Source organism: Alligator mississippiensis, chromosome 1 (assembly GCF_030867095.1).
Source record: "Alligator mississippiensis isolate rAllMis1 chromosome 1, rAllMis1, whole genome shotgun sequence".
NCBI classification, from domain to species: domain Eukaryota; kingdom Metazoa; phylum Chordata; order Crocodylia; family Alligatoridae; genus Alligator; species Alligator mississippiensis.
The window spans coordinates 201,282,202-201,334,130 of NC_081824.1; the positions used below are offsets into that span (position 1 = coordinate 201,282,202).

Genomic DNA, 51,929 nt, shown 5'->3' on the forward strand with positions numbered 1-51,929 from the left:
TTTAATTCAGGGTAACCAGGACAGAACACAATCTCACTGTTGCAGCAGAAATAGAGGAGGTTCAGAGATGGCTGAGAGAACTGATCAGCAGCCTTAAAAATCTGCCAAAAAGAATAGATACCAAAAAAAAGAAAAAGATTCAGTTTGCCTATTTTACAGAGGAGGTGAATAGGTGGGTGCACCACAGAAGTTTACAAATTGGTCACTCCTTTATACTCTTCACAGAAGGGGACATGCAATGAAACTGAAAAGCATCCAAGTGAAAATAGAAGACGAAATACATTTTGCCATATTGCATAATTAACTGTGGAACTCATTGCCACGAGGTATCGCTGAAACAAAAATTTCAGGAGAATTCAAATGAAGGTTAGGCACTTCTGTGAATAATAACATCCATAATTGGTCTTGGATTCAAAAGCATTTCTAAGGGGGAAAACTCTTCATACTTCAGGGCATTAGGCCAACTATTAACTGAGAGAGAGGAGGACAAAACATGCCCTTTGGGCAGATGATTCTAAAAGTGTCTACTTTTTTCATGGTATCTTGTCTCTTTCTAAGCAGGGGAGTCAAACAGATACAGGCTGGATCTGGCCAACAGAACTGCTTCATACAGGCTGCTGAGCTACCAGTGGGCCAGGGAATTTGGGGGCATAGCTACCAGTGGGCAAGGCCTGCTACAGACTCTGGGGCGCTGGTGGACAATGGTCCCCAGCAGCAGGGGTGAATGATTGAATGAGAGTTGTGCAACACATCTCTTTGTTGCCTTGTGGCCGCCTGGCCCATCACCATTTGCATACTTTCACCATGGCAAGCACCTGCCTGGCTGTTTGCCCCAGTGCCACTGACAGCATCCCATGCCCCGGCACAAGGTGAGTTTGACACTCCTGCTCTGTCTGGTATTGATCTGCTATTGGAGACAGGTTAGATGGATTTGACATGTAACAGGCAGAGCACTTGTCTAATTCAATAAATCAGCTCCTGTTTGAATCAGCTTGCCCTGCCTGGTGAATTCATCATATACCACTACCACCACAACCAATACTGCTAAAATACAATCCTTCACTGATCCATACCTTCTTCACTTTTCTACAGCTTACAGACTCTATTTAACCCCAAACAGGGCCATCTTCCTCACTATATATAAATTTGTTCAGTTTAATGGGGGGTTGGAGATGCGTTGAGAGAGACTTTATATTGATCATGAGTTGATACCAGGGTTAGCTTCACAGCAACCACTCTGTTCCTGGAAGTTTGTATTAAAAAAAATGGAAATGCATTCATTATTGTCTCTCACAAGCACTGCATTTAAAAAAGAAAAATGGGTGTAGAAAGATATATTCTTCTAACAAAGTAGAATGGAAAAGAACTTGTTTCAAATGTAAAATAAATTATGTACATTAGAATAAGTAGGGTCTCTTTCAGATGGTGAGCTATGTGGGACAGGAGCTCTCTCTTTGTTTTGTGTATGCATAGTACCCGGCATGAAGGGGTCCTAGTCCATGCATAGAGATTCTTGGTGCTGTAATAATGCACATAAATAATAATTATAATTCCCAGCCTCTCTGCTGCTGGGGCTGATCAAGGGCTTTTCTGTTGTCAGTGACTGCCACCTCTCATCTACCCCCTCTATGCATATTTTGCCTTTCAATAGGGGGTGAACTTATGCTTTAGAGAAATTAGTTATCTGCAGGAGACTTAAATAAAATAGAATTGCAATTTAACCAAAAGACTTGTTTGAAACCATAAACCTTCAGTGACCTGATGGTTCAATGGTTTGTGCAGCTATTGGAAATTGGGGAAAAGGACAGGAAATGAAACAAGATTAGGTTGTAACTGCAGATTAATGGCTCTGATGGTCTTAGTATTCAGCAGATCCAGTTCTGTTGTTTGAATTTCAGGACAAGAGGAAATTGTTTAAAAGAATTTCTGGGATGCATGCAGTATAAGAAAGAAATTATTATCTTGCACCTACGAAAGACTTGACCTTCAGGGCAGTACTGAGTAACATTAGAAAAGAAAGTGCATTTGTTTCCAGAGACTAACTGCTTTCTATTTATATGTGGTGACTGGCCTGCAGATAAATGCTGTCTTAAATTTGTTTCTGTAGCAGTGGGTGAAGTGGCAAGAACACGCTATGAGACCTTAGAAGATGGGCTGCTGTGATTAATGCAGGAAAAGTCACTTTGATCACTGGTTTCAAATATGGAACAGGTAGCCTAATAAAAAGCATATGCCCAGTTTGATAAGATTTGACTTATTTCAAAATATTACAGTTGGTGGTAGAATATGCTCTGAGGAGCTTCTCGTACAATTTATAAAAGACTGCAAGCTCTTTGGAGTATGAGGACTTTTTGTTTTGTGTGTGTGCAGGACCTAGCATAATGGGGTCCCAGTCTATGACTTGTGCTCCTAAGTGCTGTAATAATGCAAATTAATATTCCTAGCAGTAAAAGTTTCCTGCTTACCTGCTCCTATTGATGAGAAAGTATTTTTGACTTTTCAGCAACAGCCACTTTCTGGGTACCCTTGTCAAGCAGTTTCTTTCCTGCAAGACTCTTTTAAACAGATTCACTGAATTTAGGTTTCCCAGAGCCTAAACTCCTTCCCAGGCCCTGCAGAAGTGTCCCGAGGAGTAAAGAACTCTTCCCCATCCTGGTGCCCATCAAGTTAGATCTCATGCCCCTGCCCTGGCCTCATAAGAAGTGAGTGAGGGGAAACTGGAACTCCTCTGGGGTTACTGCTTAACTCTGGGTTTGTTTTGTTTTGTTTTAAAATATGATCCAGACCCTAAGTCAAATGTTACTTGTGGATATTGAAGTGCCTTGCTGAAGCAGACAAGGTTTTTGGGGTAAATCCGGTATCTTTTATTAGACCAACTCAAATAGTTGGAAAAATTCTTCTTTGCAAGCTCGCAGGTATAAATACCCTTTGTCAGGCTGAGGAAGCATCTGCAGTTGATGTGTGCTCTTCCTGGATGGAATGAATCGTAAAGAAGCCAATGAATTACAATGAATAGTAATGCAGCAGGGCATTAGGCAACCTGGCTCATCATGCCAGCTGAGTCAGACAGGACATGCAGACACAAAAACATTCAAATTACTTCTAAAAAAACCCACAAAACTCTCTGACCCCTTCTGCTTCCTCCACACATTGTGCCCATCTCAGTGCATTTTGGTAGTCAGACACAGAAATATACTTCCTAGCTGTGGTCTACACAGCTGTGGTGGGCTGACTATCCAGGGGGAAGGGCTGCTCCTTGTTTCCAGCTGCTAACTCGCATGAAAGGCAGCCTAGAGATATCCCCCCACCAATATCATTTTCCTATCTAAACAGTTGCTGTGGGCACTGCTGGGGCTGGAAGGGAAGGCCATTCAATTGGCCCAATAAAAGAGATGACTGCATGCAACCCTTGCCTTTTGTAGTTCCACAGGGCATCGCAACAGAGTTGGGGTCAAGTCAGATGAGCTTTGAAATACCTGAGGTAAGCATGCCCTGCATTCAAAAGTGTGAATAACTTCATCTCAACTCTGTTGCTGGCTCAGTAAGAGAGATCGTGCTATGAAATCCTTTCAGAGCATGATGATGGAGCTGGGATCAAGTCAGATGAGCTTTTGAACGTGACCAGAGGCCGGTGGAAGAACATGGGGCATTTGAAAGTGTGGCTAGCCCTGAACCCACTGCAGAGTTGGGTCAATAAAAGAAACTGCCTTACAACACCTTCCTCAGTTCCACTCAGCGCCATGGTGGTGTTGGCATCAAGGTTGAGCAGCTCTGAAATGTGAGCAGAGACCTGAGGGAGAAGGTCCTGCCTTCGAAAGCGTGTCCAACCTGATCTCCACTCCATTGCTGGCCCAGCAAGAGAGCTGGCCCTGTGCATCCTGCCCTCTCACACTCCCAACCAGCGCCAGGCCAGAGTGGGCATCAAGCCGCAGCAGCTCCCCAAGGCCACCAGAGCCCTGAGGAGCAAGGGGCATTCCCCAGTGCCCCCAGCTCCCTCTTTGGTCCCAGCGAGAGAACCCCGGCTCTTTGGAAACGATACCGTGACCAAGTAGGCTTGGCCTGTTGCGGGCTAAGATCAAGTGGGGGCATCTGAATCCCAAGACCTTTGTGCTTGGGCCTGCACACAGGATGCCTGCCAATGGATTTGGGAAAACCTGAAGTCCTTGGGATGGAGGATGCTCGCCAATTGTAGCACCATACGTGGTGTTCAGAACGACTTGAGTACTGCCTGCTCAACTGAGATGGTTTTTGGAGTGACTGAGTTCTGCTCAGTCAATATGATTTGGAACCGATTTGCCTGATTTGACCTGGCATATGAAATAAATATTAAAACTAATAAAAAAAGAAGTGAAAACAAAGAGTGGGCATTTTCAGTATTGCCATCTCTCGTGGTTTTTGGCATTGCTTTGAAAGTCTACGCTTTGGGAATGTGAAAAACTTAGCTCTTTTATTTATGTGTGTATGTGTGTGTATAAATAAAGGTATATATACTGTATTTTTGTGTATATATGTGTGTGTGTGTATATATATATAATTTAGGTTTTTCTTTTATATATATAGCATCCTCCACTTATTTATGTGTGTATATCTGCGTGTATATATATATAGACGTGTGTGTGCATGTACATGTACACGTGTATGTGTGTATAAAAAGAAGTACGAGAAGGAGCGAAGTGTGCCCCCCCCGCGGCGCAGCGAGGTGGCCGGGCGGGAGGCAGTGCCGCCGGCTCGGCGGCAGGAGGCCGGTGGCGGCGGGCGGGGCAGTCCCGGCGCTGGGGGCGGGCCCGCACAGCCACCTCCCCTGGCCCCGGCCCGGCCCGGGGGAGGGGGCTCGCGTCTCCTCTTTCCGCCCGCGTCCAGCCGCAGCCGCAGGCGCTGTCCCGCCAGCTGATGCCCGGGTAAGCGGCCCCGGCTGCCCGGCCGCGGAGGGGCGCGGGGATGCGGCCCGGGTGCCGGCGCCGCCGAGCGGGCGGGAGCCTTTAGGGAGCCCCCGGGGTCCCGCTGGGCCAGGAGCTGAGCCGGGGCTGGCTGCAGCCTGCGGTGCCGAGAGGTGGAAGTCATAGATAGCATTCTCGAAAGTGAGGGCTGGCAGGGCCCTCAGGAGGTCACCTGGGCCACCCCACTGCTCAGAGCAGGGGCCACATCCTTCCCGTGTGCCGCGTAAGGCAGGCCAGGGCGATTCCTGGCATAGCCCTTGTTTTCAGAGGCGGGAGCATTTTGCAAGACCCCAGCGGCTGCTGCTGGGTGTCGAAGTGACCCTTTCGGTCTGTGCTTGTCAGCCGGGGTGCCCCCGCTGCCCCGACAGCCCGGGCTGCCTTGAAATCCTTTCCAGGGTGCCTGTGGGGCGCCCTGTGGTCGAGGCGGGCCCAGGTGATTCCCAGGGTAGACCTTGTTGTTAGAGGTGGGGAGTGTTTAGAAGACCCCAGTGTCAAATTGGGCCTCCCAGTCTGGGCGAGGCGCCACAGTGCCCTGCAGGGCCTTGAGACCCCCCTCCAGGGTGCCGTGGAGCACCGCACAATGGTAGCACTGTGAGGTGCGCAAACGCGACTCACTCGATACACTCAAAGATTTCAACTAGGAACCCATAGTGTCACAAAGTCTTCTGACATGTTGTGGGCTGTCTGCAACGTTAGAATTGCTCTACTATCTGTCTACAGTCAACGAATGAGTGAAAACAAAGAGCTGGCACCTTCTGAGGGGTGCCTCTAGTGTACCCAGGGGCGGCCTTGAGACTAAAAAGGTTGAGAACCGCTGCTCTAAGGTGCTGCCCTGCCCTTCCCCCTGCCTGATTTCAGGCTAACCTCTCTCTGCACAACAATGCCAAGCTTGTGGGAAGCAAACAAGTCCTGAGGTTTAGCTGAGAGACCAGCTCCTGCCTGGCTGCAAATTAAAAAACCCGGTGCCAAGTTCTCTGGCAGTATCGTTCCACTGCGGAGGTCAGGGCTGTTGCACCAGCAGGGAATCTGGTCTCCTGCATTCAGGAAGGCTGTCCTGCTCTGCAAAGAATGTTATGAAAGCAAACAGTGCCGGAGCCGAGACATCCCTCTAACGTGCTTTGAGAACGAAAGATCAGATTTCTCGGTTTCTTACATGCTTGCTCCGTATCTACCAAACATCTGACTTCAGCTCACTTCAAAAGAGAAGAGGTTTAGGGTAGCAGTGTTTGTGCCACCGAGTATGATTAAAATTGTTCGCGTTTTCCACGATAAATTGCATTTTCCTGCTGGCCAAAACAGAGCCAAAAGTGCCGGGCTGAAATACATGATTAAGCCAAGAAGCATGTGGTGGTGTTACTGATTTAGAAACAGAATTGTTATGGTCTGGTTCTGCTGCTTTGACTACAGAAAAGAAAAGAAAAAAGGCCTGACTAGCCTGTGATGCCAAGCACTTTGAATTCCTGTGGAAGTCAATCGAGCAATGAGAGCATCTTGCTGGATCAGGCCCACAGAATTTTTTACTCTTTGTGTAGCCAAAGTTGGGAGGGGGCACTATGACTTGGACAGGAGTGGAAATAGCCTGAATGACCACCTCATATTTTATATTAGTGTCAATGGTGATATTAAGCTGCTTTTATGCATGTGCAATGTTTTCAAAGCTTGCAGCAGTATGTATGGCAAAACTGACTACAGCATTTGTGAAAAATAAGACACCCGTCTATCCTGTACGTCTGACTCCTGCAGGGGGAATTTATATATGCATAGCATCAACAAGGAGTGCATAAGCTTGAAAAATGTTTGTCAAGTGGGCTGCAGCTGGAAAAGAGTGTAACTACTTTCCCTTCTTGGTTTTAAATGAATATTCCCAGAACCGTTTTTAAATTTACATGCCCCTTTAAAAAGAGTGCTTATGTAGGGGATATACTAGAGTTCTGATATTTGTGGCAAATAGGATAAATGTCCTAAACCACTGGAAAAATATACTGGCTAGGAATCTCTCTAAATGACTGCTTAAAATTAAGTTTCTAATTCCATATATAGACATCTAAAGGAGTGGCTGTGTTTTCAGAGGTGAGGAGCATTTAGATGATCCCAGTGACTTAAGTCGGGGGTAGAATTGAGCCATAGTTCAGTGATTCTCAACCAGGGTGCAGGGTGCCACACAATGTTAGCAGTGTTAACGTGCAAACATGGCTTGCAAGATTGTCGGAGATTTCAAAAGGGAATCCATAGCATCAAAAATATTTTGATCTGAGTTCTCTTCAGCAGAAGAATTGCTCTGTTATTTTTCTGTAGTGAAAAACAAATGACAATGAAGAGCGGGCATTTTCTGAGGAGTGCCTTGAATCTAAAAAGTTAGTTGATTGACTGGCTTAGTTGATTGACTGATGGTGGCTGACTCGCCACGCAGCATTAGGGTTAAAGGCTTCTGAGACCCTGCTCCTTTGCTCCAACCAGCAGCTCTATTCACTTTTCTTTTAGCCCCTCTGAAAATGTTTATTGAAATATAAGAAAAATAATGTGTTCATGGATAAGGAGACTATTTGGATTGTCTGCAGCATTAAGAGTCCATGTACAGCAAACCTCTGTTGCGGTCTTTATTTTCCAAAGTATAAAATCAGCTACCTCTTTGAATATCTTGGATGGAAAGGCATGCTTAGTATTATACTGTATAAATAGCTGTGGTTGAGTATTAAAATAGTTTGGCCATCATACAGCAAAGCCAGAGGTTAAACTTAAGCAATACTAGGAGTGTAAATCAAACCATCAGGAAATTCCAAGTTAAGGCATCTATTATGTCTTTACTTAATGCGCACGTATGTTTTTTTTCTCCCCACTCAGTTACAGAAATTAAAGACATAATTCTTGAGTTGTTACAGCCTTAATGGACTTATTTTTCAGATTTGGCTGCCCAGCCCTAGGCCTCTGGATTCATATTTAGACACTTTAAATGCCCAGGCATCAATATTGATCCTAATATTTAATTAAGTAAATTGAACAGAGCTGTTCTACAGTGAATGACTTATTGGTTTATATATTTGAGAAATTGGATTTATTCATTGTTCCAGGCAAGAATTTTTTCATGTTAGTTTCTGCCATTGAAGAATTTTAAGTCACTTAGAAACACAATAACAACCCAACTGGTCCCTTCATTTCTTCTTTTCAGGTTTTCTTGGTATGTATGTATAAATACCAGTTTCCCTAATTTCTCTTTTTTCAGCAAAGTCCATGAATGTAGCAAACAAGTATTTGACAGATACACACACACACCTGCACCCCAGCTCAACTTTTGTTTAGATGTCCTTGGGAGACCAGTTTTGGAAGTTTTTGAGAGGGCGTTCACTGAAACTTTGGTCTGACTGAAGAGACCATTGTCAGTAACAGTGTAGAAATACTACTGTACATCTACCCAATTCAACATGTAAAGATTTAATTACACGCATCACCTTTAATCCAATTAGTGCTCATTATAACTGCACAGGTTTTAGGGAAGGGACCCAAGGAGTTCCCATGCAGCTTAGAACATTGCTCTGTTAAAATATTAACTCTAGCCCTTATGTAGTGCTTTTCATTTTGAAATCTCTCTGCGAATGTTAAGTACCGTATATATCCAAATCCAAGATGACTTTGAATTTAAGACAACCCCACATGAATTAGATTCTATCGTGGAAAATTATAACAAATTTATAGTTTCCTGCATGTATAATCTAATTACTGGGGGGGGAGGGGGTTGTATTAAATACACCCCCCTTCCCACTGCTCTGGTGAAGAAATCAGTGACCCGGGGGGGGGGGGGGGGTCAAGTAGTAGGAAAAGCAACAGCAGGAGGGCAGGCAGGCAGTCTGTCCCTTCTGCCCTGCACCTGCCCCCATGTAACTTGTTCCTCTTGTTGACTGCGCTTGCTGGCACCTGCCTCCCCGTCCCTACTCTCTCAGTGCCTACCCCCTTAGCTGCATGACCCCCTCCCCAGTGCAGTCTCAGCTATGTGCTCTCCCTGCAGCCTTTCCTGCCTTCCCTGTGCCTGACCCTGTTTCCTCTGCCATTTGCCCCCTGATACCTGTCCCCCAGGGCTCTGGCCAGGCAGCAGTGGCGGTGACAGCTCCAGTCCAGGTCTCAAGTCAGGGCTGGAGCTGGAGTCGTAGCAGCTTCTCTGCTGCTGCGTGGTCTTCCTCACACTCCTCCTACAGTGCACCATCTTCCCCACATTTCCTCCTGCTCACACCATGCAGCCTCCCCTGCGCTTGCACCCTTTTTCCCCCCCACACATACCATGGTCTCCCCTTGGCTGGGGCTGCAGCTACAGGAGCTGCTTGCCCTGGGCTGTACTTGAACCCAAATTATGGTTTCATAGATTTCATAGATTTCATAGACATTAGGGCTGGAAGGGACCTCGGAAGATCATCGAGTCCAGCCCCCCGCCCAAAGGGCAGGACGTCAGCTGGGGTCATAGGATCCCAGCAAGATAAGCATCCAGTTTCATCTTGAAGGTGTTCAATGAAGGCGCTTGAACAACCTCCGGTGGCAGGCTGTTCCAGACCTTGGGGGCTCGGACAGTAAAGAAATTCTTCCTTATGTCCAGCCTGAAACGATCTTGTAGTAGTTTGTGACCATTCGTCCTCGTCATCCCTTGGGGCGCTCTGGTGAACAAACGTTCCCCCAGATACTGGTGGTCACCCCTGATAAACTTGTAGGTGGCCATCAGATCACCCCTGAGCCTGCGCTTTTCCAGGCTAAAGAGCCCCAGGGCTCTCAGCCTGTCATCGTAGGGTCTGCTTCCCTGACCTCTGATCATGCGCGTGGCTCTTCTCTGGACTCTCTCAAGCTTCTCCACATCCTTTTTGAATTGTGGAGCCCAAAACTGGACGCAGTACTCCAGCTGCAGCCTCACTAAGGCCGAGTACAGGGGGAGAATGACGTCTCGGGATTTGCTTGAGAAGCATCTATGGATGCAAGCCAGCGTTTTGGTTGCTTTACTAGCCGCAGCATCGCATTGCAGGCTCATGTTCATCTTGTGGTCAATGATGACCCCCAAGTCTCTTTCTTCCATAGTGCTAACCAACATAACACTGCCGAGCCTATAAGGATGCTGCGGGTTTTTTTTCCCAAGGTGGAGAACCTTGCATTTATCGGCGTTGAACACCATCAGATTCTCATCCGCCCACTTGCTGAGCCTGTCCAGGTCAGCCTGGATCATCCGCCTGTCTTCTGGTGTGGATGCTTTGCCCCAAAGTTTGGTGTCATCGGCGAACTTGGCCAGCCCGCTTCTGACTCCAGTGTCCACATCATTAATGAAGATGTTGAACAGTATGGGTCCAAGGACAGAGCCCTGGGGGACCCCACTGGTCACAGGACACCACGATGAGTGACTTCCATCAATTACTACCCTCTGGGTCCGACCCCGGAGCCAATTTTCCAGCCAGTGGATCGTGGGGGACCCAAGGCGACAATTGGCCAGTTTCTCCAAGAGACGATCATGGGACACCAGATCGAAGGCTTTTTTGAAGTCAAGATATATGACATCAATCTCATCTCCCTTGTCCAGGTGATAGGTCACCTGGTCGTAGAAGGAAATGTGATTGGTCAAGCAAGACCTACCCGCAACAAACCCGTGCTGGCTATCCCTTACGATGTTGGCGTCGGCCAGTCCATTAAGGATGGCCTCCTTAATAAACTTTTCTAAGATCTTCCCCGGGATAGAAGTCAGGCTGATGGGCCTATAGTTAGCCGGATCCACTTTCCTCCCTTTCTTGAAGATAGGCACCACGTTGGCCTTCTTCCAGTCTTCGGGCACTACACCAGAGCACCAAGAGTTTTCAAAAATCCGCGCTAGAGGCTGGGCTATGATGCTCGCCAGCTCCTTGAGTACCCTGGGGTGAAGATTGTCAGGGCCGGCTGACTTGAAGGTATCCAGCTTCTCAAGATGTTCCTTCACAAAGTCAGCATTAATGGAGGGCAGGGGATCACCCTCACCCGGACTTCCCGGCCCTGTAGCGGGCACGGGCGTCCCATGGGGCTGATGAAAGACCGACGCAAAGTACCTATTTAATAGGTTGGCTTTTTCCTGGGCGTCAGTTGCCCCATCTGGTTCAGCAGGGGTCCAACGTTGCCCCTGCTTTTCCTCCGGCTCCCCACATATCTGAAAAAGGACTTTTTATTGTCCTTGATGCTCAAAGCTAGCTGGAGTTCAGTTGCAGCCTTGGCTTTCCTGGTCTGCTCCCTACAGGACCGGACCAGTGCAGAATAATCCTCCTTGGAGGTGACTCCCATCCTCCATCCTTTGTAGGCCTTTCTTTTTAGCCTCAGGAGGTCTGCTAGGTCCCTGGAGAGCCAGGGGGGCTGCTGTGCCCTCTTGCTGCCTTTCCTCCGAGATGGAATAGACTTAGTTTGTGCATTGAGGATCGCTCCCTTGAGGAGCAACCACTCTTCTTGAACTCCCCTCTCCCTGTGGTCACAGTCCCTTAGGGCCTCACTGACAAGCCTCCTGAGCTTGTCAAAGTCGGCTTTCCTGAAGTCAAGGACTTGCGTGTTGCTGACTGACTTGCCAGCTTTTCGGCGGATGGTGAAGGTGATCAGCTCGTGGTCGCTGTCACCCAGCTTCCCATCGATCACTAGGTCGTCGACTAGGTCCTCCCCAGTAGCCAGCACCAGGTCGAGCAGCGCTTTGCCTCTTGTTGGCCCATAGACTTCTTGAGTCAGGTAGAGGTCATCCATGCACGAGAGGAAGCTCTGCGACCGCTCAGATTTTGCTGAGCGATCCTCCCACGAGATGTCTGGGTAATTGAAGTCACCCATGACAACCATGGTCCTGGAGCAAGCTGCCTCAGCCAGTTCCTGGGCAAACTCCTGGTCTAGCTCAGGACTTTGGGTGGGAGGTCTGTAATAGACTCCCACCATTGTGTCCCCTGTGCCGTGTTCCCCATGGATTTTAACCCAGAGGGTCTCCAGCCGTCCACTCTGGTCGCCAATATCGGCTTGCAGGGACGCGTAGCTTTCCTTAACATAGAGAGCTACACCCCCGCCCCTTTTCTCTACACGATCCCTCCTGTACAGGGTATAGCCATCTATCCCCGTGGTCCAGTCATGGGTGGAGTCCCACCAGGTCTCCGTGATCCCTATGACATCGTAATTGCTTGCACTGAGCAGGAGGATGAGCTCCTCCTGCTTATTCCCCAAGCTCCTGGCATTTGTGTACAGGCAGGCAAGTGCCCCCTGGGGGCTCCTTCCTTGCCCACAGATTTTACCAGGGCTGGGGCAGTCTTTTTCCCTAGGTTAAATACGGAAGTTTATTGGTGAGGAGAAGTATACAGGCACTTACATTTTCTGCTTGGCTGGTAAAATGTGGTATAGTGTGGATGATGGTTCAGAAATGATTTCATAGCTCAAGAAGAAAACTTGAACATGTTACATTACCAAAGGAACATTACTAGACAGCACAGACATGAAAACACACCCCACTCAGTCACTTCTGCTCCATGCTTGCCAAGTAAGGAAAAAAGCATAGCGTAGCTGCTGTCAGAGTGGTATTGAGCAGGCATGGACATACACGCCTGAAACTGAGAACAGTGTTGGGTTTGCTCTGGGTACTCGCCAAACAGCAACTATGTTATGTTTTTTGCACTAGCAAGAGTGTGCACGCAGGGTGTTTTTTTTTTTCTTGCGGTTCTCCTTGTCGTGGTTTGAGGCAGTGTACTCATGGCCTTAACAGTGACATTTGGTTTCCTCATCTTTTTTTTATTAATAACAGATTAGATTAAAGGTTTTTTAAAACAGTACAAATTCTGTCTGAAAGGCCTGTTCTGTTTTTTGGCCAGTTCTGTTCCCATGTACAACACAAGGGCTGAAGTGTTTGGGGCCTCTCATTCAGCAATTCTAAGAAGAAGGTCTTTGTGGAAATTAATAAAAAAAGAAGAAATAAAAAAATTATATTTCTTCCATTTGATAGTACATAGCTGTCTCCAACTTGCTGAAAAGAAAAGCAACTAATTTGGGGCATTGAACTATTTGTCAGTGTCCTTTTTCACATTAACAAAAGTAGAGTCTTGTATGGAGAAATAGCACAGTTTTAGTGGTAACTTGTTTTCTAAACTAAGTTTATAATTATTTTCATTAGGTTCAGTAGCATTACTGCAACTTAGAGGCCTGCAAAGAACAATATTTTGCATAAAAATAGCTCTTTTCCCCTCTCTTTCTCTTAGACCAAAGCACCGTGTGGTTCTTCGGTTTCTTAAAGCCGTCCAGTGTTTGTGGTAAATCACAAAACTTTCTCTTTGGCTACCTATTGCCTCTCTGAAATCTATCTACAGACCTCAAGTTATGTAGTAACTATGGGAATGCTAAGGAGTAGTGTGTTTCAAAAGACTTAAAGTAGGACTGAATAACTAAACTGAATGAAAGCTGCAGAGTGCAACCACCTTTAAAGAACACTCAGAAATTCCTTTTCAATTAGGGGGAAAATAGCAACTTCAATATTACTGTGTGCACACTTTTCCCCAACTATGTTTTAATTGAGGCTTTTCACTTACACCCATCTGTTCGGTCTTTCCTTTTTTTATTTATTACATCAATAAAAGAAACATACGTAGATATGGTGGGGTAAATTAAATACAGTTTACATATCCTGTCTCACCACATACTATCAAGAAGGAAAACAGCGAGTCTTCAAAGACACTGCTTGGTGGAATATAAAGAGGGAAAATAATGAAAACACTTACGTAATTGTCTCGGTTAACATAATGGCACCAGATTTGATCAAACATGTTTCTGTTCCTTTTAGAAAAAGAGAGTTTCTCCATCAAAGAGGTGCAATTTGATGTGGACAACCATTCTGCGGGGGCTGGTTAGTTAAGTTCTAATCCCATTCATATCCAAGTCAATAGAAAGACTCCTATTTACTTCAGTAAGATTTGGCTCTGGTCCATAAACCTCTTTTCTGAAGATCAGCATTTTGCCAGTGAGCGAGGCAATGCCATGGATACATTCCACCTCCTTTGCCTCTAAGGGTTCTGAAACTCCAGTCCAAAGATGTATAATACTGATGTAAATTATACCAGAGTTAATGTATTGTGTGCCCTCATTCAATGAATTCCAACAGTGAAGCTACATTTTTGGTTTAATACCCCAGAACATGGTGCCAAAAGATGGATTTATCTAATATTTTCCTTATAATCCCCCTCCTTTAAATTGTATCTCAGATGATAAACGCTGCCAAAAATCTTTCAAGACAAGGTCTGTCATGTTCCAGTCTGTGCCCCAGCATCAATTTATTAAACTATCTCACTGTTCATAGAACATGGCACTTAAAGGAGATCATATTGGTCCATATTTCATACTGCGATTCTCCAAACTTCCTTTTTATTTATTACTGATGAAATGTCTCCGATAATAGATCTGTTTTTGTAGTTGAATCTGCTGCACTTTTTTTTTTGAGGCCGATTTTGAAATTACTTCAGATTTAACTACAGTATTATGGCAGATGCAATAGATTGGACTCTAAGTGCAAAATGTTTTTCCCAGAACATTTGCTCCTGTGGTTATTCTATCAACGTGGCAATTGTTTTGAATATAGTGAACTTTAATATAAATGAAAGGGCAGTATTTTAACCTCTTCTACCGTAAACTAAGAAACAAGATATTTCTTTCGGGCATGCAGGCAGGACCCACTTCAGCAGCTGCCAGAATGAGAATAGTTTTACAGTGGGTGAATCTGGCAGACCTAACACCCCCGCTTCCAGTAACTCTTGAGAAATTATGATGTCCTTTTTATCTTATGTAAAAATCAGAATTGTTTATAACTTTCTGGGTTTTAGCTGAAACCTTGGAGAAGTCTGCTACAAAGTCTTCCTTGGGCCAGAGTTCCCACAATACGCAGCATAGTACTTATTTATTTATATTTCTGAGACTGTGTCTACGTGGTAAACTTCCTGTCCCTGCTGACAGTAACTTTAGGCAAGCTGTGCTGCTCCAGTTGTGCGTTTTCCTAAACCAGAAGCACTACAGCTGTGGGTATGTGTGTGCACATCTTTGAGTGGGCTAATTGGCATTGTCTCTCCGCTCATGTGCTCATGAGCCTACTCCCAAGCACTGCCTAGAGGCAGTTATGCTGTTTCTGGTTTTGGGGGCAACCCTCTGGAGCAAGGGTTCCCAACATTTATGTGCCCAAGGGCACCTTCAAATTTAAAAGAAAAAGCAGCAGGAACCTATATGAATATTAAAGGTTAGAATTTAGAATCCTGGATATGCACATGCGCATAGTTTCATTTGAGGAGGGAGTCGTAAGCGCCACTCTGTGTCTGTGTCAGTCTGTCTGACTCACTTCGGAGGCCGTTGCATACAGCCTGAGTTCAGTCGGCAGTGACAGCATTTGTTGTTGGAATAATGATTTTTACTGATTGTGAAAATGTGTGTGGGCACCTGAATAAATCTTGGGGAGGCACCATGGTGTCCGTGGACACCACATTGAGAACTGCTGCAGTCTGGAGCAATGCAGCCTGTTTGAGGCTGCTACTTCTAGGCACATTAAGTTTACCCTACAGACAACTTAAATGAACTCTGGATGCTCCTTCTAGTGTGTAAAATATACTTTCATTATGCTACTGTTGTCTACCCACTCAGTCATAATCCTTTTCCTCCTCATAATATATTATGCCATGTTAATTGAAAATGCTTTCCAACTCTCTTCTTCTTCCTAAGAAGGAAGGATAAACTTTGAAGAATGTCCAGCTGGGTACAGTTACATCCCACAGTGCTAATAGACTTCCCTAGGGAGGAATTCAAAGGGATTTCTCATGCAGAAAGCCTTTTCCTTAGTCCCTTTCCTGTGGAAACACCTGTTAAAGAATCAAGGAGGTGATTTTTTTTGTGAACAAAGCAGCCGTGCTGCTGGTCCTTCTAATAGGTGTTACCTAATATCATCTTCCAAGACAAATAAACATTTTTGGGCCTGTGGGTCAGAGTCCCACAGAGTCATGTAATCCAGCCCATAGATCTCCCAATAGGTCTGGAAATTTGGCAGTGGGGGGAATGCTGGCAACTAACATTGCCACTGCTATTCTGCTATGAAATTTCCAAGTCCCCATGTGGCTGGATCAGATCCAGCTGTGCTGGCCCTCTGCAGAGGGACTGGCCCCTGTTTCTGTGAGGTTGGATTGAGTGGGGGCCCAGTGCTGCTACATGGGCCAGATGGACCATTCCTATGTATCTGGATCAGTTCCTGATCAGACCATTCCCATGCAGCTAGGTCAGCAGCACATGCCAGATCAGGCCCACAGAACCAGTTTGCTGGACATTGGGGGTGGGGGGAGGCAGGTCTCCAGGACAGGTAGAAGCTGTGGGGCAATGCTCCCCTGCCTTTTGCAGGTTGGGATCCCCTGGTCTCAGGAAGGCTTGGTGGGGAGGGTGTGGCAACCCTTCTGTGATTAGGATTTCATGTACAGAGATCTGTGCAATAATAAAGGGACTCCATTCAGATTGCAGGAACTTGTATCTTTATTACACAAGCTGTGTGTTCAGTGATGCTTCTTGCAACCATGTGGTGCAGCATGTGCTCGGAGCTGTTGTGAAACTCTCCAAGCACATGGAGCTTCCTGGTGTCAACTTCCAAGTCATCCCCACCGTGACTCGTGTTCCAGCTTGTGGGTTGTTACAATCAAGAGTTGAGCTACAAGGAAATGCCCCTTCACTGTCCTCAGACTGAAGTCTCCTTAAGCAGGGGAAGACACAGGGGAAGCTGCTTCTTGACTCTTTCTGATCACAGAGGAAACAAGCCTAAAGGTGTTCATTCTAGTGAGAAAAGCTCTCACAGGGGAGATCTTCTAGGTGTGAACCTGGACAATTTTTCTCCTGGATGGGTCACATTTTCTTTGGGAGAAATGGTATGCATGCATGTACACTGGTAAATTCTGCCAGAAAAGCAGCAGTTCTCAGGGTAGAAACCTCAGGTAGCTAAACACAGGCCTGGTGCCTGCTCCAATGCGTTCTAATTAGCACACTCCAGCTGCCTCGGTGTCATGTGTATTCAGTGTTCCCATGCTTCAAAATGGTAGCAGGGGTGCTTTAACTAAAGCTCGTTGAACAAGCTTTATTTAAAGTGCCCCACCACCATTTTGAAGCATGGGACACTGAATATATGAGATGCTGCAGGTGTTTTAATTAGAGTGGCTCATAAGAGCCACTCTAGTTAAGGTGCTCCCCGCCCTCACCTCAGAGCACGTGTAAAGATGCCCCTAATGCTTGTACGTGGCCTGTGTATCTTTTCTGATGCTGCACTAATTGCATAAAAAAACCCCTAAAATAAATAATATAGTAGGGGACATAATCTCTAAATACCCAAAATATATGTCTAGAATAGAAGCTCTTCTTTTTTTTCTGGATGATTTTGCCTTTTGCTTATACGCAGTGTTTAAGTTTCTATCAAGGAATTTCCGTTTGTTTCCAGAGCAAGCAGAATTAAATATGAGTGCAGCTTCATGTAGTTTCAAGCAAGGAATAATTCAGTCTTATTTCTCTTTATGAATAAATTTGGGAAAAAGTCCACATACATCGAACAGCATTTTATGTAGAGACACGCTGTCATCTCTCTACATTATTAATTAGTAAACAAAATGGTGATAACAAGAATACAGCTTGAAAATTGTTTTGTGGAAAAATCCAGTTAAGGGGGAGTTCCAGTCTAAATCTGCTATATAGTGTCTACATAGTACAATAGCTTGCAAACATTAGGGTATTTTATATACCATATGTTCTGTAATACTTAACTTAAAGGACAACTTGCACTTTTCTTTGAAACTATTACAGTTTATGGCAAAATGTTTTAAGAATTGTCTACATATTTGTACAATGAACTATAACAAGTCATATGGTGTTGTTATAGGACAGCTTTTACCACACCATAGACAATATGCTGGAGTTTTACATTTAAAATCCCATTTAGAGTGTGTGCGCTGATTTTTTTTTTTTTAAATGTAGGCATGGTATGGTTGTAATGGCTTCATATCAGGCAGCAGGGAAACAGAATGGTGTTTTGTTTGTTTCAGTGGGTGAAAATATCTTGTCAAACAACCCACAGTTATTTATTATTTATATTTGTGAGCAGAGGCATATCAAGGAGGGTGTGTGCCCTGGGCAAACCCTGTGGGAGAGAGTGGGGGTTGAGCACTGGAAGGGAGAGGGTGCTGAGAGCATGGGTTGGTGGGGAGTCTTACCTACACCAGGGACTTAGAAACAGTCCCTGGCTGCTGCTTTGGCATGATCTATATGTCCAGTTGTTGCTTCTACAGCAGCAGTGCAGAGTCCAGGACCCCATCTATTACTGCAACAGCAACGCTCTGGGGCTGCTTCTGGGATGTGAACTCAGGGTGAGGGCACCATTCTGTGACCCCTCCTAAGTTAGTGCTCAGGTCATGTACCCCAAACAGTAGCCCAGGCAAGATACTGTTTGCCGTGTAGGTCACTTAGATGTCACAGTTTCTGATTTGAGCTTGCATAGTCAAAACTTTAGGCGTGGGTAGCCAAATCTGAAGATCGAATGCACTTACACATGCAAAAATGGAGGCTGGAGCCATGTTTTATTTTCCTTTATCTTGGCCTCAGAAAGCCATTTATATGCCACCAATTGGGCAGACATGCACATGATTCCAAATGGGAAGTACTTGCAGTTACAAGGAATAGATAGAATAGATACAGAGGAACTTGATGGGGTCCTGGATTATTAAGTACTTTTAATATAGGGTAATGTAAAGTAAAGAGTTTGAGACTGAAAATTGGGAAAAAAGAGATTTTGCTGCAACCTGTTAGCATCTTACAGATCATTAAAGCAAAAATTCCCTAGTAAGGAACACCAGAAATTTGAAGCTATCAGTTCACTGTCTGTACATGGAAGAGCTGATGAGAACAGTTAAACTTATTTTGAAGGAGAAACGTTTCAATAATTATTCTCTTTATGTGTACAATATTCCAGGGATGCATATTTTATACATCCAAAAAGAAAATGTACATTTTTTTCCAAATTTCCCCATCTCATCTTGAAATAATGTGAGTTATATAGATGCAAGCATCTGAAACTGCAAGCATGCAGTATCAGCTGGTATAGTGCATATGTGTAATGAATAGATATGCATTTATATACAGATTTTGTAAAATGTGCCTTTCAATAGACCATGAGGCATACAAACACATTAATAAACACACCTTGTCATACTTCCATGCTTTCACAAACTGATTTCCCTTTAATCACTCTTTTCTACTAAAAAAATACTGTGGAAAAACTAGGGGTGCTGACAGACATGGAAAAAAAACCAAACTGCTTTACTGGAAGCAGCAGCATGTTATTTTGACCTGGCTCTGTAGCCTCTGTATAGATCAGGTGGTTCAGCAGGGCTTTTGGTGCTTTTATCTAATAGGTGATTGAATTGGCTGTTAGATTAAGGCACCAAAAAAGCCCCACGAAAGCTCTTGATCTGTACAGACGCTGGGAAAGCTGGATGCAACTAACGTGCTGCCTGTTTTGGGCATGTGTTGGGCTCAGAAAGAGAGCAGGCCAAGTTTAAAGTAAAGCACTGTTTTTTCCTCCATATCTGCAAGCAGCCCATGTGTCTGCTTATTGAACTTTACAGGACAGTAAAGTTCAGCTCTTCTGCACTTGTAGGGATTCAGTTGTGCAGCAGGAGATAACCTACAGCCAACCTTCAGTATTTAAATCTTGGGTTTTGGCATGTCAGCAAAAATCAACCACTGCAGTGGATTTCGAGTGAGTGTGAGTTTCTCAGGTAGCTAGGACCATGATAGGTATTATTTTAAAAGGCTAAAGTTGGTACCTTTAATTATACCTTGGAGGCAGTAGGAAGTTAATACAGTTTTGAAGAATTCTGAAAAAAACTATTAGAACATCTTCCTGTCAGCTAGCATTGCCAAACAGGCAAGCCGCTGCTCTCTGCACTAGTTTTAACCACATACATGGTGCTTTGATATACACTCGGGTCTCTCCTTATGCAAGGGTTGCATTCCAAAAAATAAAGTGAATCCATTATTACATGCATAGCCGCGTTGTGTGCTTCTTCGTATAAGATTGAATTTTTCTTGCACAAAGTGAGTTTGTGGTATAGATCTATCTATATAGATAGATAAAGTTTCTGGTATAGATCTATACCAGAAACTCGCTTTGTGCAAGAAAAATTTGATCTTATACGAAGAAGCACACATCTATCTATATATAGATAGATATAGTTTCTGGTATAGATCGCATATAAGCGAATTCACACAAAACGAATTTGCATAGAGAAAGACCTGAGTGTAAATTCTTTCCAAGGTAACAAAGCCATGAATTAGTATTTCAAGGTTTGGATTTGGTAGAAAGGGGTAAAAACACCTTTCAGGGCATGGAGGATTTTAGAAGTTGAGCCCAAGAACATTTTCATATTTTGAAGTGATTTTGCAAACAATGGAAAATCCCCTTAAGGATGGGAATAGGCATTGCTAGATTTATGTCCCTGAGATCTTTTCTATCCATTATACTGATATTATTAGTATCTTGGCTTGAGTTTCCACCAGCCTGATCTCCCTCTCATTTGACCTTAGGTATCATACTGGTATTATTATTGTCTTATCTTGAGTTTCCACAAGCATGGTCTCTCTCCCATTTGACTTTAGGAAGGCATTGCATAATTTGAAAATGGCACAAAGGGAGCTGAATGGGAATCAGATGAAAAAAAAAAGTGTTGTCTACTCATCAGCACTTCTGCAGCCTAAATTACTGCAATCCCTCTGCAGCTTTATGTGCATGTTCAATGACATTGGTGGCAATATGGAACCTTTCACCTCTCTGTTCATAGTTTCCTCTGGAAGAGTAACAGTTTCAGGCTCTGGGGCCTGGGAGCATGGCGACCTCCCCTTGCGGGGTCTGTTCCCTTTTGGGGTCTCTGGCACGCCAGCTGGAGGAGCTCCAAGCCACAGTCCACAGACTGCGTGCCATCAGGGACTGCGAGCAGGAGATAGACTCCTACTGCCAGGCCCTTCTCCCCCGGGAGGCAGAGAGTAGATCACAGTCTCCCTCCAGGCCAGAGGAGGACTCTGGGCCCTCCTGCTGTGTCCAGCCAGGGGCATGGACCAAGGTGGTCAAGGGCCCTAAGGCCCGCCGCACCAAGGCCCCTCCCCCGCCAGAACTGAGCAACAGGTATGCACCTCTTGCTGCCCCAGCAGAGCCTGCTGAGTTGCCGGCCCCCACAGGCAACATGGGCCTAACTGCAACTCCCGCCCCTGCTCTCCCCAAGACAAAACGTAAGGTGTTTGTTGTGGGAGACTCCCTCCTGAGGGGGACGGAGGGGCCAATCTGCCACCCTGACCCCTTAGCCTGGCAAGTCTGCTGCTTCCCAGGGGCCCGTATCCAGGACATTGCAGAGAGGATCCCCAAGCTCCTCAAACCCACAGACCACTATCCCATGCTCCTTATTCATGTGGGCACCAATGACACGGCTCGGAGCACTCCCAGCCAGGTCATGAGGCACTACAGGGATTTGGGAGCGGGGCTTAAGGGTCTGGGGGCACAGGTGGTGTTCTCGTCGATCCTCCCAGTCTCAGGCTATGGGCTGAGAAGGGACAGGAGGATCTATGTGGTCAACCAAAGACTGCTGCGCTGGTGTCGTCAGGAAGGCTTTGGCTTTCATGACCACAGCCCGCTCTTTGGCGAGAGAGGCAGCGAGCTGCTGGGAAGAGATGGTCTCCACCTCTCTCCCCTAGGGAGGAGGCTCTTCTCAGCCAGACTGGCTGACCTGCTCCACCGGGCTTTAAACTAAGCCCGCTGGGGGACGGGGGGACTACCGCCACTGCTGGCCCGCTGAACAATCCTTGCAAAGCCAGCGGATCACGGCACTCAAGAGAGCCCACCCCAGCCCCAGCCCTGGTAAAAGCTGTGGGCAAGGAAGGAGCCCCCAGGGGGCACTTGCCTGCCTGTACACAAATGCCAGGAGCTTGGGGAATAAGCAGGAGGAGCTCATCCTCCTGCTCAGTGCAAGCAATTACGATGTCATAGGGATCACGGAGACCTGGTGGGACTCCACCCATGACTGGACCACGGGGATAGATGGCTATACCCTGTACAGGAGGGATCGTGTAGAGAAAAGGGGCGGGGGTGTAGCTCTCTATGTTAAGGAAAGCTACGCGTCCCTGCAAGCCGATATTGGCGACCAGAGTGGACGGCTGGAGACCCTCTGGGTTAAAATCCATGGGGAACACGGCACAGGGGACACAATGGTGGGAGTCTATTACAGACCTCCCACCCAAAGTCCTGAGCTAGACCAGGAGTTTGCCCAGGAACTGGCTGAGGCAGCTTGCTCCAGGACCATGGTTGTCATGGGTGACTTCAATTACCCAGACATCTCGTGGGAGGATCGCTCAGCAAAATCTGAGCGGTCGCAGAGCTTCCTCTCGTGCATGGATGACCTCTACCTGACTCAAGAAGTCTATGGGCCAACAAGAGGCAAAGCGCTGCTCGACCTGGTGCTGGCTACTGGGGAGGACCTAGTCGACGACCTAGTGATCGATGGGAAGCTGGGTGACAGCGACCACGAGCTGATCACCTTCACCATCCGCCGAAAAGCTGGCAAGTCAGTCAGCAACACGCAAGTCCTTGACTTCAGGAAAGCCGACTTTGACAAGCTCAGGAGGCTTGTCAGTGAGGCCCTAAGGGACTGTGACCACAGGGAGAGGGGAGTTCAAGAAGAGTGGTTGCTCCTCAAGGGAGCGATCCTCAATGCACAAACTAAGTCTATTCCATCTCGGAGGAAAGGCAGCAAGAGGGCACAGCAGCCCCCCTGGCTCTCCAGGGACCTAGCAGACCTCCTGAGGCTAAAAAGAAAGGCCTACAAAGGATGGAGGATGGGAGTCACCTCCAAGGAGGATTATTCTGCACTGGTCCGGTCCTGTAGGGAGCAGACCAGGAAAGCCAAGGCTGCAACTGAACTCCAGCTAGCTTTGAGCATCAAGGACAATAAAAAGTCCTTTTTCAGATATGTGGGGAGCCGGAGGAAAAGCAGGGGCAACGTTGGACCCCTGCTGAACCAGATGGGGCAACTGACGCCCAGGAAAAAGCCAACCTATTAAATAGGTACTTTGCGTCGGTCTTTCATCAGCCCCATGGGACGCCCGTGCCCGCTACAGGGCCGGGAAGTCCGGGTGAGGGTGATCCCCTGCCCTCCATTAATGCTGACTTTGTGAAGGAACATCTTGAGAAGCTGGATACCTTCAAGTCAGCCGGCCCTGACAATCTTCACCCCAGGGTACTCAAGGAGCTGGCGAGCATCATAGCCCAGCCTCTAGCGCGGATTTTTGAAAACTCTTGGTGCTCTGGTGTAGTGCCCGAAGACTGGAAGAAGGCCAACGTGGTGCCTATCTTCAAGAAAGGGAGGAAAGTGGATCCGGCTAACTATAGGCCCATCAGCCTGACTTCTATCCCGGGGAAGATCTTAGAAAAGTTTATTAAGGAGGCCATCCTTAATGGACTGGCCGACGCCAACATCTTAAGGGATAGCCAGCACGGGTTTGTTGCGGGTAGGTCTTGCTTGACCAATCTCATTTCCTTCTACGACCAGGTGACCTATCACCTGGACAAGGGAGATGAGATTGATGTCATATATCTTGACTTCAAAAAAGCCTTCGATCTGGTGTCCCATGATCGTCTCTTGGAGAAACTGGCCAATTGTCGCCTTGGGTCCCCCACGATCCACTGGCTGGAAAATTGGCTCCGGGGTCGGACCCAGAGGGTAGTAATTGATGGAAGTCACTCATCGTGGTGTCCTGTGACCAGTGGGGTCCCCCAGGGCTCTGTCCTTGGACCCATACTGTTCAACATCTTCATTAATGATGTGGACACTGGAGTCAGAAGCGGGCTGGCCAAGTTCGCCGATGACACCAAACTTTGGGGCAAAGCATCCACACCAGAAGACAGGCGGATGATCCAGGCTGACCTGGACAGGCTCAGCAAGTGGGCGGATGAGAATCTGATGGTGTTCAACGCCGATAAATGCAAGGTTCTCCACCTTGGGAAAAAAAACCCGCAGCATCCTTATAGGCTCGGCAGTGTTATGTTGGTTAGCACTATGGAAGAAAGAGACTTGGGGGTCATCATTGACCACAAGATGAACATGAGCCTGCAATGCGATGCTGCGGCTAGTAAAGCGACCAAAACGCTGGCTTGCATCCATAGATGCTTCTCAAGCAAATCCCGGGACGTCATTCTCCCCCTGTACTCGGCCTTAGTGAGGCCGCAGCTGGAGTACTGCGTCCAGTTTTGGGCTCCACAATTCAAAAAGGATGTGGAGAAGCTTGAGAGAGTCCAGAGAAGAGCCACGCGCATGATCAGAGGTCAGGGAAGCAGACCCTACGATGACAGGCTGAGAGCCCTGGGGCTCTTTAGCCTGGAAAAGCGCAGGCTCAGGGGTGATCTGATGGCCACCTACAAGTTTATCAGGGGTGACCACCAGTATCTGGGGGAACGTTTGTTCACCAGAGCGCCCCAAGGGATGACGAGGACGAATGGTCACAAACTACTACAAGATCGTTTCAGGCTGGACATAAGGAAGAATTTCTTTACTGTCCGAGCCCCCAAGGTCTGGAACAGCCTGCCGCCGGAGGTTGTTCAAGCGCCTTCATTGAACACCTTCAAGATGAAACTGGATGCTTATCTTGCTGGGATCCTATGACCCCAGCTGACGTCCTGCCCTTTGGGCGGGGGGCTGGACTCGATGATCTTCCGAGGTCCCTTCCAGCCCTAATGTCTATGAAATCTATGAAACAGTTGTCAAAATATGAGACTGTCTGGCAGAAAAAAAGATGAGCAACTTGAGTAGTAGTAGGGGTGTAGGTTGTAGCCGTGTTGGTCTAAGGACATAGGCAGACAAGGTTCCTTGGGTGAATTTGATATCTTTTATTAGACTAACCCAAATAGTTGGAGAATAGTTATTAAGCAAGCTTTCGAGTTCAAAAACCTTCATCAGGCTAAGGAAGTTTCAGCAGTTGGTGTGTGCTCTTCCTGGATGGAATGAAAAGTCAGTAGCTAGTAGTAGTATACACTTGTGAGTCAGCAGTACCTTATGGTCCATACTGGTAGCTCCCAACAGTTCTCAAGGAGTTGGCATGTGCCAGCTGTTGGATGTAATTAGAGGAGAATCACCTGTTTCTTTGTCTTCCTATTTTAGGGTTTCTGTATCATCACAGAATCTAAATTATATTGGTTTGAGTGATGACTCAAATTCAAGAGCTAGATTTAGCGCATATTCCAAAATTGTATTTGGAGTCCTGAAATAAAGCATTTGTTAAGCACAGTGTGACTTCCAATCAGGTCCCCAGCATCATTATTTTTGTAGTGTGGGAAGGAATACGTACATTATATATGAAAGATTCTTCACCCAAGAAGATGATAATATATAATAACCTTCATTGGGACACATTTTTATGATGCAACTTGTGCGGGCCGGGCCCCGATCCCGCCGCCAAGTGTGAATCGGGGGGGGGGGGGGTGATCCGTGGCCCGTCTTTGCGCATGTGGGCTGTGGCCAGCAGCCCGGGCACGCGGGGTCGGAGAAAACCGGTGGCGAGCTAGAATTAGTCACAAACACGTAGTGGTTGATTAAAAGATTATTTACTTACACCCTAAGATGGTAGTGGTGTAGGCTGGACAGCTTTCCAGGTGCAGCTCCGCTTAAATCCTCGTTGGAGGATTACGACAAGTTCTTTCCCACAGAGTTGTTTAGGCTCCACGGGTTCGGCAATTCTTTCCCACAGAGTTGTCGAAGCTCCGTGGGCCGTCCGGTTCCCAGGCCCCAGAGTTGTTTAAGCTCCGTGGGTTTGAAAATTGGGTTCAGTTCCCTGGTCCCCTGGAGTTGTTAAGACTCCGTGGGTTTGAAAATTAGGTCTACAGGAAAGGGATACGTCTAGGATTGCGCTTGGCGACGGGGAGAGGCTAGAAGCGGTTCGTTCTTTTGTTCCCCCCTCCGGAGTTGTTAAAGCTCCGTGGGTTCGGTTATTAAGCCTCTATTGCCTGCTTAAGAGAGGCGCGTTGGGTCCGCAAGGGTCCACATCGCTTAGAGATCTTCACACAGCGCAAAGTCTCCTCCTCCTGGGGTTAGTAAAGTCCTCCAGTTTTCCTCTCTCTCCGACTTGGGCGGAAACTACCCAAGCCTTTTGTACGGCTAGCAAGCCAATAGCTAGCCGCCACATGTGCCTACATTTAGAACCTGGCCAATAACGTGGCGCGAATCTAAGTACAAATGGCGGGAACTCCTTTGCAACGTGCATCACTAGTATGCAGCAAAGAAATGCACCCTGCAAAGAAGCTACAAAATGGCGGGAAAGCCTTTTGCACCCGGAGCTCCCCTCCACAGCAGAGAACTCCACCATACAAAGAAACTGTAATTTAGGCGGGAACATAATTTAGCATTGCCGAAGCATTCACAAACAACAAATCACAACTTTGGGTTGTGACACAACTAAAACTTGAAAACTGGGTTTGAGAATGAAGTCACTGAAAGAATCAGACATGAGACCTGAACCTAGAAATTGAGGACCCAGAAATCGGGTGATATGTGGATCTGAAATCGAAGTTTGGCTCTAGAGTCTCTTCTAGAAATAGTTGTTGTTAGAATTATAGCAGTTCTTCCACTGTGTGCTCAAAAAGGTATTAACTGAGGTAGAGCCTAGGCTTGACTTTCCTTTTTCTGTCCTGCAAAGTCCTCATTTACTTTCCTACTTACTGAAAAGGCAACTGCATCACTGTGCATAGAGAGCTCCCTCTAAGAAGGACATCATGCTATTTGGGGTGTCAGTTATCTTGCCCCCTTTCTGCTTAACCCAAGCAATGAAATCATAACAATTATCTGGAAAACGCTAAAGGTCTGAGTTAGATGAGACAAAGGGTTTACTTTGGCAAAGCATGGGGAGCGAAAAATAAGTTTCAACCTCTAAATGCACTTGTATTACTGTGTTTAAGATAGATCTTTATCATGTGAACAAAGTAGGTTTTTTATCATTTTAATATTAGACGTGGCATTTCCTGTCACATTTGTGACTGAAATATCACACATCCTTGTGATTTAAGTGTTATGAGCCTCGGAGTAAATGTGGTAATATAGATTAATGACATTTTGTACTGTTTTTCTGTTACTTAAACTTTGTGAGTTAAATTTACATAGGTCCCATGATAATTCTTTATGAGTGAAAACAGGTCTATTTAAAGCTCTGTTTCACTGCTATTTCAAAGGAAAAGTTTTTTAAGTTCCCCAAATGGACTGTGCTAAAGCATTTCGTGTCAAGTTTTTTTCCTAAGCAAAATTTGAGTTCTGCATATGTGAAGGCAGCAGAGAACAAATTACAATGATAGAAAGCAATGTAATGGTATAAATACTTTTTTTGTAAAGCAGCAAATGCAAGCATTGTAATGCCAACCCACAACAAATTGCAGTGTGAGTTTCCCTTTATTATTATGACATTATTAAACCAAATTTTAAAACACACTTTATGTACTTTTTTTCTTCTCCTGTAGTCAGATCTAGAGCTCAGTGAGAGCTAGCAAGGCAGGTCAAATGAATGCATGCATATTTGAATATTTTATTGGGGGGGGGTTGTTTTCTTACATTTTTTTCAGTATATGTCTGGAAAAGTAATAAAGAATGAAATCCACAGCTTGTTGACAGGCATGTGAATGATATAAATACAGATGAGAGAGATCCATGTGCAGAAATGTTTTTCATCATATTTACTGAGTGAAGCTAAATATTTGGCAACTACAGAAGACAAGCTAATTTTCAAGCAGTTAAATAAATATGTTCTGGTTCTATTTTTAGAAAAATATTTTAAGAACAAAAAATCTGTAGCAAAATCTGTAATTTCAGGTACAGACAGAAAAAAATGCATGGGAGGGCAGTAGCTGGGGACAGAAGAATGGGCAAAAATGTTAACATCTGGAAATAATTATTATAGCAGACATGAAAAAGCTCAGCGTTAGTGAGAGGAAAGGCAATATGCCTTAGCTGCTGTTTAAAAAAATTATCGTAAACAGTATTTCTAGATATTTATATTCCTATTTTATTTTTTCACTTGTACTTGATCAGTATTTAGCTACCCATAATTTGTCCAGTGCATTTGATGAGTTAAATAGAATAGCTGTGTTTTGGCATATCTAATTCACCTATATCTCCTTCTTCATGTCTTATTCTTGCACTCTACAGTCCACTTAAGCTGAAAGTCTTTCTTTCACTGTCCTCCTTATTGTCCGTCTACCTGAGAATCTTTTCATGCTCCCAGTCACTTTTGCAACTGTCTTTTGAACACTTATACAAAGCTCCAAAACCTGGTTCTCACTGCCATCCTACTTGGTGATATACCTCAGGATGCTTTGCTTCTGACCATCCAGGCAAGAGTGATATTCTGGTTCAGTATCACTTCAACTGTGATAAACAAGAAGCAAGGCATATCAAAGTGAAGCACTCCTTCGAATGGAAAAGAGACTGCGAAATTTTGCGTTTGCAGGAGTAAGCTGAGCAGTAGCAGAGGAGATGAGATTAGAGGTGAATGAAAAAGGTTACAAACCAAAATGGGTAGCTGGAATATCAGGAAAAATGTAATATTATGGAGAAAATATTTAAGTTTTTCTTCCCATTGCTAAATTACACTCAGATAAAGCACTTGTGTGGATAAAGGACATAGTATAATAGGTCCCAGGATCCTAACTACAACCATTTGTAACTCTCTCTCTCTCTCTTGCTCCCTCTCTTTGTTGTTTAAAGGTGACAGAGGATTCTTATAAAGTAGCTAATATACTGCAACTATTTTTATTGAAGGAAAATGTTATGAGTTCAAAAAACAAAGACTATAACATCTACATTCAGAATTCTTGCTTGTTCAGAAATAAAATGAGACTCAAAGTTCAGGATGTTTTCCTAACTGCTTTAATATGGCCAAAACATAACTTCAAAATTTAAAAAGAATAATTCATGTTGTAGTAGAAGAATTAATTTGGCTGAACTCTTTCTTTTTTAGAAACAAAATTGGTTTCCTAACTCCTATGCAAGGAATAGCTTGTATGGCTATATGATAAATTCTTTTAATAAACAAATTGATGATATATCTGTGAGGGAAAAATTATTTCAAGTAACAGCTGTCTAACCCTAAATAATATGGTAATATATGTGCAGATGGTATTGCTTATATGATCTCTGCCATTTCTAAGCGTTCAAACAGTTATGAATGTGTACTGATAAAATGAAAATATCCTTTCTAGAATAAGCAACATTTATACAAGCCCTGTAGTGTTTCATCATTGTGTTTTGTTCTGAGCCAGTTATTACTAATTCATTTCCTTTTTCTTCATCAATTATGAGCATTGAGAGGAAAAAAACTCTGGAGCATTTTATCTTGCATGTGGATATAGTATGTGTTTAAATTTCATTGCATAATTTAAAATATCAAAGTCTTGATTCCATGTTCAGATTACATTCAGTAGTAACTATCAAAATAATATTTTGCTCAGTTAAAAACTATTTATTTGTTGGAGTAAAGAACTGTACTTCTCTAGAATGCCTGCCAAATCAGTGCTTAGCAGAATATCTGGATCTTGTGGACCTTGTGATTAAGGTCAAGTACAGGAAATTCTCTATATCTGGGTCTGGATCTTTAGTTCCATAGCACAGACTTCTAACCTTTGATTTGCTGGGGTGGCTGGTAGCTGCACTAAGCTGTTCTTTGTGCTTAAGTACAGACAGTCAAAAAGCCTGAGGCTGAATCGATTCAACCTTCGCAGGTTAGTCTAAGCTGCATAGATTGAACCGATACGCCAGTGAACAGACGTTCACTTTTGATTCTGAAAATGCAGCCACATGCCTGCAGTAGCTCAGGCCAGAAGCCAGAGGGTGCTGGAGAAGACAGCTTGGCCCAAGGCTAGCCTACCCACCCTGTGAGGGGGAGTTTGCAGGGGAGATGTAAAACATGTGGAGGGACTTTGAGTGAACTTGAATCTGGAGGGGATCTGGGACAGAAGTTCAGTAAACCGATTTAACCTAAATCAGTTAAATCTGATACTACATCCATCCAGATTTAACTTAAACAGGTTTTGGGCATTTTGAAAATGGTTTATGTGCAATTGTGTTACAGATTTGAACTGGTTTTCTGTCACTTATACTAGTTTATGGGTAATTTCTGTCCCTAGTCCAAATGGATGAACCACCTAGAACTGATACAGCTCATATTTTACCAGTGGGACATAGCCATTTACTAACAGCAAAGGAACTAGTAAGAATGTTAAGTAATGTTGCATGTAGGTGTTTCTGCCCACACCCCCTGTAAAAGTTTATGCTATCAGCTTTGTCTATAATAATAGATGTTAGCAGCCACAAGAACGCAGCAAAAGCATGTTCTTTTGAATCGTTGATATTATTCTCATATAATAAAGGTCTTAGCCTGCCTGTCCGTCTGTCCATAGCGCTTTTGGAGCACTCTGATTGGTTACTGAAACAACCAATCAGTGTGCTCCAAGAGCATTTTGGACAGGAGGCAGTGGAGCAGTGGAGCACTGTCATGACGGTGGGGATGGAGGGGACAGAGCTGGGGGGGGGGAAGGGGGGAGAGGCAGCTGCTGGCCTCACCCTGCTTTTCCCCCAGCCCTGTTCCTTGGAGGCGGTGGCAGCGTGAGGTGCTAGCTGAGGGGGACAGAGGGGATGGTGGGGCAAGCTTCTCCCCCCACACCGCTCCTGGGAGGTAGCAGCGGCCGCGGGGTGGTGGGTGGCAGCTTTCCGTCCCTGCCCCCCCCCCAATCATTCCTGATGGGGAATTGTCTAGTAATATTATATTCAAGTATTCATTAAGTGCCTCTACTGTAAAATCAAATTTGATTTGAACTATTCAGCCATTCCAGACAATGACAGAAACAAGTTTATATGTCAAATGCCCAGTCAGATCATGCTTGCAACATGCAAGCAATTCTGGTAAGAATCCTGGAAATGGTCATATCTATTTAAAATTTTTCCGGTGTTCAAAATTGAAGTGGCCTGGAAATAAATTGCTTTTTCTTAGTGGAAACAGATCACTTAAGGTATATCTGTACTGCTTCCTTAGCGCTCCTATGGGCCAAGGAGCACTTGAGTATGCCACCAAGAAGCACTTCCCTCCCTACTTGCTCTCAGTCTGCGTGCATCAATCCTGGAAATGGGGTGAAGGAGCTGCTCTGGGGAACCATGCTGCTGCTGTTGAGAGTTCTGTCTCCAGCAAGACAGAAAAGAGCATAGGAATCTGTTACAGCAAACCCTATTTTCTATTAAGCAATTTACATAGAATTGTACAAACAGTCATGCATATAGTAGTTAGAAAATGCTTATTTGTCTGACTTCTGTTATGCCTCATTGAGGTGAGAGTAGAAGTGGAATGTTGTAGCTGTGATGGTCCAAGAAATACGTGAGAAGCAAGGTTTTTTGGCGATACCTTTTATTCGACCAAATATATAGTTGGGAGAGATGTTAGACAAGGGCTTGGGCTTGGGCGCTTTGTGCACAAATGCTTATCTAACATCTTTCCGAACTGTCTAGTGGAAAAGGTATTGCCAAAAAAACCCTTGCTTCTCTCATTGAGGCTATGCATTATGACATAGTTGTCATTTATGTGAATTGTTTTTCCCTGTCAGAGGATCCCTGTCCACTGTGCTCCCCAAAACTAGCTGGTTTGTATCCCTCTATTCCTCTCCCTCATGTGAGTCTGACTGTTTCCTCCTCCTCTTCCCCAATGATGCCTGGGCATCAGCTGATGGAACGGTTTACTGTCCTTAGTTCTCTGTCACAGAATCACTGTGGCTGTGAAGATCAATTGTAGGCAAAGTCCTGCTCATACCCTGACTGGAGTATGTCTGTTGCAGTCGGCACAGGGCTGTGTGGGGATAGGGCCATGTCCTATACCAGCTGCAGCACACATCTTGGCATGTACACATGTGTACTTTTAGGAACTGGTAACTCCAACAAGTTTGGATGAATTTTCATAAGGACAAAAAACCCACTTCTGTATCCAGGGTAATGTGACAGTGCTAAAAAACATCCCTCATCTCCCTCTGTTAAACTTTTAAGTCCTTTCTTCAGAACATGAAGGTGCTTTTCAACAAAAGCAATGCATTTTGAACATAGGAAAAGCAATATATTGTTCTCCTAGCCTCAATCTTGGAAATAACTGAAATATATTTTTCAGAAACTTAGCTAAAAGAAAAAAAAGAAAAGAAAAGAAAAAGAAAAGAAAATCATCCTGAACCAGATGCGTAGCATAGAAATTTCAGGTCAAAGTTATAGGCAGCTGATACCAATCACTATTATTGATATTGTCCATTATTGGATGTTATAATGGAAAGTGCTGTGCAACTTTGTAGCTGTTGCTGACAGCTTTTCCTATAAAGTGTGGGCATACATGTGTTAAGAACGTTGCACTAAAGTTGTGTGCAAAAGTTGAGATAGCAATGGGAGTTTGAAGTACTCAATACACTTATAAGATAGGTTCTCCAGCATCTCAAGTTATGCATCCAAAACTGATACACCTAAAATTAGTGAACACTGATAAAAATCTAGGTCTTATATCATTTGAGTAATATAATTATATTTTCTTTTGGTTTTTGTTTTGTTTTTGTTTGTTTTTGCAAAAATCATCTTTTTATTTCTGATCATGTCTGTTCTTTTTTTGTTCTTTTTTTAATAGATGACTCGCGGGTGATATTTGTACAAGTGCTTCAAGTTTGTTTCTACAAGATGTGTTCCACAAACCCAGCAAACTGGGTCACTTTTGATGATGAACCCCTCTTCCCATCTCCTCCAAAATCAGTTGAAAATAATAAAGCAAATGGTCTCAAGCTCAATCTTCCTAATGTGCATGAATCTTCCAGTAGGTCATCTTCTACGGGCAGCACTCCACTTTCTTCTCCTATGGTTGACTTTTATTTCAGTCCGGGACCTCCTAGTAACTCTCCACTTTCTACACCTACCAGAGACTATCCAGGAATTCCCTGCATTCCCAAATCAGGGGTTCATATACTTTATCCCATTCCTGAATTCTCATCAAATATTAACCTTCTCCCACCTCCTGGAATCTGCTCTTCTCAAAAACTGGGCAGTATGCCTTTGAACACTGCAGCTAATGATAATCCATCTAAGCTTTTGGTCTCCAAGTCAACAGCCACAGATGAAGTAAATCCTACTTGGAAAGAAAGCTGTAATAAGTTAGAAGAGCCTTTGGAATCTGACTGCTTCCAGAGTGACCATGCTTTCTTGAGCCCCTTTTGGAAAGAAGGGTGTTTGCCCAGCATTTCTACGTCTCATGCTAATACACAAAGCCATATTTGCCACGATCAGAAAAGCCTCAATCAGGGTTCATTCAACTATATCTGTGAAAGGCTTGAACATCTTCAAACTGATGCTCAGGCGATGGGACGTCTGTCTGTCTCTAGCACACATGCATGGTGTCATCCCTGTTCGGTCATTCCACACAGTCTGTTCAGGAATCAGAAGAAGGAGGGTTGGCCTTTCATGCTGAGAATTCCTGAAAAGAAAAACAGGATGTCATCTCGGCAGTGGGGCCCTATTTACCTTAAAGTTTTACCTGGGGGCATTTTACAAATGTACTATGAAGAGGGCCTTGAAAAACCTTTCAAAGAATTCCAGCTACAACCCCACTGTAAACTCTCAGAGCCCAAGCTAGAAAACTGTAGTATTTCAGGAAAAATCCATACAGTGAAGATTGAGCATGTGTCTTATATAGAGAAAAGAAAATACCATCCCAAAGTAGAAGTGGTCCATGAACCAGAGACTGAACAGATGCTGAAGTTAGGAACTACAGAGTTTAATGACTTAACCGACTTCCTTGTGACAGTTGAGGAAGAGCTGATGAAGCTTCCTGCCCTTTCTAAACAAAAGAGAAATTATGAGGAACAAGAAATAATATTAGAAATAGTAGACAACTTTTGGGGGAAAATTACTAAAGCAGAAGGAAAACTTGTAGAAAGTGCTGTCATCACACACATTTATTGTCTATCCTTTGTGAATGGAAGTACCGAATGCTTTTTAACTTTAAATGATCAAGAGCTCCAGAAGAGAGATGAATGTTATTTTGAGAAAGACCTGGAAAAGAAATGGATTGATATTCTTGACTACCATTTCCATAAGTGTGTCAAAACACATGAATTTGAGCAAACAAGAGTTATTAAGTTTACACCCCCAGACGCTTGTAGGTTAGAACTGATGCGTTTCAAGACTCTGTATAATGGAGAAGACCTTCCGTTTTCTGTGAAGGCTGCCGTAGTTGTTCAGGGAGCATATATAGAGCTTCAGGCTTTTGTAAACATGTCCTCGACTGCTCTGATTCCAACCCGCTTGCATTCCATGAAATACTGTGAAAATGTCATGATACATTTTCCGGTTCCTGCACAGTGGATCAAAGCACTTTGGACTATGAATCTCCAAAGGCAGAAGTCTCTGAAAGCCAAAATGAACAGAAGAACATGCCTTGGTTCTTTACATGAAATTGAGTCTGATCCTGTAATACAAGTCTCAATTGGAACAGCAAAATATGAAAGTGCCTATAGGGCTGTTGTGTGGAAGATAGACAGACTTCCAGATAAAAACTCAAGTAAATATTTTGCACTACAAAATCTAGTTGGTTTTGGGTATGACTCAGTTACTGTAATAGCCTGTTTTTTCCCCCTCACACTGGTTTTATACTTATGTAAGTCCATTAACTTAATTGGGAACATCCCTAATTTACATCTGTGTAAGGGCCCAGTCCCAGTTTAACTCCCATTGACTTTGGTGGGATGTGGATTGGCCTTTTATTGACAAGAGAATTTATCCTTAAATGTGTTATCTAATCAGCAGTTTTGTCCTTGCCTTGATGCAGATATTTTAATATTGTATTACTCTGGTACTATTAATGTGCCCGTTGTCCTAAGCACTCTGCAAACTCGTAATAAGGAACAATTCCTTCATGAGAATGGCTTTACACTCAGTAATGAATAAAAGACAAAATGTGAGGTGGGAAATGAGAACTGAGGTGAAACTATTTGACTGTTGGGTCAGTCACAGACCTGGTAACAGAAGTAGTAGGGTCGGAGTGTTGTAGCCATAATGTTCCAGGAAATGGTTCATGGGGATCCTTTTTGGTGGATTATCTGCATAGCTGTGAGTGACTTAGCAGGAGAAACAGCAGGTCTTGTCCCTTTTGGGCACCAAGTGCCCTTTTCAGAAGACGACCTGAAGAAGGGCATTTGGTGCCTGAAAACATTTTCAGCATCTCTCCCAACTATGCAGTTAGTTCAATAAAAGATATCATAAAAACCCTTGCTGCATATCTTGAGCTTATTTCTTTGCCAAAGTTGGTAGCAAGTGTAGCAAGTAGCACAAGGTGCTATCTAAGAACTATTGACTATGTCACCAATAACAAGTTTGCATTGCTTTTGAAAACCTGCTCCTCTAGTACCACGTTGGTGGACTAGCTAAGGCAATGTCTGCATAGTGTTCTTGGACTCTTGAAGTTGCTGATGGAGAGCATGGCTTTGACTACCTAATCTTGCTCTTGCACACTCCAGACTCAGAGAGGTGGCAATGTGACTGTTATAGGGGTTCCTGCAGCTTCATGCAGGTAAGCTGGAGACTGATATTGAGTAGCAGTGGGAAACACTCCAGAGCAGTAGTTAGCTACGTACTGACTACAGGCTAGATCCAGCCTGTGGAGCCATTGGATACAGCCTGCAGAACTAGGGGGCTTCAGTTGCATTCTGGCAGTGGAGCTGTTGGTGGCATTCCAGCAGTGGGAGCTTTGCTCATTCAGTGCATGGGCAGCAGGCGGCTTTGCCTGCACCACAGCTGGGTGGCAAGGAGAAGCAGTGGCAATGACAGCATCCAGGTCCTAGTGGTGGGCTTCCTTGGACCAGAGCTGCATCATTCCTGCCCACTGTCAGACCACTTTGCCAACTGCTGCTCCAGAACATGTTCACAGGCACGTTTCTTCATTTGGCTCACGTGAGCAGGAGTGGCAGCCTTGAGAGCACCAGGGATACGATGAGACACCCTAATATATGGAGTTTATATTAGTGCAAAAATAGATGCCTGGGGTTATGTTCTTATTCCTCTGTTCTTATGATACATTCAGTAATTCCCACTGCAAGAAAACCAGCTAAGCTTTTAATCATGCATGTGGAAATTATTCGTTTTTCCACCGAGCTAGTTAACTTAATTTCATCTGGGGAGAATTCAATTTTTAAAAGAGGAAAAGGAATAAAGAATGACATGATTTTAATATCTTATTTTAGTAACATATTCAGATGAATAGAGAAATAGAACTTTTAAGGCATAACAATGACTGAAGAATATCTTATTCCATTTTAACTATTGGAGAATGAAATCTCCAATCATTCCCTTGGATGTGCATTATGTACCTGAGGCTTTTGGGATAATTTGTGTGAGACAATGACAGTTATTAGATTCTCTTGCATGTAATACCATCCACACATACTTTACCTTCTCATACTATGGGTACGGGGATGTGGATTAACACATGGATCAAGATAATCATGTAATTAGTCCTTAGAGGATAATCACGTAACAAGCTACGCCTTAAAAATTTGCCAGCAAAACTTTAACCCTACCAAGTACTGCTTTTATTTATACCTTAGTACAAAGTTGTCGTTTGCAGTATTCCTTGTTTGATCCATCACCATAACACTTAAAATTTTGAATCTATTTTAAAAGCAAATAAGCCTTCAAAGTACTTCTTTCCCAGGTTTAACCAGTGTAAGCTATATCTGTAGTCTTGAGCCCATTTTAAAATAATTAAAATACTTAGTCTTCCTAGTCTGATACTGCAACCTTTTACAGAAATATAGAACAAATATGAAAAGGGGAGAGGAGAGGCTATTATATTTAAAATGCCTGAGTCAGTGTGCGGACTGGATATGCACTTGCCTACATCTTTTAAGTATCATCTCTCAGTGTAATTTTTTCTTTTTAGGATAGAGTTTTTCTGCCAAAATTTTACAGATTGAAAATGGCATGGCGCAGCTTCTGTTCAGTTTTCTGAGAGATTCTGATGAAATGAGCAAAATAACATACAAGTATCTATCTTGTAAATATGCTCTTTCCTTCCCCTAAAAAAATGAACAAAATTAAATATGGGCAAAATGTTGGTTGCCTCAGTGCATATGATAAATAGGCTCTTCTTACATGAATAAGATGACCAAGATTGGATCCTGTGGTTGTAAGAGATTTTTGTCATGACTGTGGGAATGTGAGTCATTTAAGTGTTACCAGAGATGGGGAAAAAAATAGTGGTTGACTTTAAAATATATATTGCATAATGATGAATGAAACATTCTTGCACACATCATAGGATTAGGATTTTCATGGGCTGCAGTCACTAGAGGATGAAGTATTTCACATGCGAACAGGCCTGAAATTCTGTCCAGTACTGGGCACTTTCCCCAGTGTGGAAGAATGACCCACCAACCTGTGAACAGATTCAAGTTAGTTCCAGCCCATCTTTCCCCTTCCTCTGCTTAGGGAAAGGCTATAAGAGTGGATGATCAGGAAGATGGGCCACATAGGGCTTTTGAGAAGGCTAGGCCTCAGAAGTCACAAACCTGGACCAAACCGGATGAACTTTTACTCGTATGAACTTAATTGGCTTTCAGTTTTATAAACTTATTTGAGGAACGCAATTTTTGGATAGGCAGCTATTGCTTTTTTATGCAGAACCTTTCCACTGCTTGTTCTGTCATTACATGGATGTCAACAGTACACATGCAGTGAAATGTAATATCAAAACTCATTCTTACAATGGGCTGGCTAGTATTTACCTCAGAGATACAGGGCTGAGAAGGGATTTTCTACTTGGTGTTCACTTGGAGCTCAGGCTTTATGCTTCCTCTCAGTACTACTGCTTTTGACCAACTAGCAAAATAATCACGGTCTACTACATCTCTGCTCTTGCCAGCCATTCATTTAGTCTCTCTGCTCTTAGTGAAAGGAGACTAAAGTGTGGGACTAGGGTTAGGGAGTGCTGAGTAGACAATAGAAGAGGTAAAGAGATGTTACAGGATCTGGGAAAAATCCAACTCAGGCTGTAATAGAAATGCAGTATGGTGAGTATGGAAGAAAATGGAAACTGGGGGAGGAGGAGGAGAGAAGAATAATGGAACCTAGAGAATAGTTGGTAACAAAGAACAAACCAAGAGAGGGGGAAAGTTGGTAAAGAAGAATTGCAAAGGTAAGATTTATGTAGTCTTCCTCAGGATTCTTGGTCTGCTAGTGTTTGGTAAAAATGAACCACATGTGCAGTATATTTGCTCTAATAGCACTGGTAGCCTCAGTAACAATTTCTAATGCTATGTTGCTATTTCAGGGGTGGGTATTTATTTGGACTGGAGGGCCACTTAATAAATTTTGGTGAGCTGTCGAGGGCCATGCATACATACATGTGCATGTGCTGCTCAGCCTGCCTGCCCTATCTCTCCCCTGCCTGGAGCCAGGACTTGTCAGCTGTGTCTGTAGCTGTGGGGATGGGGATAAAACCTGGCCAGAGGCCTCCATGCTGTCTCACCCTGCCATCTCCCCCCGCCACTCCACAGCTCTTAAGAGCCCTGATTGTGGGATGGGATGGGATGGGATGGGACAGCATGGAGGCCTGTGACCAGGCTCCATACCTCATGGGCAGGGGCTGGATGAGCCACACTTGGGCCCCAGCAGCTGCTGGGTGGAAGCAGCTCTGGCCACCTGCTCAGCTCCGCACAGCGGCTGTGGGCCAGAGCTGCCATGACCCGGGTAAGGCTTGCCCAGGGTCTGCTGCGTGGTGCTGGATGGGTGAGGCTGCTTCTGCCCAGCATCGCCTATGGTGCCTCCAGCCCAGCCCTGGAGGCTCTGGGTGCTGCCTGCAAGCAGAGACTGGGAACCAAGCATAGCTTGCTCAGGGCTTGCAGGGCTAGACTGCACTTTCCAGGTGCCACGGAGGACACTGGGCAGAAGTAGCTCTGTCTGCCTGCCCAGCACCTTACTTGGGCCCTCACCTCTGCTGGTGAGGACTGTGGGCTGCAGCTCTGGCTCCAACCTCTGCTGTCACCATGTGGTGCTGAGTGGGTGCGGCTGCTGCCACCCACTGTCTCCCATGGTGCCAGCAGGGGCCAGAGCCACTGCCCATCAGCAGAGGCAGGGGCCCGAGTACGACACTCCCATAGCCTGCTGCACAGTGCTGCCACCCACCCACAGGCTGGATAAAATCAATTGGTGGACTGGATCCAGCCCATGGGCTGTATTTTGCCCCACCCCTGTGCTATTTTGTGTATACTTTCTTCTTCATAATGACTTAAGCAGTTTCAGTCAAGTAATTTAAAGAAGATAAAACTCTTCCAAAAGCTGATTCTCAGTAGTCCACTGGTTTTAAGATTAGTTTTGTGCACTGTTAGATTTATGGTTATTTAAAAGGAAAAGCATTTTTGTGGCATGTTCTTCAGCTTTACATTATTTTTTTTACCAGTAGCTTAAACTTTTGACATTTGAGTAATTCCTTTGGCTGAGACCTGCAAAATCATCTGTGTCCTATAAATGTACATAATTTTAGAAAATAGTTCTGTCATGATACAGCTTGGTCAAATTTAAAGCTTGTTGTCAAGTATTATACATGCACTTAAAGTTTAAAAATAGAACAGTCCTAAGGCATGCCAAAAATCTGGAGACAGTCAATTTAATAGAAATATGTAAACTTTCATAAAGCATTTATTGCAAGGGGAAAAAATATGCCAAGGATTCAGCTTTCAAAAAGCCTTTGCCCAACAAAATGGTTCCCTGCAGTTATATTCTTAACTCCATTTTTAGACATCTAAATAAATAAGTGTCTAGCAGTTCTTGAAGAAGGACTCAGTTGAAGCAGTGCTGCCTAAACTAAGCCCATGGGAGCTACTATATGTTCCAATTAAAAAAAACAAACTGCTCACATTCTTAAGGTGTCTAATTATAGACTGGTAGCTTAATTTTAGGCTCTCCATTTTAAAAAACCTTGGACCATGTCAATAGTAAGAACTCCTACATCCTGTATTTTCTCCCATGCACCTTTTTTCTAATAGCCAGCTGCTGGAAATTGGAGTGGTAAGAGGAAATATAGTCACAGCTGTTTTTGATGATTAAGGTTTTGCCAGGCAGAAGCAAAAGTAAATCCTGCATGTAATCCATAGTGAGTGTGTCTACACATGCAATTAATTTGAAGCAATAAACTCCATAGCAGTTTAAACCAGAGTAAAGTCCTGGGCACAGCTTCTACACGTGTGCCCAGGACAGAAGTAATTTGAGCAGTTTGGGGAGGAGCAGTTTGTCAGGGCCACTCCTGCCCTACTCTGCCCTGGGCTGTGGGTGGTGTTGTTGGGTGGTAGAGGCACTGGCTGGGCCATGAGGGTACTGAAAGTGTGGAATCATGGGCTAGGCGGCAGGGAAGGGCCTAGCCCCTTGCTGACTGGGTGCAATTTACACCTGCAGTCAGTGTTTATATGTGCATTTAATTGCAGCTAATTACTCTGCCCTAAAATAGTGCTGTACTATCATATGGTATTGTTAATTAGTTTATTTCAGCTTAATACTGTTGCATATGTAGACAGTGATGCTTTACTCTGCATCTAATTAGTCTACTCCACAATACAGTTCATGTGTAGCCACAGCCAGTAAGTAGGTTCAGTTCACTAGCTGCTGCCACTCAGTTACTTGCTACATGGAAAAACCTTATTTTCTTCATTCTGCCTTTCAAAAGCAAGGTTCATATCTCAGGGGGCATGTTGTTTGTGAATAAATACAATAATATCTGTAAATAAGGTAAACATGAGATCAGGGTTACAGAAAGTGTGTACTATATAGAATTGTAAAACATTTGATATTTCCATTTTAGGATCTACCTTTGAATTAAGGAAGCCACATGAATCTGTAACATGTGGAAGGGATGCAAAATTTGGTCCTTAATTATTTGTCAAGGGTTTTATGAGTAGCAGTGATATTTTTAATTCCCTGCCATTGTTTTGTTGCTTTCATTTTTTTGGTGAGAATGAGCATTTAGGGCCTCTCTACTGTATTTTTCTTTAGCATCTCCATTTATAAGTACACAAGGATCCCCCATTCTTTCTCCCACCCTGCTACGTACACACAATTTCTGCATGGTATCTTGTTACGGTGTTTGGTAAGGATTAGAGCTGTACTTTGTACAGAAAAACATAAATGAGATCAGTGGAAGTATGCCTGAGTAATGATCAAAGAAAGAAGCAGAATTACAGAGCTATTACAGAGCTATTTGTATAATGGTTGATCGCTATCTGTCCTGATAGTGATCTTTTTAAAAAAATAGCTTGAGTTGGTTTGAGAGTGGGTTTTTTCATCATGCCTACTTCAGAAGACTGTGCTTAGTTCAGGTCTAATATTAGCATTAAAAATAATCTAAACCTGATTTAGCCTGAACATGGCAAACATACTGTCAAGGGGAGCAAGGATATTTTTAAAACCAAATTATACAAAATTCCCAACAATTTGCTATATTACTTTATTATTTTACAAGCTACAAACAATTGAGGATTGTGCCTGCCCAATCAAGGTAATTGCATGCTTAATGCTTTAAACATTTGACCTTAAGAATTTTATTAAATCTCCTTGTATATGGTTTTGCACATGTAAGTGGAGGGCCAGAGTAGGGGGATACTTGCAGTTAGTAAGTATTTTTTCCCTACCAGTTCTTTTTATAACAAACCCCACCCCCCAAAAACAACAACAATAAACCCAAAGTTAACTCAAGCAGAAAAGAAAATGGGGAATCTTCTCATATTGGAGCTGAGCTTACACCCATGGTCTTAGATGTAGAGCCTAACAACCCAAATGACATTTCCTGTCTCTCTGCCCCCTCACCCTTTCCTAGACAGCCAATCTGTGGTCCTCCAAATACTTAAAGAGGAAGAGTTCAATCCCTTACTCACCAAGGACCCAGCTATATTTCCATTACTGTGAAATGTTAGTTAGTAAAAAAAAAAGTACTTACAGAAACAAAACCCAGCACCTTCACCTAGTTAAACTGGTATCTTCCAAAATTCAAGAGATCAGAGTGGGATTTCAAAACTGTTCAGTACTGCAAGTTTTGTAGTTGACTTCAGTGGTAGCAAAACTAGGTCAGTACTGAGTTCCTTTAAAAATCCTGTGTGGTATGCCAAACTTATCCTGGATTGGCTTTTACAGCAAACTAAGCACCTGAAAAATATGTGCTTGTAGTAGAAGTTCAGAATGAGCTTTAGCTACAGTGTCACAAACATAAATGACCTTCTTGTCTCATCCAAAATAATGTGCATGAGAACAAATTCAGGATGAAAGGTTGGCTAATAAGATCAATGGTGGGAGACCACAAGTTATTTGAAATATGTCTTACAAATTTTACAAATAACTGTACCTATAGCCCACATATGATAGTGTAAGGTTATAAGAAATTATTAATGTAAGTAATGGATTTTCAAGACTAACAAGAGACAATTTGGTTTCCTAACAGTGGTGGTTAGTCTTACAGGGTAAAAGGTCACTTTATTTCTTTTCTCTCTCTCCCCCTTTACTGTGCATGAAGTAAGTCAATCTGTCTTCCTCTATCCTCTCACACAGGTGTGCCACAGTGATGCTGTGGGTAATTGCTATGGCTACTTTCTTGGGAAGGTCCATTTTTGCTTTACAGATTGCTGATGCCATTGTAAATATAATACATATGTTCAAAATTTTCACATAATAGGTAATGCTTAGCATGTCTTAGTGCCATGTATATCCTTTTCCTTTATCATTGCTAACATTTTCTTTCATCCTTCCTGTTGAGTGACTACCTCTGGGAAAAGTGAATTCATTAAAAAAATGGGCATTTTATGTGTTTGACATATCATTCTCTGTAAAGGATAAAATCCAAACTTCCACTGCCAGAGTTACCATTGACAAAGTGTGGGCACTCTTTTCTATGAATCCTTCCTGCCTGAAGCCAAACCGTATTTAAGTTTCTATACTGTTACTTTATGGGTACATCTACATGTGCACTTTATTGAGGAGTTGGCTTATTAGCTCCTCAGTAAAGCGTCACAGTCTACACATGAGCTGGTATTAGGCTGCAGTAAATTAATTAACTCTGATATAGGATAGTACTGTTGGGGACAACACTATCCTACAGCAGCATAATTTACTTCACCAAAATGTACGTGTAGATGGTGACGGGCTGACTCGGACACGGGGGTTCTAAAGGGCAGGGACTGTTTGCTGCCTAGCTCTGCACTGTAACATCAGCCAGACCCTCCAATGCCAGAGCCCAGGGCTTACCCCTCGGGTCTCCTGCCAGCCCAGGGCTGCTCTGCCCTGGCTCAAAGTGCTGTGGTTCTGGGAGTACATGTAAATGCTGTGCCAAGGAGCAGTTTTATCTGGAGCAAACTGTGCTGGAGTTTATCAAGTCACCTTAATGGAATGTGTAGATGCACCCTATTTGTTGTAAAGTACTGTGGGGGAGGGAAAGAGAGAATTACCACTTAGTTTGCCTTGAAAAATTGAGAGGCAGCTGTGATATGGAGGATTATTTTCATTTCAGTATTTTCCTTTTATGCACATAGAGATCTGGCTGATTGCAATGTCTTTGGAAGAGGTAGAGACATTCAATCTGAAGTCCTTGTATAGAAACAGAAGAAGAAGGTTCCATGACCTTTCCCACATTTTTCTTAAAACAACTGAGCTACAGGATACTGGGCCAGTTGAAGACAATTTGGGGCCCATTGGAACACATGATGTGGTCCTTAGGCGCTGCCCATTTCATATCTGCTACCTCCCTACTTCATGTGGGAGAAGCAGGGTTGGCAGGAGGGATTTTCTTTCCCTCACATCAAAGGTAGGGGTAGCAGAAGAAGAACCCCTTTAGCATTTATCCTACCAGCTAAGATGCATTTGTTTAGATTGACTCTGCATTGCAATGTGCTGCACGCATTAAACGCTGTTAGAGTGCCGTTGACAGAGCTCCACAGAGCAGTGAATTGTACAGCTAACATCCCTTTGGGATGCAGACAGCAGAGAACCTATTGCAGGGCTGTTATCTCAGTTTGGGGCAGGCATCATTGCATGGGTTACACTGGGGTTGTGTGTTCTGGCTTTTCTGCATGCCCACAAGTGCAAGGAACTCATGTATTTTTAAAAAGAAATGGGAGAAACTCATATAATTGCAAGATGCATTTCCTTAGTTTTAGAATGGCCATGACTTTATCTAATCCAGTAAGGTTCTGATGAACTGAATAAAACTGATGTGAAAAAGCCATGATCTCTGTAGGAGTACATTGACATGGGAAAAAAAGGAGCAAGGGTGAAATGTAGTTTCTAAATACCAAATAATTAGGCACTCTATTACTAGCTAGACAAAGAGTTTTCAGTAAATAGTAACTGCTGCTGAATGCAAAATGGAACCATACTTACAGGCAGCCCCTGCTTAATGCTGTTTCATTTAGCGCTATCTTGCTTATTTGAAATTGATACCTGATTTCACTTAGTGCTCAGCAAGTTTCATTATAATGCTCACGGTCGCCATCTTGGGTCATTAAAAACAACGGCAGTTGCCATCTTGGGTTGTCAAATACTTTTGGTTTTGCTTAATGCTTGTTTCACTTAACACTCAGTTTTTCAAGAACAAGTTAAGAGCGCTAAGCGGGGGTTGCCTGTAGTTGCCATTTAAAAATGGAGGGTAAATAATGAACTGATTGCTTGTGGTTTGTTCTTCTTTTCAAGGTCCAGATCATCCACACAGTCTGTCTTACAAACTAGAACTTGGATCAGACCAGGAAATTCCTTTGGACTGGTATCCATTTGCTACTGTACAGTTTGTCATACATGATGCGTGTGCCTCAGGGACTGAAGTGAAATCACTGGGCATAGAGAGTGATGTTCAGCCACAGAAACATGTGATTCAGAAAGCTTGCTACAACTGCCAGGTATTCTTCACTCCTTTGATTTCAACAGACTTTACCCCTAAATCAGGATTTCTAAAGTATGTATGATTTATACTCTCAGCATACAGTCTTGCATGGGTTAATATCTGTGCATAAAACAACTTAATGAAAGAATATTCTTGATCTGGATATACGATCATCAGAGATAGTGCCCAAACCAGAACCATAAATCCAGTTTCATCTTTTTCATCAAACAAATTTTTTGGGGTGGTGATTTGAATTCCCCTGAATCTGGAGTCCTGTGCTTCAGACCTCTCTCTGGTGCTTGATTTTGCACCTACTGAAGACCAAATCAAAAGTTCTCATTGACCTCACTTGCCATGGATCACCTTTCTAATACCTAAACACCTGTTAACATTGTACTTGTATTTTTGTTCCCCTAACTACAGGTTGAAATTGAAAAGAAGTGGATTAGGCTTGATGGTGAAGACCCAGATAAGGCTGGCAACTGCCTTATGCAGTAGGAGAAGATGAGAAGCTCTCTCCTGTATTGTTAGATGTTCTTTAATCATGCAAACAGTAGGGGGAAATATTAGTGGGGGTTGTAGTAAACATTAGTAAACATCACTAGCAAAAAGTACAATGACCAAGTTTGAGAGAGATGCAGCAGTTGAAATCCAGTATTTGCAATTTTTGTAACATCTTTGGGTCCAGTCCTGAAAAACTGTTATTCATTTAATGAGCCCTCATGCAAGCAACCACTCTGCAGTGAGAATGCTGATGTGAATGAGGACTGCTGGTACAGCTCTAGGTTTGCTGGACATGAGCCCTTTGAAAACTAATTGTAATAGACATCTGAAGAAAATATCCGTTGCTTAGTTTGCAACATGGAGTGTGAGACCTTTCCTAAGATGGCACTGTTATAAAGGAGTTTGCATCAGTTGGGTATATGGGGCCAGATCCTATTCCACCTATTGGGCATCCAGATATCTGGATCAGTGCAATTTTATTCCACCCTGCTCAGTGCAATTTTATTCCACCCTGCTCAGATCTTTGAAAAAACTCAGTATCACATTGATTTCTGTCCATCTTAGCCTTTAAGGCAATGTCACAAAAACTGACAAGGGAAAGGCCCAACCTACCATTTGCATTAAGAATTTTCTATGGAGTTGAAAAGGGTCTCACAGGATCCACATAGACCCATACTTGCGTAAGTGCCTCTGAGATCCATAGTTGGTACAATATGACCCCACGGCATTTAGCAATAAAAGCATTCCAGGTACCACACATACAGCATCTGTACAGGACTTGACAAAACTAGTTGCATATCTGAGTGCACACTGCAAGCATGGTCTTGTATTCCTCCCCTTACTGTTCCCTTCCATGTTTGTGAACAGCTCAAGCTTAGAATTATTTTCTATAAAGAGCCTGTATTAATGCATAGGACGTGGGTGACTTAAGTGGTTGGATAAGTAAACCTCCTCAGGACTAACATTCCTAATTTTCTCTCTTCTGTGGCTATAAATGCTACTTTTGTGGTATACTCTAGCATTATTCATTGCAAAGTCTTGGGCAGTGTACCTGATTGAAATTCCCATGCTCAGACAAGGCAAATTTATTTCAGAACTAACAGACCAAACTAAGGTCTGGGTCCTCTGCTAGTGGAAAAGAGCATAGCCCCATTAGGTTCGGTGAAGTTATGCTGATTTATGCTAGCAGCAGGATGTGGCTTTTGAATTGAGAAGGTGGCTAATCGTTACCAGTTGTTTGTGTTCTTTTGGATCTCCTTCAAGATTTGAGTACCAGATGTTAGTTTGAAAGTAGAGCCTGTTTTGCATCACTGCCTTGACAAACTGTTACAGGGGACATAAACATACACAGAAAGTGAGATTTTTCTTTATGCTGCCAGCTATAAAGACATTTTCTACAGTTAAAAAGAAGCAGCAACAGGAAGACTTCCATACCTAATAATGCAAGAAAACATGTTTTAATGCTTCAAAGGCCAGTGTCAGCATGAGAAGTGACCGGGTGCTTAGAAGTTTAAACAAGTTTTTAATGTATTAATGAATTTGGGAGGTGTCTTCCAGTTTTCCCTCATTGTTTGCCTCTTTTTGGAGCCATCTGCTTGCTACATGGAGAGATCAAAAGAGAATATGATGAGTTCAGAAAGTTATGTTGATATTTTTTGCTACAGTTATGCAAAAATTATCCTTCCTTCAAACCCAAATCCTTTGAGAACAAAAATATAATAATGCACTAAATCTCACTTTATATTGTGTCACAACTATAGCTGTTTATATGGGCATTCACTACAAATTTAGATAAATGTTATTCCCCCAAAGTAGAAATACTCAAGATAGGTTTAAAAAAAACTATTAGTCTGGAAACAAGGCCATATCATGAGCCTCATTCAACACAGTAAAGTGTTTTTTCCCCCAGGTGAAAGCACATAATGAAATGGATAATATATTTTAAATTCTGTGTACTTCATAGCCAAAGTCCATATTGTTTATGATGATATTTTTGTTTATATGTTCCTTATTGGAACATTGTTTTATGATAAAAGCCCTATAGTGAAATAGTATTACAAACTAGATTTCAGATGCTGCATCTTTTGTGCATGTTTTGACTGGAGACGCAATTAACACCTTCAACTTTGTTCATGTTTAAATATAATTAATCCATTTGTTTATTTGTATTTACTTGTGGTGCATTTAGTTATTTGCTGAATGAAATGGTACTCTAGGAAAACATCAATTTCCTTAGCATTAATTTAAGCAGGAATCTGGAGTTCACTTTGAATTAGCATAACCATTCTCCCATTAACCTTTCCCTATTCAGTAAAGAAGATGAAGCAAAACACTCTTCGCCTAGGTTGGTAGCATGGCTCCCTCCATAAGCCATTCTCTTGTATGAAGGAAATCAAGGTTCTATTCTGATATCGAAGTGGCCATGTCAACTTCCAGTTCAAAGCACTGTAGGTACCCAAAGTGTCTAAGAGCACGCCTTGTTCCATATGGTCCCATCTTCTACTTGTGCAGTGAAATTCTGCAGTCCTGCTTTTGTTCCCTGAATTCTTCCTTTATCTCTCTGCTTTCTTCCTTGGCTTTCAGCGTGCAGTCCTTGGTACTATCATAGACCATCTTCTGCAGTCATGATGGATTTGTTGGCTCTGCCATTTGCCTGCTGCTGCCTATGATTTGTCTTTCAGGTCAGGGATAGCACTTTAAAATCTTGCATCCTGATCTCTCAAAATATGACATATACATTTACCTGGTCTGAGTTGCTTGCAGCCATTCCACAATTTTCCTGCTCGGCAGGTGAGTCCACCTGGAGAGTTCTGTTTCATGTTATGCACTCAGTGTTTTTTCAGCTATCTAAGTGGCATTTTTGGCACTTGCACGGCTACTGAGCATGCATGATGAGCTATGCCCTGGACAGACAGCTATGCAGGTATGTACGTCTATACTTGAGTAAGTCCTGAAAAAACAGGAGGACTCTTCTGTGCTTTAGCTCCAGTAGGTAAGTGGTTAGGGCATTCCCCCAGGAAGTGGGAGACCTAGGGATGTCCTCGGGCCCCCTCACCCAAAGGGAATATTAACTTACATCTTTCTGACTTCCCAGCATAGTATTCTAACCACCATAGATCAGGCGTTATCCAGTGGTCCCTCCTTCACTGCTTCTGAAGCTGAGTCACTGCATGTAATAGTCTTTGGATGGAGAGCAGTGCGGAAGTTTCTGCCTCATTGGAACAAGGCTCCAGGCTAGAATCCAGGACCTGTTCCCTTCCAAGGCAGCAGTCTTTACCTTACTGTGTTCCTCTTGGACCCACATACCTCCCATCTCTTGGTTGCCCAAGGGACAAAATTCAAAAGGAATGCTGGAGACAGGACTGGATAATGCCTTTCCCATGTCCTGGTTGTTGGAGCACTGTGCTGGCAAGTCACAGAGATTCACATTCAAGCCCTCAGTGGGGTCTGGGACCTAGAACTTGCATTTCCCAGGCAGGTATCCTAACCAGTCAGCTCTTAGAACTAACACCTGTGAGGGCACCCCTTCTCCGGCATCTAACACATACTAATCACGGGGTTTTGCCAGGTAGAATTTTGTGACTTAACATCTATCATTTGCGTGTATACATCTATGTAGTGACCTAGCGCCAGTGAATAGTTTACTGCATTTGCTGTGTAGCCACAGGGATGTTATGCATCTACACTGTATGGGTAATAGAATTACATCCTATGTGTAAGTGCCAAAAATGTCGCTTACCAGGCTGGCAAATAGGATGGCCATCATAGAGGACAGTTCAGTCATCCTCTGTTCTCTATTGATATGAAACCTGACACCTTTATGTCCTCTGTTTTTCTCTTGAAAAACAGAGGACATAAAGTTGTTGGGTTTCGTATCAATAGAGGACAGAGTAGCAGAAAACCAGAATGTCCTCTATGATGGCCACCTTACTAGCAAACTGTCATTTGGATTGGCAAAGTAAAAAAGAATTTGGCCCCTTGTCTGTATTGTACTCTAAATGAAAACTGGATCCTACATTTCTTGTGAATCCACTCAAAAAAAGAAGTCAGTCCACAGTCCTGTGCACCAAGTAGAATTTTGGCTCTACAGGTGACACCTGCAAGTCTGTCCATTATCTTCAAGAGGGGTTGGATTGGGATCTTGGTTAGCTTATTCCAAAGAATTATTTCTACACTGAAGACACTTGGTTTGTTCCATGCAAAGATATCCATTTGTAAGTCCTCATAATTAATCAAGCCAAAGGCAGAATTAATTATTCTACACTAGGGCTGTCCGGTTTTGGTGCATACCATGTGGGTCACAATGTCAGGTCAGCCCATCCCCAGGATCCCTCCTTGTTTCATGGACTGTGCTTACAACACATGATGTCCTCCCCCCCCGCACCTCCCAGACAGGGCTGGTGGCATGTGGCACCCTGGCCTCTGGACTATGTCAGCAGCACATGGCTCTCCATTGCATAGGATGCACCAGAGACAAAAGACTCCCTCCCTGCATCATGTGGCAGGGAGGGGGAGAGGCCATTTGAGGAGGGGAGGAGAGGGGGAACTCTTGCTCCAAACCCTCAGCAGCTGTTATGTTCTGGTAACTATGTGTGGACAAGACGTATAATTTAGATTGATTCTGTCTCAGGCTTTTTGAATGTCTGTACCTAGCCCTGGGGTTAAAATTGGAGCAGTTTTGCTACATTTGTATGGCTTCTGGCTTAGACATCCATAACTATTAGTATGTAACAGCACACTCCCAATCCACAGCTACACTTTTGAAATGGTCCTCATTTGAAAGGGCTCAAAATATATGTGCGTCCAGATCCAGTATCGTGTGGTAAAACCAGCACAGCACTGATTGCCCTGTGCTTACATCCAGCCAGTGCTTTTAGGCATGTACATTTATCCAATTACACTGGTCACTTAAAATGTCAGTGTATAGTCACACTTACTAATAAGCAGTGTTACAGATACTACATTTATTCCTATTGTTCCTTTGCTAAATGACTACTGCATAGTTCTGGAGGGTTCGAAGTCAGTTTTACATTTGCATCAGAAATCATTGTGGTCAGTAAGATGCTATTTGAATTAATTACAAAATGTATCACTTGTCCTGTTTGCTAAGAAGAAGTAAAGAACTATTTCCTTTTACTGAACTTTTTCAGGTTAACTCAGACTATTACAATATGATTGTTCTGACCTGAAAGTTGAATTTATTCAAGCTCCCACTGAAACCAGTGGAAGTCTTTAAATTTACAAAATGTGATTTCCATCAAGGACTCTAAAAATGAGAAGCAGCAAAATAATTAGTAGTGATGGACGAAGCAAAGTACCATAAAATATTTGCGACCCCTGTAAATAACTGGCCTGTGATGCTTGCTTGTTTCAATTAGAAATGAGAACAAAAGAGAGAAAACAGCTTTGGAAACCCTGCAATGATATCTAGATAATTCTCTGCCTACCATATGTATGGCCATGCTAGAGAAGGACCACCACATTTACTCAAGTAATAGCTGTGGTACTCAAGTAAAAGAAATCCTGCTGTGGTAAACTGGGGTGAAACCACTGCATGTTTCCTAGAGAAATATGGAGGAAATGGCAGCACTAGATGAAAGTTGTAATTCTGTGCTTGAACATGTAGCTGTACTTTCTCATCTTGCACAATCTTACAGACAAGATTGAATGCAGAGCAGAAAGAAAGTACTGTGGTATCCTGTGTGTGTGTTCCATTCTTCAAATTGTATGTTTCAAGAAACAGACCTTATTTTAAAATCTGTTTCTTTAGAAATTTGGTTGAGATCATTACAAGTGTTAAATGTTTTTTAAAATGTTGAGGCAATATTCATGAGCGCTGCCATTACACAAACAGAGCTATTACATGAGTAAGTATGGTAAGTTAGTGCATTTCATTGAGCTAGTGCAAAGATGCTGTTATCTTTATGTTCTTGGCTTGTTTCTAGATTATAAAACATTAGCTCTTCAAAGATGATTAGCATTTGAAGGAAAAAATGCTTTCAGATGTTCTTTTTAGTTAAACTTGACAAAACCCACTTTTTAATTAAAGTACCAATTTCTGTGTAACAATTTTACGTCTATTTGTCTTTTTTGGCCAAAAGCTATACCTAGCTACTGAAGTTAGTAGTATTTAGCAGTCATTTTGATATTTTTAAAATAACTCTGAATTGATACTCTTCATCTTAATTCAAGGTATCATTTTATGTTGTGTCAGTACAAACAGATCATGCTGATAATCTTATAACAAAATTCTGCAGATTGCATATTGATTTAAAAAAAATTAAAGTTGTATTTCAGACTATCATTGTTTTTGTTGCTGTTATTAAATATTTATCAAGATTTCACATGTAAGAGAATTAAGATAGATAATTCATTTTCATGTTATCTGTTGCTATTTAACATGAAAAAGATTTCATTTATATATGAATGGGGCCAGAGTCACTAGTCCTAGATATAAAATGTTGTTGGGTAGCTATACTATGGCGTAGCTGATTTTGTATATGTTTGTGGGTAAAAACT

At 43.4% G+C, this 51,929-nt stretch overlaps 1 protein-coding gene across 2 annotated transcripts; it reads left to right on the forward strand.

Annotated features, from left to right (window-relative positions):
- The first annotated feature begins 4,796 nt into the window (after positions 1-4,796).
- STON1 (stonin 1) lies at positions 4,797-51,714 on the forward strand. Of its 2 annotated transcripts, none has more exons than XM_014610952.3 (4): positions 4,797-4,898; positions 32,640-34,562; positions 44,720-44,922; positions 45,330-51,714. In XM_014610952.3, the coding sequence occupies exons 2-4, from the start codon at positions 32,690-32,692 to the stop codon at positions 45,402-45,404; spliced, it is 2,151 nt and encodes a 716-aa protein (XP_014466438.1). In that variant the 5' UTR covers positions 4,797-4,898; positions 32,640-32,689; the 3' UTR covers positions 45,405-51,714. The 2 variants fall into 2 exon arrangements, with proteins under 2 accessions (XP_014466438.1, XP_059575027.1); XM_059719044.1 differs by lacking the exon at positions 4,797-4,898 and adding an exon at positions 13,710-13,773.
- Positions 51,715-51,929: the final 215 nt, after the last annotated feature.

What these genes read in the sequence shown, in the direction of transcription:
- STON1 (XM_014610952.3), top strand. Translation starts at nt 32,690, where the DNA reads ATGTGTTCCACAAACCCAGCAAACTGGGTCACTTTTGATGATGAACCC. An exon ending in ACTTCCAGATAAAAACTCAA is followed by an intron (nt 34,563 to 44,719) that starts GTAAATATTTTG and finishes CTTCTTTTCAAG; the next exon opens with GTCCAGATCATCCACACAGT. An exon ending in AAGCTTGCTACAACTGCCAG is followed by an intron (nt 44,923 to 45,329) that starts GTATTCTTCACT and finishes CCCTAACTACAG; the next exon opens with GTTGAAATTGAAAAGAAGTG.